Raw genomic sequence first — 71,800 nt, 5'->3', positions numbered from 1 at the left:
AGTCTTTCTATTGGACTTTTTTGGGTCAGTCTTTCTGATTTGATTTGTTTGAGTCAGTCTTTCTATTTGACTTGTTTGAGTCAATCTTTCTATTTAACTTGTTTGACTCAGTCTTCCTGATTTGACATGTTTGAGTCAGTCTTTCTATTTGACTTGTTTGAGTCAGTCTTTCTATTTTACTTGTTTGAGTCAGTCTCTCTATTTGATTTGTTTGAGTCAGTCTTTCTGATTTGATTTGTTTGAGTCAGTCTTTCTATTGGACTTGTTTGAGTCAGTCTTTCTATTTGACCTGTTTGAGTCAGTCTTTCTATTTAACTTGTTTGAGTCAGTCTTCCTGATTTGACTTGTTTGAGTCAGTCTTTCTATTTGATTTGTTTGAGTCAGTCTTTCTATTTGACTTGTTTGAGTCAGTCTTTCTATTGGACTTGTTTGAATCAATCTTTCTATTTGACTTGTTTAAGTCAGTCTTTCTATTTAACTTGTTTGAGTCAGACTTCCTGATTTGACTTGTTTGAGTCAGTCTTTCTATTTGACTTGTTTGAGTCAGTCTTTCTATTGGACTTGTTTGAGTCAGTCTTTCTATTTGACTTGTTTGAGTCAGTCTTTATATTGGACTTGTTTGAGTCAGTCCTTCTATTTCACTTGATTGAGCCAGTCTTTCTATTTAACTTGTTTGAGTCAGTCTTCCTGATTTGACTTGTTTGAGTCAGTCTTTCTATTTGACTTGTTTGAGTCAGTCTTTCTATTTGACTTGTTTGAGTCAGTCTTTCTATTGGACTCGTTTGAATCAATCTTTCTATTTGACTTGTTTGAGTCAGTCTTTCTATTGGACTTGTTTGAGTCAGTCTTTCTATTTAACATGTTTGAGTCAGTCTTCCTGATTTGACTAGTTGGAGTCAGTCTTTCTATTTGACTTGTTTGAGTCAGTCTTTCTATTGGACTTTTTTGGGTCAGTCTTTCTGATTTGATTTGTTTGAGTCAGTCTTTCTATTTGACTTGTTTGAGTCAATCTTTCTATTTAACTTGTTTGACTCAGTCTTCCTGATTTGACATGTTTGAGTCAGTCTTTCTATTTGACTTGTTTGAGTCAGTCTTTCTATTTTACTTGTTTGAGTCAGTCTCTCTATTTGATTTGTTTGAGTCAGTCTTTCTATTTGACTTGTTTGAGTCAGTCTTTCTTTTTGACTTGTTTGAGTCAGTCTTTCTCTTTGACTTTTTTGAGTCAGTCTTTCTATTTGACTTGTTTGAGTCAGTCTTTCTACTTGATTTGTTTGAGTCGGTCTTTCTGGTTTAACTTGTTTGAGTCAGTCTTCCTGATTTGACTTGTTTGAGTCAGTCTTTCTATTTGATTTGTTTGAGTCAGTCTTTCTGATTTGATTTGTTTGAGTCAGTCTTTCTATTGGACTTGTTTGAGTCAGTCTTTCTGTTTGACTTGTTTGGGTCAGTCTTTCTATTTGACTTGTTTGAGTCAGTCTTTCTATTGGACTTGTTTGAGTCAGTCTTTCTATTTAACTTGTTTGAGTCAGTCTTTCTATTTGACTTGTTTGAGTCAGTCTTTCTATTTGACTTTTTTGAGTCAGTCTTTCTATTTGATTTGTTTGAGTCAGTCCTTCTATTTAACTTGTTTGAGTCAGTCTTCCTGATTTGACTTGTTTGAGTCAGTCTTTCTATTGGACTTGTTTGAGTCAGTCTTTCTATTTGATTTGTTTGAGTCAGTCTTTCTATTGGACTTGTTTGAGTCAGTCTTTGTATTTAACTTGTTTGAGTCAGTCTTCCTGATTTGACTTGTTTGAGTCAGTCTTTCTATTTGACTTGTTTGAGTCAGTCTTTCTATTGGACTTGTTTGAGTCAGTCTTCCTGATTTGACTTGTTTGAGTCAGTCTTTCTATTTGACTTGTTTGAGTCAGTCTTTCTATTTGACTTGTTTGAGTCAGTCTTCCTGAATTGACTTGTTTGAGTCAGTCTTTCTATTTGACTTGTTTGAGTCAGTCTTTCTATTCAACTTGTTTGAGTCAGTCTTTCTATTTGACTTGTTTAAATCAGTCTTTCTATTCAACTTGTTTGAGTCAGTCTTTCTATTTGACTTGTTTAAGTCAGTCTTTCTATTTAACTTGTTTGAGTCAGTCTTCCTGATTTGACTTGTTTGAGTCAGTCTTTCTATTGGACTTGTTTGAGTCAGTCTTTCTATTTGACTTGTTTGACTCAGTCTTTCTATTGGACTTGTTTGAGTCAGTCTTTCTATTTGACTTGTTTGAGTCAGTCTTTCTATTTGACTTGTTTGAGTCAGTCTTTCTATTTGACTTGTTTGAGTCAGTCTTTCTATTGGACTTGTTTGAGTCAGTCTTTCTATTTAACTTGTTTGAGTCAGTCTTCCTGATTTGACTTGTTGGAGTCAGTCTTTCTATTTGACTTGTTTGAGTCAGTCTTTCTATTGGACTTGTTTGAGTCAGTCTTTCTGATTTGATTTGTTTGAGTCAGTCTTTCTATTTGACTTGTTTGAGTCAGTCTTTCTATTTGACTTGTTTGAGTCAGTCTTTCTATGTGACTTGTTTGAGTCAGTCTTTCTATTTGATTTGTTTCAGTCAGTCTTTCTATTTGACTTGTTTGAGTCAGTCTTTCTATTTGACTTGTTTGAGTCAGTCTTTCTATTTAACTTGTTTGAGTCAGTCTTCCTGATTTGACTTGTTTGAGTCAGTCTTTCTATTGGACTTGTTTGAGTCAGTCTTTCTATTTGATTTGTTTGAGTCAGTCTTTCTATTGGACTTGTTTGAGTCAGTCTTTGTATTTAACTTGTTTGAGTCAGTCTTCCTGATTTGACTTGTTTGAGTCAGTCTTTCTATTTAACTTGTTTGAGTCAGTCTTCCTGATTTGACTTGTTTGAGTCAGTCTTTCTATTGGACTTGTTTGAGTCAGTCTTTCTATTTGACTTGTTTGACTCAGTCTTTCTATTGGACTTGTTTGAGTCAGTCTTTCTATTTGACTTGTTTGAGTCAGTCTTTCTATTTGACTTGTTTGAGTCAGTCTTTCTATTTGACTTGTTTGAGTCAGTCTTTCTATTGGACTTGTTTGAGTCAGTCTTTCTATTTAACTTGTTTGAGTCAGTCTTCCTGATTTGACTTGTTGGAGTCAGTCTTTCTATTTGACTTGTTTGAGTCAGTCTTTCTATTGGACTTGTTTGAGTCAGTCTTTCTGATTTGATTTGTTTGAGTCAGTCTTTCTATTTGACTTGTTTGAGTCAGTCTTTCTATTTGACTTGTTTGAGTCAGTCTTTCTATGTGACTTGTTTGAGTCAGTCTTTCTATTTGATTTGTTTCAGTCAGTCTTTCTATTTGACTTGTTTGAGTCAGTCTTTCTATTTGACTTGTTTGAGTCAGTCTTTCTATTTAACTTGTTTGAGTCAGTCTTCCTGATTTGACTTGTTTGAGTCAGTCTTTCTATTGGACTTGTTTGAGTCAGTCTTTCTATTTGATTTGTTTGAGTCAGTCTTTCTATTGGACTTGTTTGAGTCAGTCTTTGTATTTAACTTGTTTGAGTCAGTCTTCCTGATTTGACTTGTTTGAGTCAGTCTTTCTATTTGACTTGTTTGAGTCAGTCTTTCTATTGGACTTGTTTGAGTCAGTCTTCCTGATTTGACTTGTTTGAGTCAGTCTTTCTATTTGACTTGTTTGAGTCAGTCTTTCTATTTGACTTGTTTGAGTCAGTCTTCCTGATTTGACTTGTTTGAGTCAGTCTTTCTATTTGAGTTGTTTGAGTCAGTCTTTCTATTTAACTTGTTTGAGTCAGTCTTTCTATTTGACTTGTTTAAGTCAGTCTTTCTATTTAACTTGTTTGAGTCAGTCTTCCTGATTTGACTTGTTTGAGTCAGTCTTTCTATTTGACTTGTTTGACTCAGTCTTTCTATTGGACTTGTTTGAGTCAGTCTTTCTATTTGACTTGTTTGACTCAGTCTTTCTATTGGACTTGTTTGAGTCAGTCTTTCTATTTGACTTGTTTGAGTCAGTCTTTCTATTTGACTTGTTTGAGTCAGTCTTTCTATTTGACTTGTTTGAGTCAGTCTTTCTATTGGACTTGTTTGAGTCAGTCTTTCTATTTAACTTGTTTGAGTCAGTCTTCCTGATTTGACTTGTTGGAGTCAGTCTTTCTATTTGACTTGTTTGAGTCAGTCTTTCTATTGGACTTGTTTGAGTCAGTCTTTCTGATTTGATTTGTTTGAGTCAGTCTTTCTATTTGACTTGTTTGAGTCAGTCTTTCTATTTGACTTGTTTGAGTCAGTCTTTCTATTTGACTTGTTTCAGTCAGTCTTTCTATTTGATTTGTTTCAGTCAGTCTTTCTATTTGACTTGTTTGAGTCAGTCTTTCTATTTGACTTGTTTGAGTCAGTCTTTCTATTTGACTTGTTTGAGTCAGTCTTTCTATTTGACTTGTTTGAGTCAGTCTTTCTACTTGACTTGTTTGAGTTGGTCTTTCTGGTTTAACTTGTTTGAGTCAGTCTTCCTGATTTGACTTGTTTGAGTCAGTCTTTCTGATTTGATTTGTTTGAGTCAGTCTTTCTATTTGATTTGTTTGAGTCAGTCTTTCTATTTGACTTGTTTGAGTCAGTCTTTCTATTTGACTTGTTTGAGTCAGTCTTTCTATTTGACTTGTTTGAGTCAGTTTTTCTATTGGACTTGTTTGAGTCAGTCTTTCTATTTCACTTGTTTGAGTCAGTCTTTCTATTTCACTTGTTTGAGTAAGTCTTTCTATTTGACTTGTTTGAGTGAGTCTTTCTACTTGACCTGTTTGAGTCAGTCTTTCTATTTGACTTGTATGAGTCAGTCTTCCTGATTTGACTTGTTTGAGTCAGTCTTTCTATTTGACTTGTTTGAGTCAGTCTTTCTATTTGACTTGTTCGAGTCAGTCTTTCTATTTGACTTGTTTAAGTCAGTCTTTCTATTTGACTTGTTCGAGTCAGTCTTCCTGATTTGACTTGTTTGAGTCAGTCTTTCTATTTGATTTGTTTGAGTCAGTCTTTCTGATTTGACTTGTTTGAGTCAGTCTTTCTATTTGACTTGTTTGAGTCAGTCTTTCTATTTGACTTGTTTGAGTCAGTCTTCCTGATTTGACTTGTTTGAGTCAGTCTTTCTATTTGAGTTGTTTGAGTCAGTCTTTCTATTTAACTTGTTTGAGTCAGTCTTTCTATTTGACTTGTTTAAGTCAGTCTTTCTATTTAACTTGTTTGAGTCAGTCTTCCTGATTTGACTTGTTTGAGTCAGTCTTTCTATTTGACTTGTTTGACTCAGTCTTTCTATTGGACTTGTTTGAGTCAGTCTTTCTATTTGACTTGTTTGACTCAGTCTTTCTATTGGACTTGTTTGAGTCAGTCTTTCTATTTGACTTGTTTGAGTCAGTCTTTCTATTTGACTTGTTTGAGTCAGTCTTTCTATTTGACTTGTTTGAGTCAGTCTTTCTATTGGACTTGTTTGAGTCAGTCTTTCTATTTAACTTGTTTGAGTCAGTCTTCCTGATTTGACTTGTTGGAGTCAGTCTTTCTATTTGACTTGTTTGAGTCAGTCTTTCTATTGGACTTGTTTGAGTCAGTCTTTCTGATTTGATTTGTTTGAGTCAGTCTTTCTATTTGACTTGTTTGAGTCAGTCTTTCTATTTGACTTGTTTCAGTCAGTCTTTCTATTTGATTTGTTTCAGTCAGTCTTTCTATTTGACTTGTTTGAGTCAGTCTTTCTATTTGACTTGTTTGAGTCAGTCTTTCTATTTGACTTGTTTGAGTCAGTCTTTCTATTTGACTTGTTTGAGTCAGTCTTTCTACTTGACTTGTTTGAGTTGGTCTTTCTGGTTTAACTTGTTTGAGTCAGTCTTCCTGATTTGACTTGTTTGAGTCAGTCTTTCTGATTTGATTTGTTTGAGTCAGTCTTTCTATTTGATTTGTTTGAGTCAGTCTCTCTATTTGACTTGTTTGAGTCAGTCTTTCTATTTGACTTGTTTGAGTCAGTTTTTCTATTGGACTTGTTTGAGTCAGTCTTTCTATTTCACTTGTTTGAGTCAGTCTTTCTATTTCACTTGTTTGAGTAAGTCTTTCTATTTGACTTGTTTGAGTGAGTCTTTCTACTTGACCTGTTTGAGTCAGTCTTTCTATTTGACTTGTATGAGTCAGTCTTCCTGATTTGACTTGTTTGAGTCAGTCTTTCTATTTGACTTGTTTGAGTCAGTCTTTCTATTTGACTTGTTCGAGTCAGTCTTTCTATTTGACTTGTTTAAGTCAGTCTTTCTATTTGACTTGTTCGAGTCAGTCTTCCTGATTTGACTTGTTTGAGTCAGTCTTTCTATTTGATTTGTTTGAGTCAGTCTTTCTGATTTGACTTGTTTGAGTCAGTCTTTCTGGTTTGACTTTTTAGAGTCAGTCTTCCTCATTTGACTTGTTTGAGTTAGTCTTTCTGGTTTGACTTGTTTGAGTCAGTCTTCCTGATTTGACTTGTTTGAGTCAGTCTTTCTGATTTGATTTGTTTGAGTCAGTCTTTCTATTTGATTTGTTTGAGTCAGTCTTTCTATTTGACTTGTTTGAGTCAGTCTTTCTATTTGACTTGTTTGAGTCAGTCTTTCTATTTGACTTGTTTGAGTCAGTTTTTCTATTGGACTTGTTTGAGTCAGTCTTTCTATTTCACTTGTTTGAGTCAGTCTTTCTATTTCACTTGTTTGAGTAAGTCTTTCTATTTGACTTGTTTGAGTGAGTCTTTCTACTTGACCTGTTTGAGTCAGTCTTTCTATTTGACTTGTATGAGTCAGTCTTCCTGATTTGACTTGTTTGAGTCAGTCTTTCTATTTGACTTGTTTGAGTCAGTCTTTCTATTTGACTTGTTCGAGTCAGTCTTTCTATTTGACTTGTTTAAGTCAGTCTTTCTATTTGACTTGTTCGAGTCAGTCTTCCTGATTTGACTTGTTTGAGTCAGTCTTTCTATTTGATTTGTTTGAGTCAGTCTTTCTGATTTGACTTGTTTGAGTCAGTCTTTCTATTTGACTTGTTTGAGTCAGTCTTTCTATTTGACTTGTTTGAGTCAGTCTTCCTGATTTGACTTGTTTGAGTCAGTCTTTCTATTTGAGTTGTTTGAGTCAGTCTTTCTATTTAACTTGTTTGAGTCAGTCTTTCTATTTGACTTGTTTAAGTCAGTCTTTCTATTTAACTTGTTTGAGTCAGTCTTCCTGATTTGACTTGTTTGAGTCAGTCTTTCTATTTGACTTGTTTGACTCAGTCTTTCTATTGGACTTGTTTGAGTCAGTCTTTCTATTTGACTTGTTTGACTCAGTCTTTCTATTGGACTTGTTTGAGTCAGTCTTTCTATTTGACTTGTTTGAGTCAGTCTTTCTATTTGACTTGTTTGAGTCAGTCTTTCTATTTGACTTGTTTGAGTCAGTCTTTCTATTGGACTTGTTTGAGTCAGTCTTTCTATTTAACTTGTTTGAGTCAGTCTTCCTGATTTGACTTGTTGGAGTCAGTCTTTCTATTTGACTTGTTTGAGTCAGTCTTTCTATTGGACTTGTTTGAGTCAGTCTTTCTGATTTGATTTGTTTGAGTCAGTCTTTCTATTTGACTTGTTTGAGTCAGTCTTTCTATTTGACTTGTTTGAGTCAGTCTTTCTATTTGACTTGTTTCAGTCAGTCTTTCTATTTGATTTGTTTCAGTCAGTCTTTCTATTTGACTTGTTTGAGTCAGTCTTTCTATTTGACTTGTTTGAGTCAGTCTTTCTATTTGACTTGTTTGAGTCAGTCTTTCTATTTGACTTGTTTGAGTCAGTCTTTCTACTTGACTTGTTTGAGTTGGTCTTTCTGGTTTAACTTGTTTGAGTCAGTCTTCCTGATTTGACTTGTTTGAGTCAGTCTTTCTGATTTGATTTGTTTGAGTCAGTCTTTCTATTTGATTTGTTTGAGTCAGTCTCTCTATTTGACTTGTTTGAGTCAGTCTTTCTATTTCACTTGTTTGAGTAAGTCTTTCTATTTGACTTGTTTGAGTGAGTCTTTCTACTTGACCTGTTTGAGTCAGTCTTTCTATTTGACTTGTATGAGTCAGTCTTCCTGATTTGACTTGTTTGAGTCAGTCTTTCTATTTGACTTGTTTGAGTCAGTCTTTCTATTTGACTTGTTCGAGTCAGTCTTTCTATTTGACTTGTTTAAGTCAGTCTTTCTATTTGACTTGTTCGAGTCAGTCTTCCTGATTTGACTTGTTTGAGTCAGTCTTTCTATTTGATTTGTTTGAGTCAGTCTTTCTGATTTGACTTGTTTGAGTCAGTCTTTCTGGTTTGACTTTTTAGAGTCAGTCTTCCTCATTTGACTTGTTTGAGTTAGTCTTTCTGGTTTGACTTGTTTGAGTCAGTCTTCCTGATTTGACTTGTTTGAGTCATTCTTTCTGTTTTTTGAATTGTTTAAGTCAGTCTTTCTGAATTGATTTGTTTAAGTCAGTCTTTCTATTTGACCTGTTGGAGTCAGTCTTTCTATTTGACCTGTTGGAGTCAGTCTTTCTATTCGACCTGTTTGAGTCAGTCTTTCTATTTGACCTGTTTGAGTCAGTCTTTCTATTTGACTTGTTTGAGTCAGTCTTTCTGGTTTGATTTGTTTAAGTCAGTCTTTCTGATTTGACTTGTTTAAGTCAGTCTTTCTATTTGACCTGTTTGAGTCAGTCTTTCTATTTGACTTGTTTGAGTGAGTCTTTCTGATTTTACTTTTTTGAGTGAGTCTTTCTGGTTTGACTTGTTTGAGTCAGTCTTTCTGATTTGACTTGTTTGAGTCAGTCTTTCTGGTTTTACTTGTTTGAGTCAGTCTTTCTATTTGACTTGTTTGAGTCAGTCTTAATGTACACTGACAGCAAGCAATTACACAATGATTTTACATGATTATTTAGATACTCCAATTTATAAAACACAATGTTTGGATCATAACATATTTTCCAGAGCAGTACAAACTGGTTGCTTTGTCACACACACCTGTGCTGTTTTTTTAAAATCAATTGTGTATCAGTGATCACTCAGGACAGCTATTAAAAGCAGAGAGGTGGGCTTTTGTAAAGCACGTTTGCCCGAGCACGAGTCACGAGGTGTGTGTGTGTGTGTGTGTGTGTGTGTGTGTGTGTGTGTGTGTGTGTGTGTGTGTGTGTGTGTGTGTGTGTGTGTGTGTGTGTGTGTGTGTGTGTGTGTATGTGTGTGTGTGTGGGTGTGGATGTTACCTGGGCCAGCAGAGTACGCAGGGCAAGTAATCGACCCTGAGAAGCTGCTTCATGGAGAGGGGAGCGATCTGCCCAGGACCCTGGACAAACACACACACACACACAAACAAACACACACACACACGCACACGCACACGCACACGCACACGCACACACACACACACACACAGACCAAGAAAAGGGAAACCATATTAGGAAAATACCACTACTGATACACAAAGTTATATTTTAAATACTCTTCCTCTATTGTCCCGTAATGACATTTAGGGTCTAATCAGGGTCTACTCACATTATCACTTCATGAAAATTAGCACATACCTAATTAGATTATGCCCCGTTTGCCCATGTTGACAAACAATTTCAAAAAATAAATGTTTTCTTTGTCTTGATTTAAGTCAACTTAGTCAACTTAGTTATTGTCATGGTGAATATCTGAAGGTTCTTTTTTTATTTAAATGCATATTTGGGTATTTTGGGTCTTTTTCAAAACTTTCCCCTTTTGGGATTTTCAGGGCTTTTTTCCCTTACTCAGGACATATTGAGGATACAAAATCGGTTGAGTTTGCTTCTGTTGCAATTTGTTGACCCCTATTTTGTCTTAAAATTACTGTTTTAAAATCTTTTCATCTGACCAATCTGCAGTAAACACTCCTGAGGACTCCCCAAAGCCTAACGTCTAGGAAGATGTTTCACCTCTCACCCAGGAAGCTTCATCAGTTCATGTACTCATCTGACCAGGCTGGGACTGGTGACTCCTGAGGACTATTTATATAGACTGTTCCCCCGGACGGACATTTAAATAGATCCTGCAAAAGGGTTCATGGGTGTCTGATGCTGCCAAAATATTCAAAAACAGTTGGACAAAACAAAAACTCAGAGGGGTGATGACGTAAGCATAAGTAGTCGTGCCATGGCTCAGGTCTTTTGAGGTAATGTAAGAGGTAAGTGTGAGTGCGCCCTTAATTTCAGCTGTGTTATATTCCTTTTTAAAGTACTGTGTGTAAGATTTGAAAAGGTCTGACTTTGGCGACTCCCAGTGGTAGTATCTAAAAAGACACTATAGACAGCAAAGTGTGAAGGGGATACTACCTTGGTGTTAACTGGAACTCTCTCACTTTACTACAAAGGCATGCTGTCAGAATCAGTTAGAAGACAATATAATCAAATAACGGGTCAACAGGGATTTTAAAGATTAAGTTTGGGCATTTGTCATTCTGTGGTGAAGAATGACAGCAAAAAACTGGGGACATTTTTTCTGGGTGCACCCCAGAAATGACCTTTCCCAGCTATTGCATGGGCTTTAAGTATCAGTTATGGGTAGTCAGGAGGATACTGACATGATTTGTACTGACTAAGTCGGAGGCACCAGGATGAACTGGATTGTTCCAAAGAAAGTGAACTGCTAAAGAGCCAGCATACTTTCATCATCAAGTTAGATATAGCTCCAACTTCTCCTTTCTCCTTTCACAAATATATTTTTTATTCCACCATTTTGCTGCATCAAATATTGAGATGGGCAAGTGATTTTCCTTCATATTAGAGGTGAACTACAGAGGCTACCATGGTGGACCAGGACCGACTATCAACCGCAAAGTCCCTGGTTGAGTCTGGCCAGAGACTTCTGTTACCTGTTCCCCATCTTAAACTTAAAGATACAAAACAGGACTATGCTAAAATGACATAAAACTGTACATAGTGAAAACTACTTTACTACTATATATATATATATCCATCTATATATAAATATATAGTAGTAAAGTAGTTTTCCTTTTTTTTTACTGAAAAATGACAATATGCCCACTTATTATCTGCTGAAAAAAGAATCTGTAGCAAGAGTTGAGCATTGCTCCTGGTGGTTAAATTGAGTGCTAAATGTAGTACACAACACATGAACACACAGTCTTCTCTCCAACATACCCATATCTCCGTCTCCCCATGGCCCATCCAGCCACTGGTAGACATAAGACATTTTAAATGAAATGGAAGTGAAAGGACCTCCACACCTTCTGCTTTTCCTTACGTAGAGTCAGACTGGAAGATCAGATCATCTTACAGGCTACACTGAACACTGACAACGCACTGAAAATACTAATAATAACTACCAGCTTACTGGCTAACAGAACAAGTAACTGGATAACTTGCACCACAGGCAGAGCAATCTTATCCGCCTCCTAACTCACCACTGAATCTGCTAAAAGCTACCGAGAGAGTAGACAGAGGCAGTAGCCATATTTAGATGGCACTTTAGCTCATCACTTCCCCATACCTCTCTACATACCACCAGCCATTTTGGAAAGGTCATGAGGAAGCAAGCAACATAGCAATATAGCTGACCTCCAGGGTTTCCCCCAGTTTATGACAGGCCGGCCAGGCCTAACTCCCCACCAGGCTAGAGCATCTGGGAGGTTTTGTAAAAATGTATTCTTTTTTTAAAGATTATTTTTTGCCAGTTTTTCAAGCCTTTTATTAGATAGTACAGACAGGAAATGGGATGAGAGAGAGAGGGGGAGACATGCAGCAAAGGGCCGCAGGTCAGAGTCAAACCTGCGCCCGCTGCCTCATGGACCTTCAGCCTCTTTACATGGGGGGACTGCTTTAAAAAATGAATTCTTAACAGGATTCAGGAATCAATAAAGAGAAGTCTAAGTCTTTTAAATCAAGATGTGTTTAAGATGTGGTTCCTTTAAGGAATATTGTGCGTGTGTGACAGTATGAATTTTGCTGTAAGGTTGTGAATGTAGCTGTCGGTCTACTGTTACTTTGTCGGTGAATAAAAGCCATGTAACCCGATCACTTTGCATGCCATCTGCTGATTGAATTGAGTCCCACTGGACCATCTTTAAAGCTATTCTCATTTTAGTGACAAACTGTTCCTCCAACTGTTGCTCAGCACCACCTCAGTCCACCTTACGGCTCAGTATTGCCTTTTTTTGAAAACATACTTTTATTAGTCCTTCAAGTGGTTAAGTTAACAAGTGGACCAGCCACTGGCATTGTAATCAGTAGCAGTAGTAACATGTCTCAAGCAAATGGGATGGTTTGGTGAAGATGAGGACCTTCTCGGGATGATCACTGGCCTGTGCCAAGTAATTACATGAATATAATATACATACTGTATATAACATGCCTGTACAGTGTCCCCCCGACAGTCGCCACTGGCTTATCTCACAGAACAGATACATTTCCATCTTATTAAATATATTGCTTTCTCCCTCTGTACCTATGTTTGGAAAATCTATTTACATTGACTGATCAGCTCAGTCTGAGTGTCTGTGTCACTGGTTCCCCTCGCTCGCTGCGCTTGGTCGGGAAATAAAGTCAATGAATCTGTTAAACACTGCTGATTTTCCCATGGCCCACATGAAAACTTTTTTGGTTCAGTAAACTTCTGTCAGTCAGCTGGTGAAGACAGGTTATCCAGCAGCTGTCACTCAGGAGCTGAGACAGACGGCAGAGACAGACCTGTTCAACCAACACAGATCATTGCGGAAACGTACATCCATGCCTGCCGGGGTCCGCCGACTCCCTGACGTGAGCCGGGTGCTAGGACCAGTTCATCACTGCTCAAAGCTTTAATTCAATTTGTATTTTACATTTGGCTAATTCCATGTGCAATTAAGCCATGTAATTCAATTCAATATGCAAACTGGCAATTTGAACAGCACTAAGGTTTACTGTGCTATCATGCCTCTATTAGGTCAACAGATATTTGCAGACAGTAAACCTCATGGAAAGACAACAAGACAGTGATATGATGATTAATAGAAGTGCGAAACAGGTATTAACAGTCATCCAGGTTATCTGCTTCTGGTTAGTGACCATCCTGAATAGATAACAAAAATGTTCAAGTTGAAATCCGTAAGATTTCCATCTATTTAATTGTCTTTTAAGTTCTTATCTATCACAGAGTGAGTTAAAACAATGCTGATCATGTGACCCACTAATGAAAGCACGTATTGCCTTTTTCCTGAGTATTCCCATCTGAGTGTCAGGAGTATAATGGGAACGTGTGTGTGTGTGTGTGTGTGTGTGTGTGTGTGTGTGTGTGTGTGTGTGTGTGTGTGTGTGTGTGTGTGTGTGTGTGTGTGTGTGTGTGTGGATTTAAAAGGGTAACATACTGGAAGTAGAGAGGTGAATGTGTTTCAATAAAGTTTACAAAAGAGCAAAAAAAGAAAAGAAAAGTCAATCCACATAAGAATCGTTCCCTATCACAGAAGCAGTGCACTATAGCAGGGCTCTCAAGCTCTGAAGACAGGCAAGAGTGACATTCTCCCCTCGACGGGGGTGGGGATTAGGGGGTGTGTTAAGCTATAGGAAACTCAGATCCTTTTTTGACTATAAAACTAATAATAGATGTATAAGGCGATTAATACAATGATGCACAATTAGTAGAGCAGCTTCTATATTTTTGGGAATAATTGGTGTTTTGATATAGGATGTAAAAAACATGGTTATTACCCAGGATATTTTTTCTCAAATAAGGTGTGAGAGGTGTCTCTGAAATGACTGCACATATATATTACCCTGTTATTCTGTTATTGTAAGATTTATGTTAAATGTTGATCCTCTCTGCTCCTTTTGTCACATCACAGATGAAACAACACTGCATCTTTTTAGGGAACGCTCTTTTAGTCAAACACTGTGGCATGAAATCAACCTCTTTATAAGGTTACTGACTTTTATTTTTTGGGGTATTTTTGAAAATATATTTCCTATCAGAAAGTTGTATGTTATTATTATTAGGTAAATTATATAGACATACCACTAAATTTGCAAAGCAGAAACCTCATTTTATTGCTTTCATTTCTTACTTTAACTCTTCCCTGGACACACTAAAGTACTGCACCAACTGTAAAGCTGTGAAAACCAAAGACATGTGTCATGAATTTGATCTGTAATGATTGATGTACTTCAATGTTTTGTTTAATTTATGATATATGCACTACCTCGAGAGATACTGTTATTGTTACTATTGTTAAATTGTTTGAAGATTGAACGGTAATCAGTGTTGTAAGTCTAATTGTGTGAATAAAAATACTAAAGGAAAAAAAAAAATCACGTGAATAAATCTATGCTTCTTTTTCATTGGTTGTTGGGTTAAATCTTACCCAGACACGATAGTGCTATTTTCTGATTGGCCATTGTGTAGCCCCAGCTTTTGTTTGATTGGCTGGTAAGTGGCAGCTCGACTGAGCTCCAGAGGAGACCATAGACTGTATAAATGAATTATATATTGACATTATACATTATACATATGGAGGAGACGAGCTTGTTTCCTGCCGGTTCCATAGTGAGAGCAGCTTATTATAAAATGTTTTTCTGCGTGAAAAATACAATGTGTGACCGGAGTGCGCAATAAAAGGCCGGAAAGCGTGACACTTGAGAGCCCTAATATACAGTAGTGTGAACGCCATATTGTAGTGGTGTTCAAATTCTCTGTTAGTCCACTATAAAATACCCAAAATGCACAGCTATTTTGAGTGTACATAAGATGTACACTACATTGTACCTCTGTATACCACAATGGAACGGGATCAACATAGAGAGGGTCTACGAGACAAGATTTTTGGGGGTGATTATTGATCACCAGATTAGCTGGAAACCACATATTCAATACAGCAAGAGTAAAATATCTAAAACAATTGGTATACTTTATAAAACTAAACACTTGTTAAATATAAAATATATATTGTATTCCTCGCTTGTGCTCCCATACCTATCTTACTGTTCAGAAATGTGGGGAAATGCATATAAAATGCACATAGATCCAATTATTAAGTTACAAAAAAAGGCAATAAGACCGATCAATAAAGTGGGATACCGTGCCTCTACCAAGGAGCTTTTCATAAAATCTAACATTTTAAAATTTACGGATATAGTCAAGCTAAAAATACTTGAAATCTTATTCAGAGCTGTAAAAAAATCTTCCTACAGGTATTCAATCTTTATTTAAATTAAGAATCAATTGCTATAATTTAAGAGGACTGCTTCGATTTGAAACAAGAAAAGTAAGAACTAACATTAGACAAAGATGCGTGTCCGTGTCCGTTACTGGTGTAAAAATGTGGAATGACCTTAATGATAAACTGAAAGTAATTACAACACGACCAATATTTTAAAAGACCTTGAAATCTGAAATAATTAATGCATATGTATAAATGTTATAATTGGAAAAGAGAAAAATAAATAAATAAACAAAAAAGGGAAATGTTATTCATTCTGATTATTGAATACATGGAAATGAGAAAAAAGTAAACCTTATTTAAGCAAATAAGAATTTTGATTTTTGCTTTGTGAGTATGTGTGTGTATGTTTATATGTATAATATGTTTAAATGTATATAAAGTAAGTAAATGATTTCATTTATTTAGGTATAAGTAAATATACTTTTAATCAAATATATGTTTAATCATAAGTTAACATGTTGTGTTTAAACAGTCAGAACTGTGATGTTAGGGTGGGATAATAAAAGCAAGTTGCTTCAGCCAAATCCTTTTTTTGGTTGAAATTGTCAAAATATTATGTCATTTTATTTAACATCTGATGTATAACCAAAAATAAAATTCATTCATTCATTCAATGCAATGCGGTCGTGTTTTACTGGAGGAGAAGAAGCAGAACCAGAAGAGGTGCTAACCGTTACTCACAAGCTGAAAACTGTTACTCACCCGGGATATAAATGAACTGTGGGCTAATACAGCTCACAATCAGGACACACAGCCAGTGTTAACAAAACCACACTTTAACACCATCGAAATGTCAACTATTTATTTGGGATTTAACATTGAAATTAACATGAACATGCACCTTTTACTGTCCCCCTGAGTGCAGGTTTGCATTATAAACAGACTGTGAAATTGGTTTGTTTACACGATGCTGGACGCACCCGCTTCCGTCACACATATATCCGTCACACGTATATATGGTGCATCTACTGACGCAACCATTTGTCCGAAATCTGGTCTGGTCATTCCTTGTGTAGCGCACTATTTAATAAACACTATATAGGGGATAGTCCATGAATGCATGAGGGAACGATTTCAAACCCAGCTATAGTGACCATGAATGTTAAAGATGGAGGCTACAGACTCACCTGCAGTTTCATCCTACTGCCACAGAGGCCGCTAGAAACAAGGTACCTCAAATCTGATGGATTCCAACTTTAAAGTGTTCAGAAACATTGTTTTGTCTGCAAGCTGAATTTGAGTTGTAGTCCCCAGAGCAATATACCGTATGATTATTTATGTGAGGGCTCACTCATTTAATTCCTGACTCATCCTTCTAACCCCAGTTCAAAGTGTTGACAGTAATTTCTTTGGTTTCAGCTTGGTGTACACCTGAAAGCCAAAGTGAAGAGGTGTAACTATGAGGAGCAGAATGAGTGTGAGGCCTCAGTATCAAATGTCAAACTTCCGCCAACACAGCTACGTGTATATCAACTGTAACATTATGGGTGCTGCTCCTCTCTGCCTCAGTCTTCGCTGATTTGTGTCATTTGACACTGTAGGCTAGTCTCTACCTTTACCCAGCAGCATAAACAACCTGTGCTGTGAACCACAGCGCAGCGGTGTACCGACCTTGACTAGTCAGAATCCCCCAGCAGGCCTTTTTCCTCTCCGGGACGTGCTCGGGTAGCGGGCCGGGCTCAGCGACTCTTTTCCGGGACATCTCTGGAGCTCCACACGGGACCTCTGGCATCTTCGGAAGGGTGGTCCTCACGGGTTTACCGCTCAAACAACACTGAGTGCAGCGGCAGAGCTCTAGCCGGGCTGACAGGGGGCGGGCAGAGCCAGGGGAGAAATCCGATTGGCTCAACGGCTTTGTTTTTATTGTGTTCAACGCACATGACCATCTCACATGCACGCCCACGTGTGGACCGTGGTGTGGACGACACAAACTATTTTTGTCTCTGAAATGGCCGGCCTCCCACAGCCTGCAGCTATGTGTGCGTGTGTGTGTGTGTGTGTGTGTGTGTGTGTGTGTGTGTGCGTGTGTGTGTGTGTGCGTGTGTGTGTGTGTGTGTATCTCTGACAGATAATGTCACTAATCTCTGGATCATCTAATCTCACTTCTGACCAGATTTTAGTTTAGAGCTCCACCACTGACATTACATGTGTTTTAGGCATGGGCGGATTGTGAGACAATGGGCCCCGGTGCACAGACATAAAAGCCCCCCCCCCCCCCCCCCCCCCCTGTTTACATAGGAAGAAGGGAACCAAACCAAACTTGGTATTTATTATAAGTGGTTTTGTATCTTTTTTGTATCTGTTTTATTTTTCTGTGTCGTTGTTTTGTGTCTGTAGCCATTTTGGGTTGTTTTGTAGTTGTTGTGTGTAGGTCTATGTTTTTGTCATTTTGTGTAATTTTGCATTTCTTTGTGGTCTCTGTTAACATTTTATATCTTGTCTTGTAGCCTAATCTTTTTGGGTCATCGGTTATCAATTCAATTCAGTTATATTTTATTTATAGTGCCAAATTCTAATTAAAGTTATCTCATGACACTTACCATGTAGAGTAGGTTTAGACCACACTCTCATCATTTAGCATCTCTTTGTGATTGTTTTGTGAGTCAGGGACCCTGAACATATGGGCACTGAGCCTGTGCCCGGTATGCTCATTCAGCAATTAATCTGAAGCAGTAGTTATTTAAGCATTAACACATGAGAGAGAGTGAGGTTGTACTGAAAATCATCATGGCTGTGATTCAATTGTAGGCACCAGTAGCGACGGTGATGGTGGGATGACTTCTAAATCCAGTCCAATTAGTCCTGGCCGACGATTTATCCAAGGAAAAAAAGCAGCAACTCCAACAACACAACCTGTTATTTTTCTTGTCATCCACAGACAGCTTTGACAACGGTCGTTCTTAAAATGCCTTTCAACACGTTTCCCCTTTTCTGTTCATTCTAATGCTAGAGTCGGTTTTTCTCTTCGAAAGCAGGCCATGAAAAAGTCGATGCTTTCAAGCTAGCCGCAGTGTTGTTGTCTTTCTCCGGTATCAGCTGTACTGATTTACCTTTCGCTCATCCGTCTACATCAATTCAATTCAATTCAATTCAATTTTATTTACAGTGCCAATTCATAACAGAAGTTATCTCAAGACACTTTACATAGAGAGTAGGTCAAGACCACACTCTATGACTTATTTATGGTTTACAGAGAACCAACAATTCTCCCGTGAGCAGCATCAAGTTGAACTATCTTTATTAAAATACTAATAATTATTATAGTTATTATTATAATACTATACAGTATTACTCTAGCAATCTTGTTCACACAGAGGCGATGAAAACCTTCCCTATAACAGACAGGAACGTCAGTCAGACCCAGCTCTATGGAGGACGGACATCTGTCTGCACCTGTTGGGGAGGAAGAAAATGAGAGAGAAAGAGAGAAAAGACAGACAGATGGACAGAGAGAGACAAAGACAGAGAGACAGACAGACAGAGAGACAGTCCCAGAGATGCAAGCAACCACAAAAGCAACAGTAACTATAATAATATCTATAGTAATATGAATATGACTTATATGTTATGACAGTTGATACAGCAGGATAGTAGAAACAAGTGCAGCTAAGGTGATAGAATATGACAATGATAATAATTATGGTGGCAAACATGATCAATGATGAGTAGTGGTAATAACAGCTGTGATACAATGAGATATATTACTGAATGTGTTTTATGGCTACACATTTTATAGTTTATAAGACTACTGACAGTATATATGACTAATAGTGATAATAGCAGCAGGAAGCGTCACACAGGTCCACGGCAGCAGGCACCACCATGATCAGCAGAGACCTGAGAGAAGACAAAACACAAACAACCCCAGGGAAGAAGTTGAATAAGTAACATGCATCGATGAGACATGAATGATACAGACAGAGAGGAGAGAAGCTCAGAGTATCAGCAACAGGATTATCCCCCGGCAGACTAGGCCGATAGCAGCATCATTAAGTAAGCATAAAAATGAACTGTCATACATGTCAGTGGCCTTCTGGAAGGAGTAGAGCATGTTTTTTGTCCCGCCCACTAATAACAATATTTGATTGGCTGATTTACCTGTCATTTACTAAATCAACACACCTCCAGACCTCATGATCCAAGTGAGCAGAGAGTTGGAAGCCTTTTCTGCCTAGAAACAATAATAACTAAATCTGATTGGATTACTCTATTTTCAAGGCTTAAGGACAATTACCCTGTCATTTCTGAAGCAAACTTGAAATTAAATTAAGCTAAAATTAGAATTAAAAGAGATAATTATTATTTATTGAAATTAGTTAAATATGACGTTTAAAATGCTGATGTGTTGGGTCCCTAAGGTTTCCACTCTGGTAGGCACGACACACACACACACACACACACACACCCCAACTGCTCGGGGTGCTGAGCCATTGGCAGTCCCCTCGCTCTGACATCTCTCCATTAATTGCATGTATATAGGTCCTGTTTATGCACGTGTGTGTGTAACCTGTATGATAATAATAACAGAGCGGAAAAAAAAGAATTTCCCTTGCAGGATAAATAAAAGGAATTCTTCTTCTTCTTCTTCTAACAAATGACTGCTGCTCAGTAGAGGAAGTACTGACCCCGATATCCGCTGGCTACACCAGAAAGCCTGAAACATTAGCCGTTGCCCACATAGACTAAACCAATCATTGGTTGATTCATATCTACCTCAAGCCCCTGTAATACACCTCTGGAAGAATGCAGCTTTATGAAAGATCCAAAAATGAGCAATTTTTTTGGCCTCATAACCACGTGACTTTAAATTCTACAGTTTCATCCTGAAAGTCAGTATTTATGCCAGATGTAAAGAGAGACCTTGTTGACCTGATGGAAGCATTTTTCTCCTGAGAAGGCATAGAAACAGACTATTCTCCTTCTGAAGGTTTTACTGAAAGAGGTCAGATAGCATTCCTGCTGAACTACTGTTTGCTCGGTCAAAAGTGAACTATTTCAGGTATATTTGGGAAATGGTCACTGCCACCCACCTCTGAGTTAAGCTTCCTCCTCCAAAAACAAAAGCCAAGATGCACTCGTTCTTGGGCCGGACCAATTATTGCAGTTGTTGGATTCACCGACAATGGACTGCTGGCTACTACTACTCTGGACTGGACTGGTCTATTCTTGGGCTGCCTCCTGTCATTCAGGTGCTGCCAGCAGGCATATGAACTGTTGGAACTGTGACTATTCTATTTAAGAAATCTACCCCCATTGTTTGGGATCCAACTGTGAAGTCTCTACTCTTCATCCTGTAGTGCCCGTTTTGAGTACTGATCCGATTCCCAGTGTCCCATGAATAAGCTGTGTATGCCACGCTGTATAGAAGAGACTGGGAACTGACTGAATTGTTATTATTATAAAACAACAAAGAATAATAAAGAATTGAACAGAATATGTCCCCTAATTTACTATGTCATGTATTTAGTATTTATTTATTATTATTATAGATAAACGACTGGACTTACTTACTTCTTTTGACATTATTATTATGAACTGCATACGTAACTGTATGCAGTCTGGAGTCCATACAGTTCGGAGTGTCCTGAGTGTAGAGTGACTTTTTGTGTGTGGCGTCTTACACTTGTAACAAATCTCTTTGCTTTTAGGCTATATGTGTCTCAATAAAGTTGCTTTAAAAAAAGAGTGTTCTTGAATTTGTTATAAATAAAGTTATGGAAAAGAAACCTGTTCCTCTTCCGCCTACTCATCGTTTGTGTTTGTGAGTCAAGTTAGCTGTTGCGTCCGGTACCCATGAGTCGGAAGTAAGCGGGAGAGTAACACATTTGAAGGACAGCACTTCCACAACAGTGAATAAAATGAATGTGTCTTCACCAGAGACTGTATCGTCTTCGTAGAAAGACAGTCGTCTTTTTTAGCGGCAAAAAAAACCCTCCAACGACCAAGTTACCGGTGAGAGTTGTTTTATTTTGAAAAGCAGGACCGGGAAGAACGTGTTCGTTGTGTGAAAATGGACATTTCCTTTTGTACACAGTAACGCTAGCTAGCAACCGCGCACAGCCTGGGCAACACATCTGAACGAATTACTGTTATTATTGTCGTAGCTGGTGTTTAAAGATGAACACGGTTCTTTCAAGAGCGAACTCTTTGTTCGCCTTCTCCCTGAGCGTCATGGCGGCCTTAACGTTCGGCTGCTTCGTCACGACAGCGTTCAAAGACAGAAGAGTTCCTGTGGACATCCACGTCTCGAGAGTCATGCTGTAAGATTCACCGTCCACCATCATGTGTAACAGCTGTTAGCACCAAGTTATATTCCATGCGTTCCCAGTGTGCCATACTGTAATATAGTATACTGTATATTATCTATGTAACTGTAATATAGCTATGTAGCATGTATTACGGATGCTATAAGAAGTTCAAATCCGTCACTGGTGCTCGGCGCTTCTCGAGGCTTCCTGTGTGTGGTGGTGGTGGTGGTGTTGGTCAAACTCCAGGGTGATATCCACCCTTACTGTGCTCGAAACTCTCTGGTTGTGGGACTTTGAATTGGGTCCGTGAGCACAGTCAGCAGGCTGTAGCAGTCTGAAGCTGAGTTTAGCCTGGAGTCAGACAGGACGGAAGTGTCGGTGGTTTAGTAGTGATGAACTCATGGCACACAGGTGCACATCCAAAATGAGTACTGAGAGTTATCACTGAATGCTTGGTCACATTCTTATTCTTGATCCTGAATCAGATCGCACAATTGTTCATTTAACACAATATTGCAGTTTGTGTGAAGACATTACAGGCGAATACATACTAGAGATGCACCGATCCAATCAGATACCTATACGTGGGCTGAGTGTATCGTCCGATACCTGATACTGATCAGATCCTACTGTTGAATGAATGAAGCTATACCTGTCCATGTGAGTGAAGACATCAGGCTTGACATAAACATTTAGCCTGGTTAAAGAAAGGGAACTAATGAACACAGATATAAATGCACTTCATATTATTTATTAACAAATAACAAAGTGTACATTAGCAGCAAAAATGTATAAATAAAACTTCCATGTAAAGTGCACTGAAAACAGATGTTTTCAAATGTAATATAAAACCCTAACCGCTGTTGCCAATATCGAATGGAAGCGACTAGATCGCTGTAACTGTATGGCTGTCTATTATATTTATAAAAAAGAAATGACTGGATCAGACTGTTGGATCTGATATCTGATCCAGATAATTAGTCGATATCAGAGCTGATATCAGATCCAGATAATTAGTTATTATCAGAGCCGATATCAGATCCAGATAATTAGTTATTATCAGATCCAGATAATTAGTTATTATAGGAGCTGATATCAGATCCAGATAATTAGTTATTATCAGATCCAGATAATTAGTTATTATCAGAGCCGATATCAGATCCAGATAATTAGTTATTATCAGAGCTGATATCAGATCCAGATAATTATTTATTATCAGAGCTGATATCTGATCCAGATAATTAGTTATTATCAGAGCTGATATCAGATCCAGATAATTAGTTATTGTCAGAGCTGATATCAGATCCAGATAATTAGTTATTGTCAGAGCTGATATGGATCGGTGCATCTCTAATACAAACGAAAAGTAAAAAACAGTTTGAACAAAGAGCTTCTTTGATTGATTAATTTGATTAATTGATTGATTAATTGATTAATATGGGCAGGAAAGGTCTGGTATCATGTTGGCACTTGTATCAAACATTTGCCAACAACAAACCGTTCCAAACTACTGAACTCCAGGGTAGAATTTGCAGCAAATACAAGTAACAGTAACAATACAATTAGTAGTTTGTGATGAATGACAATATGAAAGAAAGGTAAATCAGTACCCTGGGGATGTAGCTGTTGAAATACCAGAAATGCAATTCATGATAACCGAAGAAGTGCATGTATAAAAAATAAGTATGTTGAAATGAATTTAACGCAAACAACTTAATCACTTCCTTACAACGTGCCTCTGAAGCCCTCGTGGATGTTTAATATTGAACTCAACTGTTATGGTGATCTATAAATCAAAGCTGCTGTGTAGAACAACAGCAGTTGGAACTAATGTCATAATCACTAAACAGTTTGCTTTATTCTTGCCCATCTCAAATCCTCTTAGTCACAATATCATGGTGCTGTAAAGGAAGCCTCTTTGAATGCATTCACCAATAGCTCTGTACCCTAATTCTTCTTCTGTTTTCACTTTCAAATCTCTCACTCTTCCTGTTCCCTCCATCATTTCTCTTCCTTCGTCTCCTTTCTCTCTCTCTGTTTAACAGGAAGAACGTTGATGACTTCACAGGACCCAGAGAGCGCAGTGATCTTGGTTTTATCACCTTTGACCTCTCAGCTGATATCCTTTAATGCTGCTATTCGTGTGTGTGTGTGTGTGTGTGTGTGTGTGTGTGTGTGTGTGTGTGTGTGTGTGTGTGTGTGTGTGTGTGTGTGTGTGTGTGTGTGTGTGTGTGTGTGTGTGTGTGTGTGTGTGTGTGTGTGTGTGTGTGTGTGTGTGTGTGTGTGTGTGTGTGTGTGTGTGTGTGTGTGTGTGTGTGTGTGTGTGTGTGTGTGTGTGTGTGTGTGTGTGTGTGTGTGTGTGTGTGTGTGTGTGTGTGTGTGTGTGTGTGTGTGTGTGTGTGTGTGTGTGTGTGTGTGCGTGCGTGCGTGCGTGCGTGCGTGCGTGCGTGTTCTTGTTCCTTAACTTTTACTACATTTGCAGCCTATTTTTGACTGGAACGTTAAGCAGCTGTTTCTCTATCTATCTGCTGAATACACCACCAAGAGCAATGTAAGGCAAAAAATAGACAAGTCATGTACAGGAACGTTTCATCAGGGTCAATTCCCAACTTTGTATGTATGTGTGTGTGTGTGTGTGTATCACAGTCTTTGAACCAGGTGGTGCTGTGGGATAAGATTGTCCTTCGAGGGGAAAACACCAAACTGAACCTCAGAGACATGAAGTCCAAATACTTCTTCTTCGATGATGGGAACGGACTCAGGTTAGACACACACACACACACACACACTTCATGGCGATCTGCCCATAAGGTTTTGATATTTGGCATGTACAGGTAGAAATTTGACCTGACAGGTGCTAGACAACATGTGTATTCCAAAATCCCTTTGTCTTAATCCTTTCGCACCATGAATAAAAAGCACAAATTTTAGGTACTGAAGTATTTTCACCTTCTACTATTTATAAACTTGTACTTCACTACATTTTAGAGAGAAATATTGTACTATTTACTTAACCGCATTTATTACAGTTTCTATTTACCTTCTGGATCGAGATTGAAATCAAATTTGACATTAAACTACACAACATTATATAAAAAAGTACCAATTAGCACCACCTCGACCAGCTACAAAATGAAAATAGCACCATTGTCCGTTGATGTACACATGTGGGATCACCTGCCTGATGGGAGATCAGGATCAGTGTTCTGGCTCTCAGTATGAGTTTCACCCTGAACCCTGAGAGTATCTCAACGTAACGAGTCCATATATAAAGGTAAGGTTCAAGATCAAGTGTGTCATTTAATGATCCATCTCTACTGTTCCTGTCTGTAGAGTTACAGGTTCACTTATTCATTTAATGATCCATCTCTACTGTTCCTGTCTGTAGAGTTACAGGTTCACACTTATTCATTTAATGATCCATCTCTACTGTTCCTGTCTGTAGAGTTACAGGTTCACACTTATTCATTTAATGATCCATCTCTACTGTTCCTGTCTGTAGAGTTACAGGTTCACTTATTCATTTAATGATCCATCTCTACTGTTCCTGTCTGTAGAGTTACAGGTTCACACTTATTCATTTAATGATCCATCTCTACTGTTCCTGTCTGTAGAGTTACAGGTTCACACTTATTCATTTAATGATCCATCTCTACTGTTCCTGTCTGTAGAGTTACAGGTTCACTTATTCATTTAATGATCCATCTCTACTGTTCCTGTCTGTAGAGTTACAGGTTCACTTATTCATTTAATGATCCATCTCTGCTGTTCCCATCTGTAGAGTTACAGGTTCACTTATTCATTTAATGATCCATCTCTACTGTTCCTGTCTGTAGAGTTACAGGTTCACTTATTCATTTAATGATCCATCTCTACTGTTCCTGTCTGTAGAGTTACAGGTTCACTTATTCATTTAATGATCCATCTCTACTGTTCCTGTCTGTAGAGTTACAGGTTCACACTTATTCATTTAATGATCCATCTCTACTGTTCCTGTCTGTAGAGTTACAGGTTCACTTATTCATTTAATGATCCATCTCTACTGTTCCTGTCTGTAGAGTTACAGGTTCACTTATTCATTTAATGATCCATCTCTACTGTTCCTGTCTGTAGAGTGACAGGTTCACTTATTAATTTAATGATCCATCTCTACTGTTCCTGTCTGTAGAGTTACAGGTTCACTTATTCATTTAATGATCCATCTCTACTGTTCCTGTCTGTAGAGTTACAGGTTCACTTATTCATTTAATGATCCATCTCTACTGTTCCTGTCTGTAGAGTTACAGGTTCACTTATTCATTTAATTATCCATCTCTACTGTTCCTGTCTGTAGAGTTACAGGTTCACAGTTATTCATTTAATGATCCATCTCTACTGTTCCTGTCTGTAGAGTTACAGGTTCACAGTTATTCATTTAATGATCCAGCTCTACTGTTCCTGTCTGTAGAGTTACAGGTTCACAGTTTTTAATTTCACTCTTTTAACATTTAGCTTGAATAAAATGCTGTGCATTGAACATGTCTGGGTTTGGAGTTCATTCACTGATATGAACTCCAACACTTATGTAAAAATGTCTTTTAATTACTTGGCAAAATAATGGCAGAGATAGTCAGAATTTAACATAAGTGTTAAACGTTGGATTTTCAATTATTTATTGACATAATAAGCATCTTAAAATTGGTGTTCAAATGTTAAATATTGAGTGAAAAATCCTCTGAGAAGTCTGGACAAGTCTGGAAGTTTGAAGTGGAAAATGTGTAGGAAGCTTGATTATGACATCACAGATATGTTTTCAGACAACAAGCTTGTCCTGGGACACAGAAGACATCACAGCACTGTTTACACAGACTTTAAGGCTTAGGAATAAGCATTCTGAAATGTGAGCTTTACGTTTGTACATGTGTGATTGACTGACTGTCCTGTCATCTCGTCTCCAGGGCCAATAAGAACATCACTCTGACACTCTCATGGAACGTTGTTCCCAACGCCGGGATCCTGCCTCTTGTGGCTGGAAGTGGACAAGTCAGCCTCCCTTTCCCGGAAGCATACGAGACCACCAAGAGCTACTAGACACACACACACACACACACACACACACACACACACACACACACACACACACACACACACACACACACACACACACACACACACACACACACACACACACACACACACACACACACACACACACAAACACATACACAGAGTACGCTGGTGTTTCTTCATAGATGTACATTAATTTGTGGTTTGTAATAAAAGTTAAGATGGGAACGTCTGTCTTTGTTAGAATTTGAATTATCAATATCATAAACATGTATAATAATAACTTTATAATGTTATTATACGGAGCTACGGTGACGTCACTCATAGAAACCTACACGGAGGCTGCCATCTTCTTTTTTCTGTGTCCACAGGGCGCTGCAATCTTTTTTTTTTCTGTGTCCACGGGGCGCTGCAATCTTCTTTTTTCTGTGTCCACAGGGCGCTGCAATCTTCTTTTTTCTGTGTCCACAGGGCGCTGCAATCTTTTTTTTTTCTGTGTCCACGGGGCGCTGCAATCTTCTTCTTTCTGTGTCCACAGGGCGCTGCAATCTTCTTTTTTCTGTGTCCACAGGGCGCTGCAATCTTCTTTTTTCTATGTCCACGGGATGCTGCCATCTTCTTTTTTCTGTGTCCACAGGGCGCTGCAATCTTCTTTTTTCTGTGTCCACAGGGCGCTGCAATCTTCTTTTTTCTATGTCCACGGGGCGCTGCAATCTTCTTTTTTCTGTGTCCACAGGGCGCTGCAATCTTCTTTTTTCTGTGTCCACAGGGCGCTGCAATCTTTTTTTTTTCTGTGTCCACGGGGCGCTGCAATCTTCTTCTTTCTGTGTCCACAGGGCGCTGCAATCTTCTTTTTTCTGTGTCCACAGGGCGCTGCAATCTTCTTTTTTCTATGTCCACCGGATGCTGCCATCTTCTTTTTTCTATGTCCACGGGACGCTGCCATCTTCGACAGGAAGCTTGGGGGGACGAGGGTGCATCTAATATAACTCATTTACACCACAGAATAGTTTTATACGATTTTTTTTCAACTGCATTATCATTATCGTTAATGGCATTAAAAATATTTAACTAAGAAGCCATTGATATTATATAGAGTCACCATGGCATGTAAACCCGCTCTATGTGAATAATAAGTAACTTTTCTATTGCTATTTAATGTAAAACAGTACAGCAGACATTTTATTTTTTATAACTAAGGCTTTTCCTCTATAGTCTACAGCAGGGGTGCTCAATACGTCGATCGCGATCTACCGGTCGATTGCAAAGGTAGTATTGGTAGATTGCGTGACATTAAAAAAATTGACGTCAGCCTATCATCCATCCTGTCTTTTGATTGATATACAGGGCAGCCACTCAGATGACATCTGAATTTTGTCATCTGACACTTAGGTCACTGCGCATGAGCAAACAACTGCGCTAGGTACTAACTAACTAGCAAGCTTGTCAGCGAGTCACCGCCAGTTTTCAGCCTTCGGGTTTTTTTCTTAAACCTAAGAAAGGGTATAAAAATGAGTGGGGAAGCTGGACCAAGTAAGAAGAAAAAAACGTATCACTTTCATACGGAATGGGAGGAGGACTTTTTTTTCACGATGACATTTTCCAAGTGCGTTTGCCTCGTCTGCCAATCTACCATCGCAATACCAAAGAAGGGGAATGTGGAGCGACACCGACTTCCCGCCGAAAAGTGAAGGAACTGAAATCCCAGTTGTCCGGACAGCAGTCATTTTTTCGCATGCATTAGCATGCACAGCATCTACATTAGAGCACTTGCCTGCACCGCCATTTTCTGCTCTTAAGTCAAACTGCTGTCGCCTAACTTCTTCAGACTGCCTCGTTTTTGTTATAGCAGTTTCAAGGGTTAGGTTTCTGTCTAGCTGTAGCTTTTCTGACAATGAGACGATTCTCAGCCCGACCACCAACCTGTTGCGGATCAGCTTGTTCTGTAACTGTCCATAGTTGCAGTGTTCAGCTAATCCGTAGAGAGCAGTAATGAAGGAATCCACCGTTTCTCCTGGCAGTTGTACATGCTGATTGAACTTGGCTCTTTTGTAGATTACATTCCTTTTAGGCACAAAAAATGCATCAAAGCCTGCCTTGACATTCGTGTACAGCTTCCTCTCATCTGCAGTTAGCGTTAGCCCCTTTAGCACATCTTCGGCTTTGTCACCCATGCAATACACTAACGTGTTCACCTGGTTTTCTTCCGACATCGTGTTTAATTTGCTTGCAAGGCGAAAGCGGTCGAATCTCCTGATCCAATGCGCCCATTCTTGAGGCTTGGTAAAATCGAATGCCTCTGGAGGTTGTATTGTGAACGTAGCAGTTGGTGTAGGTTTGCGCCATATCTGCAGGCTCATCTCCCATTCTTCGGCCCAAACGATACACTCCCTCGTTTTATTATGTCCTTTCGCTCAGTCGCCCTCTTCTGACATCATGTCGAGTTATTCTTATAATGAGGCTCAAACAACGATGTAGTCCGAGTCTGTCTTTATTTATTAACCTTGCACAGCTGCCGTGCGCTAGTGTGTATTTTTCCCGGGCCTGTTTTACCCGCTACAAAATAAATGCATTCCTTACACTATTATTCCATAATACCACAATTTCTACAGTCTATGGTGTGAGCATGCTTCGAAAAGAAAGTGGTGTGTCGGCTTTCTGGTGAAGCAGCGCCCTCTGCTGTCCATGAACTGAAGTGAACTACAATAAGCGTCTAGGTGCCATACCAGGTTACAGTTTCCATCTGAACTGTCCAGACTTACAGGATATACACTACTGTGCAAAAGGCAGGTGTGGAAAAATGCTGTAAACTAAGAATGCTTTCAAAATGGAAGTGTTAATGTGGGGGCGTTCGTGCGCAGTAATGGAGTAGATGTGTTTTGTTGGAGCCCCGTGTTGCTACCTCCTTTTTCATAAACTACTGTACACCTGTATGTTTTTTTTTTTGCTGCCCTGTCACAGTCTCTCATCATAATCCGCTGTACTTTGTTTTTACGCTAAGTTATGCCTAATACTAAGAAAGTCGAACCCAAAAAGCCAGCGTCACCTCAGGCGAGCCCAGCTACTGCTTACTCTGGGGCAGGTCCCATGTTAGCCAGCCATTGCTAGCCATGAAGTCGAGCTTGCACACTTGTGGATGACATGAAGAAGTCGATGGAGGGGCGCTTTGACTCCATTGAAGCATGCCACCCTCCAAAAAGAGCACCGCGAAGCCCAGCACCGTCTGGACAACGTGGATGAGGCACTCTCGGCCGCCGATCGCTGCATTAAAGCCGCATCACAGATCACTTATCGTTAAATCTAAAATTTGGAGGTGCACACGGTGCTGTTAGAATAGGCCAGTCTATTGCTGTACAGGTTAGCTGTCTCTGTTACCCAGCAGCCTCCACAATGGATAGAGCATTTTGCCGCTTAGTTCTTGTTGCGGCTTTTGTTCATGTTTTTTTTTGGGGGGGGAGGTGTAGAGGTCTTGGCAAGGCACTTAAGAGGGGGAAAGTACTCCCGCATTTAAAATCCTTGTCATCTGATATCAATTTTTTGCAGGAGACCCACATTCAACCTACTGAGCAGAGACGTTTGAGATCGCTATGGGTGTCACAAGTGCACCAATCCACTTTCTCATCTAAGGCGAGAGGGGTTGCCATCCTTATCTGCAAAACTATTCCGTTTGTATTTAACTCTTTTGCGACAGACCCAGGTGGGAGATATGTTCTTGTCACTGGTGCAATCAATTCGTTCCTGTTAGCTCTTTTAAATATCTATGCCCCCAATTTTGACTGCCCCGACTTTTTCTTTAATCTTGTTGCAGAATATAATACTCATAATATAATCATTGTCATCATTATCATCATAATCACTATTTCGACCCTCAGCTGGACAGGTCTTCCAATAAAGCTGCCCCATCGCTGAAATCCGTACCAGTTCTCAATAATTTGGTGAAATCCTTTGATTTAGTTGATATTTGGAGGCTTCAGCACCCCCTGGAGAGGCAATATTCTTTCTTCTCTCCTGTACATGGTAGCTTCACCAGAATTGACCATTTCTTAGTAGACTAAACTAATCGCGCACACGCTCAGTTCAGCATATCATAGTATTTTAGTGTCTGATCATGCGCCCCTCTCAATCCAAATGAATTTCAACCTCCATACACCTTCATATGCTTGGAAATTTAATCCATCTCTAAACTTGGATAAAACATTCAATGACTATATCTCGGCTAAGATTTCAGATTTTTTGCTTGATAATGATAACGGGGCAGTCTGACTCAGTTTTATGGGAGTCAGTCAAGGCAGTGCAACAGGGTCATATCATCTCATATCATTCGTCAGTAAAAGGTCCAGGCTGAGGAGTCTTGCAGTTATTGAGGATTGCAATACAAACGATGATGATACTCTTAGCGCCATCCTGAAGATAAAGTATGAGTTCAATCAGATGCTGGGTGAACAGGTTGGAAATTATATCCGCAAACTTAAGCAGGAGTATTTTGAGCTAGGTGATAAGCCTGAAGAATTACTTGCTAGGCAGCTAAAAGGCATACAGGCTGACAGGGCAATACACAAAGTTTCCTCTGCCACTGGACAATACATAACTGATCCTAACCTGATTGACGACAGATTCCTAGATTTTTTCAGTCAGTTGTATACCTCCAAAGCTAAGCCGAGTGACTCCAGAGAATTGAAAAAAATCATCCAGGTCGAAAATTCCAACTCTTAATGAAGCTGCTAAGATAGAATTGGATTCTGACCTCACACTGGCAGTTTGTTTTGTTCTGTTTTTGTCCTTTTCCTTTTGTTTTATTGTATAATGTCGGTTGTTCTTAATGTGGCTTAAACTTAAAAACTTTATAAAGTTAATAGTTTATTTTCATCAATTATCAACATGCAGCGACTGAACAGAAGAGAAACCTAAATCAAATCAATATTTGGTGTGACCACACTCTGCCTTCAGAACAGCATCAGTTCTTCTAGGTTCACTCACACAGTTTTTGAAGGAACTTGGCTCGTAGTTTCGGAGAACTAACCCCAGATCTTCTGTGGATGTAGGCTTCCTCAAATCCTTCTGTCTCTTCATGGAATCCCAGACAGACTGGATGATGTTGAGATCAGGGCTCTGTGGGGCCACACCATCACTTCATCAGGACTTCTTCTTTATGCTGAAGATAGTTCTTAATGACAGTGGCTGTGTGTTTGGCCTCGTTGTCCTGCTGCAGAATACATTTGGGGCCAATCACACGCCTCCCTGATGGTGGTGCATGATGGATAAGTATCTGCCTGTATTTCTCAGCATTGAGGACACCATTAATCCTGACCAAATCTCCAACTCCATTTGCAGAAATACAGCCCCAAACTTTCATGAACCCGCACCATGCTTCACTGTTGACTACAGTAACTCATTATTGTATCACTCTCCAGTCCTTCAGTGAACAAACTGCCTTCTGCTACAGCCAGATATTTCACATTTGGACTCATCAGTCTAGAGACCCCTGCTTTTTTTTTTTACATTTTCATTCAATAAATGTTCAAATAATGTGATGCGCAAATGCAGCTCACCAACATCGTGGCAAGGTGGCCTGGTTCAACACATGACTCTTTCATTCTTACCAATAGCATGGTTGGTAACAGGTTGGAGGCTGGCACGGTGCGCGATGGGTGGCTTCTCGGTGAGTAAATACTTTATCCGTTTAATGCGCCCCGAATTTAAACCAGCACAATGCCCGTTTGGGCACGTGCATTCAAATATGTTTTTTTTTCCCCTGGTGAAAATAGAGTGGCAGAGCTATCTAGTAAGCCTTTTTTGTCTCCTTGTGTTCAATATTCGTCTCAATAAACGCGTGCGTAAAGTTGGAAATGTCACACTGCAGTAGCCACGGCGCACCTCTGCAGTCATTAATATAAGTGTGATCAGTCTTGTCAATCCTTGTAATTAAGTTGTTTTGTCCTGTTTCCTTCCGAACAATATATATATCTAAATAAATAATTGAAGGGGCGCTGGCGCTCTCGGGCGCGGTGCTGCTGTACACACCTGAGAAGGTGTCGCCTTCATGGGCCCCCACAACTCCGCTTAGAGCTGTTCCCTCCACAATAGCCGCCACTCTCTAAACAAAGAGGGTCAGTTCCTCCCCTCATGTCACCCTGCCCGTTGCGGTGATACTTCGGCGGTGGGCCGAAATCCTCCGCTTCACCTCCACCTTCACGTCGGACCATTTTTTTTTATTTCAGTGGGAGTGCGCTGCTCCGACCCCACAGCGTTCACTGCCTCACACACACACACTCACTCAAATGTCTTTTTCTTTGTGTTTATCCCTGAAAAGAGGCTACCAAATAACACAGCTCTTCGGTCTCCACTTCATTTAATAATATTTCGAGCTTAGACTCGTTGAAGTTGTGCTTCTTACCTTTACTCATCGTTTAAATCTGATAGTGCAGAGAGGGAATCCCCGGTGCAGGCACTATTTAAATATACTTGCATATTTAAATGGGGACGTGGACAGGGAGGAGTTTAGCACTTCTACATGTGCGCTCAATTCCACGTTGATTGGGATGTACAAAGGAAAAGTGCTTGGATCCATGCGTACGCTCACTTTGATACATCTGATTTTATTGATTTGTACGACAGTTTGTGGATTCTAGCGTACGCCATGTTTTAGTAAGAAAGCCACGCAAGTCTTAGTACATGAGGCCCCAGGCCTGACGGCTTAGCTTCCATGACTATACATATATTTTTCAATCTTTTATTCAAATTCAAGGTGGTATGGATGTAAGCTACTGATTCTGTCACACACTCGATAGGACGGCTGCTCCTCAGTGATTAAGAGATCTACTGTAAGTGCTGATACATGAGGACTCAGCCACAGCAGTCCACATCGATTGTCATATTGCAGTCTAGAATACTTGTCTGTATGTGGGAAACGTTGTGCTTTAGCTCCTTAACAAATACTATGGATAGAAAGATCAACCATTGATATTTTATTACATTTTCACAGGTAGAAAAAAAAATACAATGACGATTGAGTCAGTCTTAATGTGGCTGACACATACAAAAATAAACATATATACACACATGGAATTCACTGTACACACAAAGTTCAGAGGACAAATATGTTAATTTTTTCCATTGCCCTTAGTTTTTCCCCCCGCAAACTAATGAGACTTCTTAGAAGCAGAGCGCCATCCTGCGTCAGTCTATACACAGTAAAGGTAGTTTCATATTCGGCCACGTCTGGAAGATAAAGTGAACCTTGGAGAACTCACAAAAATCTAGTCCGGATATTTTGGGAAGATCTTTGTAGTCTTGCCAGATGAGCAGACGGAGCTCAAATTCAAGTTGAGTATTTAGCCGAGGTTAGCACAAAGACCAGAGGCAAGGAGAAACTGCTCGCCATATTCCATCAACCATAAAGAACATACAACCTCCAGAGGTCTTTATTTATATGTTGTGTCAGAAGACATTGTGATTTTAGGAGCCGCAAATGCCACTTCACTCAGGTTCTGACAGCCTCATGTTGAAGAACAACCTGCACAGAAGGTTGAGCATATACATTGGTTTTTAGGCGATCCTCTCTTGCAGCTGAGCCTGTAACAGTGTGTTAGTGATAATCCAGACGCTGGATGAGCTTCTCCTCCATCATACAGTAGAGGGCAACATGGGACAGGTCAGAGATGAAGACGTCACAGGCTCGTCTGCTGATGCCCTTACAGCCTCTGAGGTCCAGCAGTGTCAGAGAGGACAAGCGCTTCAGGTAGGGCAGACAGCCGTCTGTCAGCTCATTACAACCTGGACACAGAACAGACAGGAGTCAGGAACTGCTCTACTCCAAAACAGTCCATTGGCTAAAGTGCTGTCAGCAGATGTGTAAAAGCAGCTGCACTCTCAAAAAACACCGTACGACTGGAGTGCACTGATGTGATAGTTCCAACAAATAAACGAGTGAATTCTCTGAAGCCTCTGCACATCTTTCATTTATGTTCTTTCATCAAAGTTGATCGTGTTGAACCAGGACGTTCAGTGAAACCTGAGAATAAAGTTGCTTAAATAACAAACAGTAAGAAAACTTATTTGTGAATATTTAGTGCAGGAATTAAAACTAAAATATAGCAGCTGAACCTGATGAAGTAACTTAAACAATAATGTGCAGTCCTGAAGGAGCATTGCTGTTTGTCCTCTCAGACTTGCCATAGTTGTTGTGCTGTTAAGCCAAAGCTGTGGTTTTTCTTTTTGCTCTTATTTTTCTCAGCTGTCCCTTAAGGAGCGTATGTCTATAACTAACCAGCTATATTTGATTTGAATATGTAAGATTTCCACTGGTTAAACTTTGTTTAAACTATTGTTGGTTCATGTGGGAAAATGTTTAATATTATGATGCTAATTGCACTAGCCCGTCTACATCATTTTCAGTGTTATGTTAGCATTCATGATTGTGGTGCTGATGGATAATTGTTATTTTTCCAAACTATTAATTAGAGAAAATCGTAGCACAGACTGTTGTTACTATTGTGAACACATTATAATTTGAATATTTGTATCTTTATTTCTGTTTCATAAAAAAAAAAAAAATTACTACCGATAAACATCCTATTCAGTGTTTTCCACTCAGTGGGCGTCACCATGACACTTACAGGCTGTATGAAAGTATGAGCAGGTCTCAAATACACTTAAACCAGCTCAATTGTTATTGAATTCACTGTTGGTATGTCGCGAAGTACGAAGATGACTAAGGGCGTACTCACACTGTCGTGGCCTGGGCCAAAACCGGTTTTTCAGCTAAAGCCTAGTACCTTTAAGCAGTGTGAGTGCACCCGTTCCGCGCATAACTTTGAGGTGGGCGGAGCGGAGCCGTTTGCACATGTACGAGCACGAGCGTGCGCACGTGTACGAGCACGAGCGTGCGGAAGGACAGTGTGAGTACGCTCTTACACCCGGGCATTAGGGTACTTGTCCCCCCTCCCTCTCCCCCCGTGCCCCAGCCCCGTTTGTACTCACACTGCCTGGGCCTCGGCCAATGCTTCTTGCTGTCCATACGCCATCACGCCGTAACACGTCACACGCATTGATCGCGTGTGTGTGGCTTTGTTTACAAATCTTTCCACAGACCTCGGAGTTTTTGTGCGTCTTGTCGACTGTTTTTGAATATTTTCATCGACCAAATCTGCAGTAAACACTCCACCTCCGCATCACATCAACGTGAACCTTTCACCGCCATTGTTGTTGTTGTTAAATGTCCGCGCATGGTCCGTCCTTCTATTTACATGTCCGAACAGGCGGACATAACGCTACTGCCGTAGGGCTCTCAACTCAACTTAAAGGTACTAGGCTTTAGCTGAAAAAACGGTTTTGGCCCCCGCCAGAAGGACAGTGTGAGTACGCCCTAAGTAGGTGGTCGTGTCGATGCCTGTTCACAATACTGTAAACATCAGTGAAGTCGTTTGTAAAATGTTCCAATCAGTTTTATATTTCTATTATTTACTGTTAAATAGTTTACTGTTGTCATCTAAGAACTGTTGATGCTTTCATACAGCGTAAAAGTGACACATTCAGTCAAGGTTGTTTGGACGTACTGTGGCTGCTACAGGCTAGCCTAAACAGGAAGTTTGATATAGTATAGTCTTATGTTGCCGCTATGACTCATGGGAAAAGTCAACATTCGATAAAGTTGTGGATATGAACCAGCTCCTGGATGTCTGCTCCTAGCATGTTGCGATACCCGAACCAGCTAATTTGTCAATAACATCCCTAGTTATCAACATTGGTACATCCCTAGTTATCATTATAAACCTAAATCTTTCTTTCTGACAGTTAGTCAGAGTGAAAAAGCTGCATAAAAAACATTTAATATTCAATATGACATGCACTTGTTGTTTAGTGTAACCAAACACCCACCTGCCAGTGTGAGTTCAGTGAGAGTGTTGCGGCTGTGAGTCCCGGCTGCTGCCAGCAGAGCGATGGACGAGTCTGTTATGTCCTTGCAGTGAGCTAGGTCCAGTCTCTCCAGCTGGGGCATGTGGCGCTGAAGCAGCCTCAGAGTGGACTCACTGATGTCCAGACCGGACAGACGCAGCGTCACCATGTTCCTCAATCTGCTGCGAGACGACTCAGAACCTACAGGAGCAGACAGAGATGGAAGAAATGGTCACTTGAGCCAGATAGAGATTACAGGCTTTATTTTAAGGCAGAGAAGATCAAGTCCAATTCAAAGAACTAGCGCAGACGAAGGTCGACTGCTGCGTCGCCTCACATCACTGGCTGTGGTGGGCTCCATCGAAAAATTCGACATAATTGGTTGAAAATAGCTGACGAAGGCCAACTAGTCCCTCAAAAAGGCCGGTCGTTCACGTAAAACAAGTGCACCAGAGGACAGGATTAAGAGAAGACTCTCAATGGGGAATCAGTTCAACACTGCAGCTGGAGTTGGTCTCCAGTTCAGTGCTGAACAGGGCAAGGATCTGTCTCTGCACACAGTGTCTCACCGTTGAAGACTTTTTGGAGTGAAAGCCCACTCTGCAGTGACCAAACCTCTCATCAGCAGAAAGAATCAAAAGGCTAGACTTGCCTTTGCTGAGGAACATGTTGTGTGGACAAAGGAGAACTGGTCCAGAGTGACTTCAGTGATGAGAGCATGTTCAGTTTATTTGGGTCTGATGGAAACACTATGTTGGGCGTAGGACCGGGGAAAGACTGAACCCAAAGTGTGTAAAGAAGTCAGTTCCATTTGGAGGAGGAAGTGTTATGGTTTGGGGATGTTTTCTGCAGCAGGAGTTGGGCCTCTTCTACAGCTACATGGCAGGTGAATGCAAATGTTTATTTGAACCTCCTTCAGCAACATACAACACCTTCACTGCAACTGACTCCAAATCAGCTGCAATTTGACCAGTGAAATGGCCGGCCCAGAGTCCACATCTAAACCCCATCTCTGGAAAATCCTGAGCGACAAAGTAATGTCTATGAAACCCACTACAGTGTGAGAAACCAGTGAGAGCTGCAGATAAATAAGGAGTGTCCAACAATGAGGTCACCTGTCACCAGGTGCCAGATTAACACCAATAACTGGGAGGATCTGAAAGGGTTCTCTAACTACAGCTACATTAAATAAAGGTTCATGTTGAAGTGCCTTATTTAAAAAAAACATGCCAGTACAGCAGTGGGATAGACACAGAGGATATTCTGTGCAGATTATGGTCAATAAAAATAACAGTATTTCAGAATAAATCAAGTATTTATACTTTGTTCTCTAATTTGGATCTCCACTCTATATTCTCAAAATCTCAAATTGCACCTTCATGAATGTGGCACAAACATAACGCAATACTTTGCAGGCTCACTTTTTCCTCACATGCACGCTTCACCTCCACTGCTACAACTCCATCCAGGGGGAAACACTGCAACTGGTGCACGTTAAGACACTGTGAGATCTGAAAGATTACATGTCATGCTGGCATGGGAGAGGCATGGGCATGGGAAGTAAGGCTACTGAGGCTCCTAAAACCATAATGAAGAGCGAGAGGGAGACCTCGTTTGTGATATCATGTTACTGTGCAATTCTCTGGCTCACCCGTGACATGTGTGAGTCTCTAATAACAGAGTGACAGTTGACTTATATCAACAGGTCCCATACGGGTTGAATGCTCATTGGCAGGTCTGTGTTAGATATGTCTCCAGTATGAAAAGTGCATCTAGGCACCGCCTCACTGTGTAGTTGCCTCGACATATAGTCCTGTTCCAATGTAAAAAGTTATACAATTAGTTTAAAATCTTGTTAACCATTAAAGTGAAATCATCCTGGCCATTCAAATCAATGCCGTAACCATTATTGTCACACAGCATTTAGTATGACGTCAATTCAATTGTATTTTCAGTGCCAATTCATAACAAAAGGACACTTTACATATGGAGTAGGTAAAGACCACACTCTACGTCATTATATAAAGTGACTATCTCAGCACACCCAGCCCCAAGAGGCTGTCCAATCATGTTCAGCTTTCACCACTTTTATAACATGTTCAAGACATTCAGAGCCTAGGCAAAGACGCACAGAACCCTGTCTACTTCAGTGGAACTGAGGGAGAGCAGGTAGACAGCTTTAGTTTTCCAGCAGACTACTTCTTTCCTCAGGTTGTAGGGCTCCTCAATCATCTCCTGTACGCTAACAGATTTATTCTTTTGTTTGTTTGCCTGCTTAAGTTACAACTGCAACTTGCATTTTGTTGTGCAACCCTGCTGTGCATTGGAAGGATAATAAAGGGATCTTGAACTGGGACACATTTGATGTGCACATAAAAATGGAGGTTTCTGTGGTTATTTTACAACAGTCTGGAGCTGCTTTAACCAATGGATCTGCTGTGTATAATGATGGTTTGACAGTGACATCATCACTCCAGTTTAGAGACTGCAGATGGAACAGATACCCATTGGCTTCAGATGGCTGTAAGAGGTACCAGAGTAAATGAAAGGCCTGCAGTATAGACTGTTGTGGATTAAAGAGCTGGAAACAATCGCCCATGAATCTTAATTTGGCTTTAGAATAAAAAAAAAAATTCTGTGTGATCACATGTCAGCTGGTGAAGAAGAAAATGGACAAACGTGAAAAAGAGGGTTTGTGTTTGTGTCAGAGAGGTTTATACGGGTGTGACACAACACAGGTGAGCTGAGCTGCCGAGAACGTTAGTGTGGAGTGGCTGCAGCACAACCTCTGCCATGCCTCTTCTCCCACAGACAGTCACCAAGAGAAAGATTAAACCAACGCAGGTTAGGAAAGGACACTCCAGGAAAAAACCCAACTGTCAGTGTGCAGTGAAGCTGCGTTCTGCACCAAAAGCCCCGAGTGTACAGTACTTTGATACCGCTCAATCTTGCTAATACTGACCAGGCGGGATGATTATCTCTTTAATCTGGGCATCATTGATGCCTTCACACCAGCGCAGGTCCAGCAACCGCAGATAAGGCAGAGTCGGAGAGACCAACGCTGACAGACAGGACCAAGACAGACCAGTCACCCTCAACTCCCTCAGACCTAAGGACACAAAAAAAGACAAAGAGAGGGGGGGGGGGGGGTCATCCAGGGTCAGAGGGATCTCTGTATGTGGAGTGAGTGAGTGTGTGTGTGTGTGTACCTGGGAGCCTGGTGAGGAGACAGTTGAGCTGCCTCTTGGCCAGGGGGGTCCAGGACAGGTCTAGAGAGGTGGGCTGGCGTTTAATGATGCCTGCCAAAGCCTGGTTACTGAGCGGGCTGCATCGACTCACATCCACGTGGCTCCACAGACGCTTGTCACAGCTCCTGCACAGTACAGTGAGACACAATTGGTTTATTCACAAGACAAGACTCGAAGGCTTAAACAAACACAACAACAAAACAAAAAACAGTATTTTGATGAGTGTTTTGTTTGTATAATAAAAGAGTGTGTCGTACCACTTGTACCAGGCCTTACAGACGGTCATGCAGGCCAGCAGCTCGGCTCTGTTCAAGTACCTGAACACAGACACCCACACCTCCTTCTCCCCTCCTCTCTCGTTGCCCACGTCCTTAAAGGACGGCAGAGAGAGCAGGGATGGAGGAGACAGGGAAGAGGGCGCAGAAGGAGCAGCAGCTTCCTCTTCCTCAGAAGAAGTGGCAGAGTGACCACGGTTGCCATGGTTACCCCGCAGGCGTGGCCTAAAAGATCAAAAACATTGCATGGAGTTTGGGTTAATGATGTCACCTGCATGAAACAAATAACTACAGGTCACATACAGCCTACAGAGCGTGAACGTAAGGAGTCATTTTGCCACTGTATCCGTGTCATGTATCTCTCATGCATTCACTGTCAACCCTCTGCTTTCTTGGTACTGCTGCCATGTCTAGTGGGAGTCAAATGAGCAACCTACACATATGGTGATGGGGACACCTTGCCTTCACAGTAGGAATTGCATTTGATAAGCAGCGGGCTACTTCTCATTTACATTTTTAACATAACTTACAGGTCATATAAATATAAATATGTACTGAGCAGACAGTCAAAAACGGTGGATAAAGTAATGTACAGAGCCAAGAATAAGAGTGAATCCTTGGGAACGACCTACATGTATGCATAATTCATCCATAATATGTGGTCTAATCTTCATCAGCAAGTCACTAGAATAGACAAATACACTGTGTAAAGGCTCAAATAATTATTTTCTGAAATGGTAAAGCTATTGAATAATCTCAATAATAAGAATCTAAATAGGGAAAAGTATGTGACCAAAGGACCTTTAAAAAGCTAATTTCCATCAACAAGTTGAAATTGTAGTTCTGCCTTGTTCTGTTCTTGAGACATGAAAAATGTAAGTCCCTAAGGCCACAATTTATGTCTCAGCAACAAGACAAACAGAGACAAGGGTCCCATGGAGGAAAGCACCTCAACATTACACCTTAAACTGGCATCGTGGATGTTCTAATATGTTACTTGGACAATGTGAAAACTTGAAACACCTGTTTTGAGTAATAAAGCAAACTAACAGCCTACCACAGCATCCTCCTTAAAGGGAAGCACAGATCAGGGATCACCATGATGCCCCAGAGCCTGAACAACCATTACTCACACACATAAAATCATTTTTACAAGTTACAAGTTTTAGGGTAGCAGCCATTCATCTCTTGCTAAATAAAAGTTAGGAGACATAAAAACAAAAATGCCCCTAAATACTACAATACTAATATAAAATAATACAATACTTTGTCCCAGACATAAGAAAAATAATGTTTCAGAAAGGTCAAAGTAAATTCTGGCCTTCTTTGACATGAACCGAAAAGAGACATTCATGAAAGACATGCATGAAATATCAATAGAATTAAAGAGGTTTATACAAGAAATGGGTCTAAAATTCTTCCAGACCAATATGGAGATGTGTTAAATACATGACTTATTTCTTCTATGTAATGAAAACATCCCGAACTTTGACAACATTGTACTCTACATTGATATAGACGGATTAATTGGGCCATTTTGAGATCAGCAGCATCGGCCGACGCCTCTTCCTGTGTTGAGCTTTACCTGCCAGGACCTCTTGTGGTTACGCCGTCAGCTGTGGTGTCAGCGCTCTTGAGTCGTGAAGGTTTGGACAGAGCCGTCTTTCTCTGGATGAAGCCCTGCTGACCAGCAGCACCGCCTGCAGCTGTCCTCAGACCCATGGCTGCTTCTAGCTTTGGAACTATGGAACCTGAGCAGTGACGACAACAACTCATTCAGTTTACGGTTCAGTTACAGAAAGTGAACACATACTGTCGGCCTGTTTAACATATTTCTAAGTGATGACACTGAAGCTGCAGGACTTACGAGTCTTACCAGAGTGTCTCTTGGCCTTGTGGGGGCGCTGTAGAGTGACAGTCAGGTAAGAGCCACTCAGCAGGTCGTCATTCAGATCAGACACCAGGAGGACTGGAGGTTCTGGGTCTGAATCCCAGCGCCCTTCCTCCTCCACCTCCTCCTCCTCCTCCTCCTCTTCCTCATCATCTTCCAGAGTGTCCATCTCCTCCTCTTCCGGGTCAAACTCCTGTCCCTCACTATCCTCATCCTCATCTTCATCATCGTCAGTCCTGCGCCTCCTCCTACGTCGCCGATGCAGTCGCTCTTTGTTTCCGTCTTCACTTTCCTCCTCTTCCTCCTCTTCTTCATCATCATCGTCGTCGTCGTCCTCGTCATCGTCCGACTCCTCGGACTCGTCTCCTCTCCGCTGCATCCTGGAGCCTCCCCTCAGCCTCACCCCTCGTCCCCTCCGTCCACCCTCTCTCATGCCTATCCCTCGCTTTAGCTTGTGGATAGAGGAGGAGCCAGGAGTCATGAGCCCTCCTCTGCTCCCTCTGTGTGCCGAGCCTCCTCTCAGCAGGCTTCTCCTGTTGGCACTAAACCCCCTCCTGGAGGAGTGGCTCCCTCCTCGTGCATGGAGTGCCATCTTTCTTCTCTGAGAGGCTGTGGAGATGGACAGAAGGATGAGACAGGCCAGAACAAAGTGATCACAATCTCAACAAAAGATATGTGGACGATGAAGTTCAAGTACTTTGTTTTTGTGATTAAACTGTAACACAATAACTGGCAGGCAGGAGGCAGTGAAAACGTGCTAACACAGACAAACCTTCATCATCGTCATCACTGGCAGAGTCATCTCCATCACGGCTATGTCTGTGTCGCCGGTAAATCTTAGCCATACGAGCATCCAGCAGGGACGAAGATTTCCGCTTCTGGACGTGCAGGAAAAGAAGGGTGGGAAAAAGAAAATAAAGAGACAGAATGACAAAGAAAATGAGGACAGTATGGAGAAGGGAGGTATGGAGTAAAACAGAAAAAAAACGGAAATTGTTAAATAACTTGAATTAAGAGTATTTAGAAATAAACCCATTAAAGAGACCTCCAATGAACACTCACCGCTGGAAGGCATTCACCTTTGTCTCCTTTAGACTGCTGGAGGAAAAGGACAACATGTCAACATCAGAAGGGACAGAAGAATGTTAAAGAGCTGACCCAGGCTTTTTGACAGTTAGCAGACAGTTTGGGCTTCATTTTAACAAAGGTTTTTGAAGGATGTAATCTTTTTGGACAGAAGCTGCCATTATGTTCAATAACCAAACCTGCAATCTATCTGTAATCACAAGGGAAAAGAAGTGTGCTTTGCAAATACTGTCACTGCTGTCAGAGTTGAAAAGCCTCTGAAGGCATATCATGAAACATTGTCCAAGCCTCCACTGAAAGCCAAAAGGAAAATACTGTGTGACTCATTAAAAGTTGATCCAGAACTGAGGCTCTTGCTATCTTCTATTATCTCTCAATTCCTCTTAAATTACATAACTTTGACCAATGACTAGAATATTATTTATATATTATTCAAGTGTTCTGAATATTATATAGTTCAAAGTTCAATATTGACATGCTTACCATCAGAATTCAGCATTTTTTACTTTAAAATAACAGCATGGAACCTGAAAAAAGTTTTCCAAGTGTGCATTTCAGAAATGTGTTACAGCTTGAACACATAACAGAGCTACAATGCCACAATGCATTTCTGTTATTGATTTTGTGTGTGTTGCATTACTGACAACAAGGCTGTAGTCAGAAAATTTCACAACACTCTCTCCCTGTTAAGAACTGACTAAAAGCCTTCAGACAGTCAGTTACTGCAGCAATGGGAAAAAACTGAACACAAGGGACAAGCAGTTCACTGCCAACATTTGCAATCTGAAGAGTAAAGTTAACACATTTAGAAAAGGTGTGTGCTGAAGGTAATACTCTCGCAATTTACCATGAATAAGTTTACTAAATAAAGTTTATTCATGTAAAGTTTATTTAAACAATTCAAAGTGGTGCATAAAATTCTATGTGACACACGTGTGTTTACTCAAACAGATTTAAAGACAAAATTGATTTATTTATAGAATGAATTAGAGAGAGATATTATCATGAAGAGTAACTCGCTCTCTTCCTGTTTACTGTAACAACGAACAAAACTCCACTGACACATTTACTCAAACCAAACTCTAAAGACTGATCAGGGTGGTGACTTTCTGTTTAACATTCATGAAAAACTAAACAAAGAGACATTCATCATGACAGCTAACGTTACGCATTCTCTTCCTGTTTTTAACACCTGAATTCACTACGGAAACCGCCCTCCTTAAAGTGGAACAGCGGCGCTCAGAGTGGCGTTAATAACGGGCTGTTTTGGGCTCAGACGCTGAATCATCGATGTTGTGCTGTTGTGGTAGAACAGTTCTTTTTTGCAGTGGACACTTTGTACCTTTTTGGCTTCTTTTTAACTGTGAAATGATCCCAAACTTATTCTCTGCCTGTTCCTGATGTAGTGGTGTGCATCCGTAAAAACGGTCCGTGTGGAACAATGATCCCTTTGCTGAACAGGCCTCATAACACACAAGATAGGATCTTTTTTTAATTGAGTATTTTTTTCAGCCCCAGGCTAAACCATTATTGTCTTAACTTGAGAAAACCCGGCTACATATTGTCCACTATGATGAGCCATGATAAAAATAATTTCAAAAAAATATGGAGAAGTAAAAAACAGCACAGAAACCAATCTGAGCAGAAGGAAGCTCCAAAATGAAAACAGCTAACAGTCTGAGAGAAGAGGCACTACTCTTGGATAAAGTATGAATCGTCCGTCTCTAACACCATCATTTGAATATGGACATTTACACCAAGAGTTGTGGCTGTTCTCGAGAAAAGGTGGAATGGAAAGAAGGGGTGGGGTGCACTTGACAGACGGGGTGGATGTACTCGACAAGAGTAGGCGGCACCTCTCACCAGTCTCGAGCTGATTGGCTGAGAAGGCAGAGGGGCCGCCACCAATAGAAGTGAGGCTGAGGAGGAGGAAGAGCAGGAAGGAAGAGGAGGAGGAGGGAAGAAACCGCAGCGGACCACCTCCCCATCCTGCTGGGTGCCCACAGGACCCCCTATGGTAGCAGAGGGCCCAGGGCCCAGTCTGAGGACCAGGGGGCCACGGGGACGGATGTGCTGGTGGTGGCCGGCAGCCAACGATTCATCGCTGCCTGATGACTGACGGAGTTAATTTAAATGAAAAGAAAACATAAAATAAAGCAACCAAAAAACAAAATAAATAAATAATGAAAAACAAACACACAGGAGACACACAATACCCATTAGCTTTGACACATGGCAACCAAGTGTGTGTTAACGGTGGGATAATAGACAGTATGCAGTGAGAGTGCATCAGAGAGCTGCAGCTGTTTGAAAAGAGACTCAGAAGTCTGTGTACAGCAGAGTACTCAATACATGTACACACAAGAAGTAGACAACCCTGAGGTGTAGGGGTGTGTGTGTGTGTGTGTGTGTGTGTGTGTGTGTGTGTGTGTGTGTGTGTGTGTGTGTGTGTGTGTGTGTGTGTGTGTGTGTGATAAGACATTGTGTACCTCTGGGTCAGTGATCCCTTGGACACACTTTGGACACTCCCAGCAACTGGGCAGGTCTTTATTCACCACTCCTTCACCTTGAATCTGTAAAGGCAGATGCAGACATTATCAGTTAAAAGGAGTCAAATCAGCTTGAATCCTACATTTCCCATAATGCAACCCAATAGTGTCTTAAGATGATGAAAGTTATTTTTCAAAATTTAGAAAACCTCATTTACCCACTGACACAAAAGCACGAAAGAGTGTCTGTGGTGGGTTCACATGTCTGTAATAACAGTAGGACAGTCCAGTGTCTGTGATTAGTTCACTGTCTGTAATAACAGTTGGACAGTCCAGTGTATGTGGTTAGTTCACTGTCTGTAATACCAAGACAGTCCAGTGTCTGTGGTTAGTTCACATGTCCGTAATAACAGTAGGACAGTCCAGTCTCTGTGATGAGTTCACTGTCTGTAATAACAGTCGGACAGTGCAGTGTCTGTGGTTAGTTCACTAACTGTAATAACAGTAGGACAGGCCAGTGTCTGTGGTTAGTTCACTAACTGTAATAACAGTAGGACAGTCCAGTGTCTGTGATTAGTTCACCGTCTGTAATAACAACAAGACAGTCCAGTGTCTGTGGTTACTTCACTGTCTGTAATAACAGTAGGACAGTCCAGTGTCTGTGGTTAGTTCACTGTCTGTAATAACAGTAGGACAGTCCAGTGTCTGTGGTGGGTTCACATGTCTGTAATAACAGTAGGACAGTCCAGTGTCTGTGGTTAGTTCACATGTCTGTAATAACAGTAGGACAGTCCAGTGTCTGTGGTTAGTTCACATGTCTGTAATAACAGTAAGACAGTCCAGTCTCTGTGATTAGTTCACTGTCTGTAATAACAGTCGGACAGTCCAGTGTCTGTGGTTAGTTCACTAACAGTAATAACAGTAGGACAGTCCAGTGTCTGTGATTAGTTCACTGTCTGTAATAACAGCGGGACAATCCAGTCTCTGTGATTAGTTCACTGTCTGTAATAACAGCAAGACAGTCCAGTGTCTGTGGTTAGTTCACTAACTGTAATAACAGTAGGACAGTCCAGTGTCTGTGATTAATTCACTGTCTGTTATAACAGCGGGACAATCCAGTCTCTGTGATTAGTTCACTGTCTGTAATAACAACAAGACAGTCCAGTGTCTGTGGTTAGTTCACTGACTGTAATAACAGTAGGACGGCCCAGTGTCTGTGGTTAGTCGACATGTCTGTAAGAACAGTAGGACAGTCCAGTGTCTGTGGTTAGTTGACATGTCTGTAAGAACAGTAGGACAGTCCAGTGTCTGTGGATAGTTGACATGACTAATAACAGTAGGACAGTCCAGTGTCTGTGGTGGGTTCACATGTCTGTAATAACAGTAGGACAGTCAAGTGTCTGTGGTTGGTTCACATGTATGTAATAACAGTAGGACACTCCAGTATCTGTGGTGGGTTCACATGTCTGTAATAACAGCAAGACAGTCCAGTGTCTGTGGTGGGTTCACATGTCTGTAATAACAGTAGGACAGCCCGGTGTCTGTGGTGGGTTCACATGTCTGTAATAACAGTAGGACAGTCCAGTATCTGCGGTGGGTTCACATGTCTGTAATAACAGTAGGACAGCCCAGTGTCTGTGGTGGGTTCACATGTCTGTAATAACAGTAGGACAGTCCAGTATCTGTGGTGGGTTCACATGTCTGTAATAACAGTAGGACAGGCCAGTGTCTGTGGTGGGTTCACATGTCTGTAATAACAGTGGGACAGTCCAGTGTCTGTGGTTAGTTGACATGACTGTAATAACAGTAGGACAGTCCAGTGTCTGGTTGGTTCACATGTCTGTAATAACAGTAGGACAGTCCAGTGTCTGTGGTTAGTTCACATGTCTGTAATAACAGTAGGACAGTCCAGTGTCTGTGGTTAGTTCACATGTCTGTAATAACAGTAGGACAGTCCAGTGTCTGTGGTTGGTTCACATGACTGTAATAACAGTAGGACAGGCCAGTGTCTGTGGTGGGTTCACATGACTGTAATAACAGTAGGACAGTCCAGTGTCTGTGGTGGGTTCACATGACTGTAATAACAGTAGGACAGTCCAGTGTCTGTGGTTGTTTCACATGACTGTAATAACAGTAGGACAGTCCAGTGTCTGTGGTGGGTTCACATGTCTGTAATAACAGTAGGACAGTCCAGTGTCTGTGGTTAGTTGACATGACTGTAATAACAGTAGGACAGGCCAGTGTCTGTGGTGGGTTCACATGACTGTAATAACAGTAGGACAGTCCAGTGTCTGTGGTTGCTTCACATGACTGTAATAACAGTAGGACAGTCCAGTGTCTGTGGTGGGTTCACATGTCTGTAATAACAGTAGGACAGTCCAGTGTCTGTGGTTAGTTCACCGTCTGTAATAACAGTAGGACAGTCCAGTGTCTGTGGTTAGTTCACATGACTGTAATAACAGTAGTAAATAGAGACTAATTTCAGACACGACCCAAGTGAGTGTAAGCATTGTACCGTGAGACAGGCAGGATGGACTATCTGTGCACAGTTGGAACATTCCATCAGAGTAAGGGAGGGGTCTCCAGTTTCCTCTTGATTGGGCTCCTTACAGATCTCACATACTGCAGACAGAGGAAGGCCCGGCTGGAGGGGACGGAGGGGAAGTTACAAAACAGCCATATCCAACATATCACATATACATATATATATATATACATATATATATATATATACATATATATATACATAAACATATATATATATATACATATATATATATATATATATACATATATATATATATATATATACATATATATATATATATATACATATATATATATATATATATACATATATATATATATATATACATATATATATATATACATATACATATATATATATATATATACATATATATATATATATATACATATATATATATATATATATACATATATATATATACATATATATATATATATACATATATATATATATATATACATATATATACATATATATATATATATATATATACATATATATATATATATACATATATATATATATATACATATATATATATATATATATACATATATATATATACATATATATATATATATACATATATATATATACATATATATATATATATATATATATATATACACACACACACACACACACACACATATATACACATATGTATATATATATATATACATATATATATACACACATACATATACAGTATATATATATATATACACACACATATATATATACATATATACAGTATATACATGCATACATACACATAGATTTATCTATATATACATACATTTATATATATACATATATATACACACACACACACATATATATATAAATAAATAAATATATATAAATATATATATATAAAAATAAAAATAGTTACTTACCGAGAGACATTGTCGTAGCACACAGGTCTGCTTTAGTTTCCCTGGTCCTCCAAACTTCTTCATGTCTCTGCAGAAGTTACAGTCTCCACACTCTGGTCTCATACAGGCTTCACAGCGTTTACACCTGAAGTGAAGCAAAACATAAGAGCAAATGATGATGGTCACTAAAGACAGTTAAATCAAACATTTGCACAATTACATTGATTATAAAAGGTTTAAAATAATAGAAAATTGGTGGTGGCTTCAAACAACTGGTATTTTCTAGCCTGGCATCGCCAAACTAATTCGCAAATGCGTATTAGTCTGGAACCTCTATGTTTATTATAGATTTCCAGTGGGCGTTATCAACAGTGCAGACCAAAATACCTCTCTGGGTAATTGGATAGATCTACAACCAATCCGAGCAATGCAACATGATCTACAATTATAATGTTCTTAATATTATTATCATTATTATTGTTCAGCACAACACCCGCTGGATTCTTTTGTCAGCAAACAGAGGAACGTCTGTACTTCTCCAATTGTAAACCGTAGTGCAGGGCATAGTTTTGCAGGCTGCAAATTGTTTTATTTTGTTTTTTAATTGCAGATGGTATTCACAGTAGCTTAGCCATTCAAAGTCGCAGGCTTGTGCAGGATGTCCCATGTGGCACTAGTGACGGTTCTCTCTGTCCAATCAGTGGTTGTGTCAAAATAGTGACTCAAGATCTGAAAATCCTGCAAAATGGTTATGGTTAGGAATTGATCCAAGAGTTTTTGTGAGTTTTGGTAAATCAAGAATTATTTTCTAGACACAACCATAATCAATGGTCTGCAGTATTTTAAGTACCAGGTACTACCACACCTCTTGCTAATGGAAATGCGGAAATAACCATTCTAATGTGTGACAAACTAAACGTATTCTAGGGCGACTAAAATAACATTCAAGGCTATCTTTATATATGACAACATGTGTTTCTTACACACACACACTTTGTTACCTGACCCTACGCCGTCTCAGCACAGACATGGAAGAAGCCGGTTTCTGTGGTCTTGGGGTGATGGGAGTGGAGCTCAATTTAGGACGAGGAGGAGGTGGTGGAGGAGGAGGAGGCTGGTACCATGAGGGCTGGTAGAGAAGAGTAGAATAGTAAAGCGGGAACAATGGATCAGGTAATAAGAGAAAAAAATAAAATAAAGTACAAGCGCCAACACTGGGTTCAAATATGTAGAATATGGTGACGCAAACAGAAAAAAATGCATCATTATATCAATTATTATTATGTATTATATCAATATTGTGAAATATATATTTTTATATGATACTTGCTGGTTTATACCCGAGGAACGGTTGTTTAGACTGTTACAGTACATAAGAAATGATAGTACACTTATAGGGATACAAAAATCTCATTTTTATTACTGTTATTTTTCTGCTGTTAAACAAAAATATTGGACAAAATATGCTTTGAAATGAGAACCGGTGACTCCAATGGCAGAAGGATGAAACGAGAGAAACAGATTGAAACTGAGACCATTGTGTCTCTTCAATCATATGAAGAATACACAAAAGCCATTCTTACAATTAATACACAAGCAGCTGTTCGATGGATTCTTTGCAGTGCAAAAACAATAAGATGAAGGATCAGAAATTCCAATGAAGATATCTTTGAAAACAACCCTCACAACTCAAATATGTTCTGTAATTATTAAATAATACATTCATGTTATGGAGTTTATTCTCACACATCTTTTTCACCAGGAGCACTGTAGCCCCAACTGAAATCTAAAAGCGCGCCTGACAACATACGGCACTGCTCTACAGAGTGAGATAAGAAGCGGTGTGACGACCATCACTACACTGATCAGATCAGTCTGTGTGTCACCTGCTGCCTCACTCGCTGCGCTGGGCGGAGAAACAAAGTCAATGAATCAGTTAAACACTGTTGATTTCTTCCCAAAGAGGCGGCATGAAAACTATTTTGGTTTGGTCATTTTTTTGCTGTCACTCGGCTCGGGCGCTCGTCACATATGGAGGCTTCAGGTCTGTCAGATCCCGACACTGTGAACAGCTGCGGGGCTCACGGGTTTGTGTTACTGTGCTGAAGGCACTATCTTTTTACACTGCTTACATATTGTTCCTGTCTTATCTGTCACTCTGTTGCTGTTTAGCCTCTAACAGATTGATATGTTGAGACATCTGGTTACACATGCGCGACGAGACATAAAATTTGTCGCACACTCTCAAAGTTTGGTCGCAAAATGCGACCTGCCTTATTAATGATTTTGGGTTGGATTTATACAGCGTCTTTCTCAGTACTCAAGGTGCTTCACAGAGTCCAGGTTCCATTCATTCACACAGACATACATGGTGGTGGTAAACTATGATAGTAGTCACAGCTGCCCTGGGGCAGACTGGCGGGAGTGTAGCTACTGATCAGCGCCTACGGCCCCTCAGACCACCTCCTCAAACATACAGCAGGTACACACATTCACGTGACGCAAGGTGGGTGAAGTGCCTTGCCCAAGTAGGGCATGGCGGGGATCGAACCGCCGACCCAGAACAAATAATGTAAACATACTGTAATCGATGCCTTCGTCTGGCAGATAGGATCAAAGTTTTAATATGGTTATCATACGTATATCACAGTGTTTAATACAGTCTTTATTTTTGTGGATTTAGTTTGTTTTATTTTTGGTTCCAATGTGTTTGTTTTTAAAGTTAGATTAATCCCACACTTGTAGCTTCTTGAATCCAATCAAATGGATAGATATAAAAAGTCATGACATCACAATGTGGAATGACACACGACTGCTGTGTACTGTTCTCGTGGTTCATGTGGATCTCTGGAAAAAGGGAAATAAAAAAGAGAGTTGCAGCAATGTCCTGTTTCTCAAATGTAATCAGTGCTGTTGACTAATGACTGCACTCAAGTTGTTATAAGAGTGAGAATGAAAATGCTTCACGGTCGGTCCGACCTTCTGATGCTGCATTAACTGTGTTTGCATGTCTCCACTTTACAGTCGTTTTGTCATTAGTAATGTCCACACTTTACTCTCCAAACAACATTTTTCCCCTTTAATCCATATCTCCAACTAGAACCTCAACTTCACAATCATTATGTTTTTTTTTGTTTACCTCTGTCGTGATGTCAGTATGAATGAATATTAATTTGGGGTGTTTCAATGACTATTTATAGGTGTCTATGGGTGTAACAGGAAGCTGCAAAAGCTGCGCCACATTTAGAGGTGATCCTAATTTATAAAGGGAAACAGGCGTGAATATCGGAATATTTTTGTGTGCACACTCTTCCTGTGTTTCATCCGTACGCCTACGCACAGTTTTATAAATGAGGCCCCGGGTCATAGATTTCTTTAGATAGAGAGAAATCCGTCCCCGTGCTGTGTGTTTAAAAAGTGAAGACTGCTTACCCTCTTTGGCCACTTGACAATGGGTTTTCCTGTGTAGGACAGTTTGGGATTGTCATTGGCATGTTCCTTCAGAAGAGCCTGCAGGACAGCAGAGATGAGGGTGGTGGGAGAAAAAGTCAAGGAAAGGACAAACATCTGTCATCAGTTCAGCATTAAATATCAAAATATGGGTTTTATTACCCCACCAGCACAATGACTGACTGACACACACACCACAACAGAACACAACATACCTTAATGTGTGTAATGAGTGCCGGGGCATTGTGTATGCCTGCTGGGACACACTTCTTGTTGGAGGGCAGAGACTCCAGTTTACCCAGCAGGTTCCACATTCCCTCCAGCTCAAGGGTGGTCATATGGACTTTAACTGAAGGTTTGTCAGACTGTTGCTCTGAAGCATCTTCATCACTGCCACCCTCCTCCTCCTCCTCCTCTTCTTCATCCTTCACCTGCTCACAGGTGGGATCCGAGCCAGGTGGCTTCTTCAGACCTGACAGAAGAAGTGAATTACATATTCTATATATATACAACAAATGTACACCAATACTCCATCATCAAAAGGTTATCTTCCTTATTGATCTATCCTCTGTTTGCCTGTGATCTTACCAATGCCCAGCGTGTGTTTCTGAAACTCGGGTGTGAGGTAGGAGGTCTTTGTCAAGCTGAAGACGTAGCGCTCCAATACGTACCAGCACATCTCATAGTAGAAGGGGTAACGGAACTTCAATGGAACCTGCAGTGGAGGTGAGAGCACCACTTCACCATTACACAATCCATCACTTCCTGTCATTTGCACCTTACAGAAATGAGTGTTCTCCCCTACCCGTGTTCTGTCTTCTATGTTACAGATGTTAAGTTGCATAGGGATGTTGAAGCTGTGTAGGAAGTTTCCTCCAAACACCATAGAGTCTACAGGGGTGTAGACGGCATGAATCCAACCTGAGGACAACACACGTTAATATTCCATTTCTGTCACATCCTTGAGTGGGTGAGTGATTCATTTTAAAACAGGGTTCCTACACCTTTTCATTCAAAAATTCCAGACTTTTCCAGACTTCTCTGAGGATTTCTTGGTCAATATTTAACATCTGAACACCAATTTTAAGATGCTTATGTCAATAAATGGTTTGAAAATCCAACTTTTAACACGTATGTTAATTCTGACCTATGCCATTGTTTTGCCAAGTAATTAAAAGACATTTTTACATAAGTGTTGGAGTTCATATCAGTGAATGAACTCCAAACCCAGACATGTTTAATGCACAGCATTTTATTCAAGCTAAATGTTAAAAGAGTGCAATTAAAAACTGTGAACCTGTAACTCTACAGACAGGAACAGTAGAGATGGATCATTAAATGAATAACAGTGAACCTGTAACTCTACAGACAGGAACAGTAGAGATGGATCATTAAATGAATAACTGTGAACCTGTAACTCTACAGACAGGAACAGTAGAGCTGGATAATTAAATGAATAACTGTGAACCTGTAACTCTACATACAGGAACAGTAGAGATGGATAATTAAATTAATAACTGTGAACCTGTAACTCAGATAGATAGATAGATAGATTTAACTTCTGCCTGTAGGTTGGTATAAGATGGACCATGCACAGGTCAGAGAGCGATGGAGTTACAAAAGTCTGAGTTTTTGGAGATTAGGAGCAGCAGTTTGTCCATTGTGTTTGCCAGGGAGCGAGCATTTGTCAGATGAAGAGACGGGAGAGCCGTACGTAATCCCCACTGTCTCAGCCTGACGAGCGCTCCTGCACGCTTCCCCCGACGGCGTCTCTGTCTCCGCGTAATCCCATAGAGAGCCGCTGTGCCTCAGACCAAAAACTCCGGAAAACTTCCAGGGTTATGGAACAATGGTGGAAATTTAAGAACAGATGTGTCTGTTATGCATAAGAGTTCATCTATGGTGTACTGGTATGCGAAAATTACTGTGAAAATATCAAAAAGTGCAAAAAAAATAAAAATTCCCATAGCGTAGTCAGTAACGCCTTTCCAGATGGTTCTGCCTTTGCTGTTCTCATACTACATTTTCTTCTCTTCCCTCTCCATGGCAACCCAGCTAGAGGTGCATACTGGTGTATGCGCCATAAACTAAGTGTGGTACAAAAGGAGCATGAACAGTGGGTGCCCTTGCTATGTGTACAGTCAGCATAGTCACTTTTTTGAATTTCCCCGTTGCGGGACTAATAAAGGAATTCTTCTTCTTCTTCTTTTTTGAGCTTGATGGGGTGGTCAGCCTGGACCCTCGTGGGCATGCATGGATGAACACAGTTACATCACATGGACCATCGCAGACACATGGACACTGAAGGTATAAATTAAGCCTGAGTAAGTGAATGAGTTAAAAGTGTACCTGAGGGTATGATGAAGGTGCATCCCTGCTTCAGTTCGATCCTCTGGCAGTCAGCTGCTCGGTCTCCCAGGAAAATGTCTCCCTGTTTCCCTGACAGCACCCAGTTCTCATACAGCTCCAAGCTCTGGGGGGTTGGAGGGATCAGCCAGAACACCTGAAAACACACAACTGAAATTCAAACCATACTCCTCTCACTGCACTCAACAACATGAGGTCACTTTCTAGTTGTTGACCAAGTAAAACAGAAATCATTTAAGATGCACCCTCTGATTCTGAACTTTGCATTTTAAAATAAATGATAGAAAATAATGTGTTCTACAACACAGAAGAAGAGTATTCTTGTCTTTAGTTAACAATCGTGAAAGGGTGAGGCTGTGAGAGGAGACAGTGTTTCCCCCTCTGGGCCCACCTTGCTCCCTCTCAGTATGTGGTACCACACGGAGGTCCCTCCAAAGTCGATGTGAAAGTCTGTGTAGCAGCCCTCGACACTCATCAGACAGTATCTGCAGACACATGCAAACATCATCAAATTTTAGATTCAAATGTGAATAACTCATTCCATCTAACTTATTTCATCTTAGAAAAGAAAGAAATGCATTTCTATCATCGAATAAAGTCATTTTTCCAGTCACAAGATTTGACTCCAGAGAAAAGTGAACGTGTGGGTCTTACTTCTGTACTTTGGGGTATTGCATGTCGTTGATAGAGTTGGTCGAGTCTCTCTGTCTCTCTTTCAGGTGACGAGGCCACATGTTGTCCACCCAGTCTATTAGATCTACCTACGCAAACACACACAAAGTCACTGTAGGTGATAAAAATGCTTTGGTTTGCATTGGGGAATATATATAATACACAAAAACATGATCCAGTTTCACAAAATGTGTGCACGTACTGTGGCAGGTCTCCTGACCAGGTTCTCCAGCTTGGTGTGGCTGAACTCCAGACTGATGACATTATAAAGCTTCTCTCTCTGAGGCGGAGGGGTCTCGTAGTAACGTGTCCACTGGGCCATGGACATCTCTGTCCCCTTCTGAGTGCTCACGTCCATCACATCTATCATACGTCTGCTACCTGAAACCGCAACATACAACTTTGATGAAAGACCGATTTAATATCCAAGAAACACAAATTTTTTTTGTACAATAGAAAGGGAACCATATCAACCAATAACCAAGTCAGGGTTTGAACACTCTACTATATTAAAAGGTGGTCATGGGTCAGTTTCCACTGGATTACAGGTCATCAGGTCCCATGAGTACTTTTTTCCCCTTTTAAATAAACCAATTGTGTGGCACTGTTTTTGCCTTACTTTTATGTTGAACAAATTTGGTAATTAATAAATAAAAAATAATAAAGGGATTTGTTGACTGATCTAAAGTCTGACTAGATGTTAGATCTAAGCCAAAGTCAAAGTCTATCTATGTGGAACCGGCCTCAGATTCTTGCATGTGTTGAAATTTGCATGTCGTAAATTAAACATTTCATAGTTTTGGATTTATTAATTGTTTTTCAATATGTCAGACTAAATTATTCATCAGGAAATTATTCTGTACATTAATTGAAATTTGAATTATCAGTATTTTCAATCTTTATGCTCACAGGGATGTTATTATTGTGTTTTATCAGGATGCACAGCTGGAGCCAGGACAAAACCTGAGACTTGTAGCATCTTATTTACTCATTTAAGTCTGCAGTCTTACCAACGAACATCTTGACGTCATTGACACTGAAGTCAGGATCAGGCATCCTACAGAACAACAAGAGGTTACTCATCAAGTCCTATGTTGGGTGGTTTATTGATCAAATCATGTTTTTTACCAACAGAGAAGAGCAAAAAAGCAAGTTAACAGAAGCTTTGATCAAATAGAATGAAGTAGTGAGGTAGATGTAAAGGATGCCTACTTGATTCCCAGTCCATCAGGCTTCTCAAAGAGGATTGGGTCCCTCAAGCCGCTTTTCTGGATGAACTCAACTGTCAAGTCTAAGAAATACAAAAAGCACAAAGAACAACGTGTCACACAAAGTCTTTTCATTTATTTTCATTTTTTTATCATTTACAGGCATTTACAGTGACAGGCAGTGCCACTGGTGACTACAGCTGCTTCAGAACGCTGCTGCTCAGACTAAGACCAAGAAAGTGGATCACATCACTCCAGTTTTGAAGTTTTTACACTGGTGTCCCATCTTTCAAAAAAAATTATTTCAAAATACTACTGCTGGTTTATAAAGCACTGAATGGTTTAGGGCCAAAGTACATTTCTGATGTTCTTCTACACTGAGGGGCATGAAGACTAGTGATCGACCGATATGTTTTTTAAGGTTGAGGCCGATAGCGATTTTTGGAGCCGATACTAGTTTTGCTCCCTCAATTTACATCAGAAAAATTACAAAATGATAATAAATGTTACGAATCTCAAGTTTTAAAAAAAGGAACATTTATTGACCTTAAAAAAGGCGTCTCCAGCAACAAGGCGCTGCCTGTGGATGCCTGTCTGTAAATAATGCCATGAAAAAACTATCAGCAAGCGCAGCAGCCCGCATCGGCCGATACCGGCGCTATGCTTATGACTAAATATTGAGATGCAGATGTGTTCAGGCCTGAACTGTAATGAATCATGAGAACTTTGGGGCATATTGGACAATGTATGTTGAAGTTACAACCACTTCCTGTTTCACGGCGAAGGATGGTCGCAACGAAAACAGAATTTGATAAAAAGCCAAAAAGCCGGTGAGTGTATATCTAACCTTCCTCTTCTCTCTAAGATCCTCGAGAAATTAGTCGCCTATCAGCTATGTGACTTTTTACATAATAATGAGTTTTTTGAGGACTTCCAGTCAGGATTTAGAATGAATCATAGCACTGAGACAGCACTGGTAAAAAATTACTAACAAAGTTCTAATCGCTTCAGACAAAGGACTTGTCTCTGTACTTGTTTTACTGGAGTCCAACAGGGTTCTGTCCTTGGACCGATTCTATTCACCTTATGCTTCCCTAGGGAAGTACTCCATAAATTTTCATTGTTATGCTGATGATACACATCTATATTTGTTGATCAAACCAGAAGAAACTGATCATTAAGCTAAACTTCAAATGTGCATTAAGGAAATAAAAAGCTGGATGACCTGCAATTTTCTGATGTTAAACTCAGATAAAAATGAAGTCATTGTACTTGGCCCAAAGGCCTCCGAAACTCAATATCTAAAGATATTGTTACTCTGGATGATGTATTGTCCTCCAGCACCACAGTAAGGAATCTGGGTGTTATTTTTGATCAGGATATGTCCTTCGATTTCCACATAAAACTAACGACAAGGACTGCATATTTTCACCTGCGTAATATTGGGAAAATTAGGAACAATGTGTCTCAGAAAGATGCAGAAAACTGGTAAGGCCAGGCCTCCTTTGCCCTTTGGGAGCTGCAGGGTTTTGTATCTGATCCTGGGTTTCTTTCCTCCCCATATAAATCTCAATATCCACCCATCCCATTCAATAAACTGTTTTTGTGGGATCATCACTGGCAGTGACTGAAACAGATATAGAAGCCTTGGTAGGATATTCATCTTAACTATCTCTATCCTTGAGCTGAAATCAAAGTTGGTCATTGACCATCTCTCCAAGTCCCTCCTAATTTCTTGACTTATTTTTGTGTAGTTCGCATCATACAGTTTGTCCAGTCCTTTTGTGATATTTACCCCTAGGTCCACTTGAGCTTATATGTGTCCTTTAACTCTTGAGATGGAGAATAGTTTATTGACAGAATCTGTGTTTTTGTGACATTCATTTTGTATCCTGCGTAGATTTCATAGTTCTTTAATAGTTCCATAGTTTTAGGGAAGCTTTCATTAGGTTGTTTTAGGAAAATTAATATATCATCCGCAAAAGGCCCTATCTTGTGCTCTTCCTGTCCTATTGTCACCCCTTTAATTTCTCCCTCCTGCCTAATCATCTGAGCTAATGGTTCGACAAACAGCGCAAAGAGACTTGGTGAGAGGCAACAGCCCTGCCTCGTTCCCCTTTCCAGTATGAATCGCTTCGTCAAACTACCATTTATTATGATCCTTGCCATTGGTTCCTGATATATTGACTAAGGGCGTGATCACACTGTCCTCCCGGACCACGACCCGGACTTTAGGGTACTTGTCCCCCCTCCCCCCCGCGCCCCAGCCCCGTTTGTACTCACACTACCTGGGCCTCGGCCAATGCTTCTTGCTGTCCATACGCCCTCAAGCCTTAACACGTCACACGCATTGATCGCGTGTGTGTGGCTTTGTTTACAAATCTTTCCGTAGACCTCTGAGTTTTTGTGCGTCTTGTCGTCTGTTTTTGAATATTTTCATCCGACCAAATCTGCAGTAAACACAACGTGAACCTTTCACCACCTGAAAAAAAAAATCTGTCTCCCATCGATTTGTATTTTCTCCTTCCAGGCTCTGGACAGGATATTTTCTTTGGTCTCGTATTTCAAGAAGTTGACCACTATGGACCTCGGGGTTGCTCCCGGTGGTGGTTTCTTCCCCAGGCTTCTGTTTGCCCGCTGTATGTGTAGTTCAGTTCCCTCCGGTATCCCGAGCTCCCGGCGGAGGAGCCCGTCCACTAGCTCTGGCACTGATTCATTATCCTGTTCGGCTACATTATAAATTCTCAGGTTGCATCGTCTTCCGTGTCCTTCAACCTCGGTCAACTTTTCTTGTAGTTTTGTTTGTTGTTTTAATAGCGTAATTATGGCCTCTTTAGCGTCCGTGTTCCACTCTTCCAGCTCTGAAATCCGCTCCTGTGTCTCAGTGATATCTTTTCGCTGCTGTTGTATTTCCGCAATGTTTTTTGCCATCTTGCGGTTCGTTTCCTCTGTGAAGCCAGCGAACTCTCTCCTCATCTCCTCTTTAAATTCTTCTTTGAATTTTGAGAGGTCCTCTTTCATTTCCCTCCTGAGGTCTCGTATTTCCTTCGTTAAACTCGCAAGGCCGTCTAGCACCGAGCCGAGTTGTTGTTTAGGGTCGCTGTTTCCGTCGTCGGCTAACTCGTCTTCAAAATCGTCTTCTTGGTCTTTAGATGTCATTTTTTTCCGTATGCTTCTCTGTTTTCGTCCCCCACTCATTGCGTGTTAGTGTTAAAATTGAATTCTCTGTTCTTTCATAGTTTAGGGGGTAGTTTTTCTTTAATCGACTCAGGAGCTCTACTCTACTCTGCCATCTCGCTCCGTGACCCCGGAAGTCGCAATGTTGTTATTTTTAAACTGATTAATGATGCTGCTATAGGCCTAGTCTGCCGGGGGATAATCCTGTTCCTGATACTCTGAGCTTTTATCCTGTCTGACTGTATCATTCATGTCTCATCAATGCATGTAACTAATTCAAGTCCTTGTTTGCCACCATAATTATTATTGTCATGCTCTGTCACTCTAGCTGTGCCTGTTTCTTGCTGTTCTGCTGTAATAACTGCCATAACTTGTAAGTCATATTCACATTGCTTTAGCTATCACTATAGTCACTGTTACTCTTCGGTTGCTTGCATCTCTGGAAGTGTGTCTGTCTTTGGGCTCACACTGTCCAGCCGTACCGTGCCCAAGCACGTTTCACGGGTAAAGCCTAGTTCGTTTGACCAGTGGGAGTGCAACTGTACCGCGTCTAGGAGGTAGAAGGACGGACCATGAGCGGAAATTTAAAACAATGGCGGCGAAAGGTTCACGTTGGTGTCATGCGATGGAAAGATTTGTAACCAAAGCGACGCATCGCGATGACATCAATCAGTGCGTGTGACGGGTTACGGCGTGATGACGTATAGGCAGCAAGAAGCATTCCGCCGAGGCCCAGGTAGGCGGTGGGGGGGGAGACAAGTACCCTAAAAGCAAGGGGCACAGTACGGGATTGACAGTGTGAGGGCGCCCTTTGTCTCTCTCTGCCGGTCGGTTCGTCTTTTCTCTCTTCCTCTCTCCTTTTCTTCCTCCCAACAGATGTCAGTCCTCTATAGAGCTAGATCTGTCCGACGTTCCTGCCTGTTAAAGGGAAGGTTTTTGTTGCCACCGTACTCTACAGGGGAATTGTTTGGTCTATGTAAATCATAAATAAGTCATAGAGTGTGGTCTATACCTACTCTGTAAAGTGTCCAGTGTCCTGAGATAACTTTTGTTATGATTTGGCACTATAAATAAAATTTAATTGAATTTAAGGATCACTTTTTTATAGAACAGCTCTATACTTTGTCCTTTTAGTAAACAAACTAAACAGCCTTATGTTATTTATCTTATTTACACAACAGCAAGTAAATTATGTCTCTACATGGTCGCGTGTTTACAATTCTCAGAAAACTCCGACAGCGTTGGAGATTCACTTGTTAAATTGTTTAGGAAGACGCTCCACTCCTAACGGTAAAAACGAAACTGAAACTTATCAGAGATCCTTTATTTTTTAGTTTGAGAAGATGATTCTCTCCTACAAAAAAAAACTACTAAAACAGAATCAAAAAAACTGAAATTATTTCTTTATTTTGTTGTGCATGAAACTGAAAAGTGATTTTTGATTTGACTTTGGACCGTTTCTGTTGGTGACCTTTTGGACATCATTAAAAAGCCATTGTCTGATGCAGAGTGTAGCCCATTGTGCAATACACTGTTTTGTCTGGTGATTTTTACTGTTGATGTTGTCAGGCAACTGTTTGTGTTAAGCTCTTGAGTTAAACTTGTTTCCAATGTCAAAATGTGTCTTTTCCACTCCAAACTTTGAGAAAAACTTGTTTCCCATGTTAAAATGTGCCTTTTCCACTCCCATTTTTACAATCAGAGAAGCAGCTTTCCACATATACACCTCACCGACTGTGCTCGCCTACCTTTTCCCTCCATACGCAGGACCCGGTCAGAGCTGAACCTCTGACTGTGCACTTTCTCCTCCAAGTCAAACATCCTCCTTCCATCAATCTCCTCATCTGAGATGCCGTCGTCATGGTAACGCCGCCGGGTACCGGTCCGCTAGGAAGATGAAAGAAAAGGTGGATTGGTGAAAATATAAAAAGAGGCATAGGTGAATGAGGGTGTTTTCACACTTGGTCCCTTTCAGCCCTTTCAACTATCTCAGATCGATGAATCAGCATTTTTTGTGCATATGTGAACACTCCAAAAGAACTCAGACCTCCTCCTGAGTATGGTTCGCTTCAACTCCACAATGCGTTTGGCTTCACTCGTGCATTGTGAACACAAAGCGCTCCGGGTTCACTTCGCCCTTTGCTGTTGTATTTCAGCCCTCTAAGCTTGCCCTAGTCGAGCGCTTCGGAAAAAATTAAGTTCTATTTATTTTTTTCGAAGCGCTGCTTTTAGCACCAGCAAGACTAGTGGATGAGGAGTAGTTTGGTCTGAGGATGAAACTATACACTCAGGGTTTTACAATGTTCATGTCCTGTAGAAGCAGAACATAATATCACAGATATCCATCACATTAGATATTGATTGATATTCATCACATTAGAGTGTCAAATAGCTACATTGTTAAAATAAAAGTCCACAAAGACTGTCACCGGTGTTATAAATGTTGATTTTCTGTACACTGTGAATCCATAACATGAGTGTTGTCATGGCAGCTCATCTAGTCTACTGTAGCACAGATGTCACCATCATCAGTTAATTGGCACACAGCAGTGGAGAATAAGTCAATAACAACAGTAACCAGTGGTTGAAGAAGCAGGCTACTCAGATCTTTTACTTCAGTAAAAGTAGCAATACCACAGTGTTAAAAAACTGTTACAGTTAAAAGACAAAAGTACAAAGGTATTAGTATAAACATATACTTACCCAAAATAAATGTATTAATTATGCAGACTGACCCATTTCAGATTAGTATTGGATTATAATAAATGCTGCATGAATGGGTTCAACACTTAAATGATGCAGCTGGAACAAACTCATCTGTCATATAGAAGTATATATATATCAAGTTAATTACATACCAGTGTTTCCCCTACCATTATATTAGGGGGGCGCTGAGTATTTTCTCTTCATGCTAATTTATACTTCGACTCCACTACAGTTCAGTGGAACATATTCTACTTTTCACTCCACTACATTTATCTGATAACTTACCAATTTAGATTTTTGCCTTACACAGATATACATTTGTTGCAGGGTAAGCACATAGGCTTCTACTTAGAGGGCCAGTACATATTCACTTGCGGGAATCTGCACGCATTGTGTGGTTTCAACTGAGCTGCTCTGCCAGTTACACGGTAGAGTCAAAAGCCAATTGTATTGAATATATATTTACAGGGGCAATCATTGCCAGAATTATTAAAGGTTCAGAAGATGGCTGTGATATGTGTAAATAAATAATTATGCCCTCAAACAACTTTTGTCTTTAAGCTTTAATAACAGGCTATGGGTAAGTCCACACCATCGAAAACAACCTTGTTTTTTTCTCCATCATTATTGAAAAGTTTTCTGTCCACATGGCCTCGGCTCAAGAAATCTCTGCGTCAACACAAAACCAGTGAAACCGGCTATAAATGCTGTAGTACACATGCCAGGCCTGGGTGTGGAGCTGTAACTGCCACAGAAATACACCAACAATGGAGAAGAAGAGACGGGGAGACGCTGTGGAGAATCATAATACAAACACCGGAGAGTATTGTCCTCCTCCATCCTAGAGAGTAATCCACTGTTTCTGGTGTTATTGGAGACTTGGAGACTTTTCGCCAAAGAAATTCCAGTCAAAAGCAGCTGGACTTGGTTATTTGTCTTGGAAGACGTTTAAACGCTCATCCAAGAGGCTTCATCAGTTCATTTACGTATCTGACCAGGCTGGGACTGGTCCAAATGTTTAGTGTGGAGATCCAGGTATTTAACCTCTAGTAGGGGCGTTCACAAGGCCGATGATCATCATCAAATACAAAGAGTAGTGACTTCTTTTACATTATAAAATTTGCTTCCCTTCAAAAAGAGGAACAAAATATCTTAACATTGCTTTCAGACATTGGCTTTAACTTAACAGGTGACACAGGGATAATCCAGGCTGAGCCTCCAACCCCCCTGGCCTCCATAATCTGTCCCACCTCTTCACTGGTGTCTGCCTTCAACCATACAATCAGTGTGTTTCCATGCACATCAGTAACCTGAAAATGGTCTGATTGTTAAAGGAATAATCACATTATTGAAGTTCCCCTCTTATACATGAGAGGGGGTTGAATGGGAAAATGAGGGAGTAACTCTTCCTCAGGTACAGAAGGTGGAGCCCCACCAACATACAGCTGGTTCAAATACAGCTTTATTTTCACTTTCACCTTTGATAAAAATCACAAGCGTGGGGAAAATGGCCGACTTTCTCAATTGGATGGTGAAACGTACCGTTCGTAAACATGTGCCTTGTCCTTCTGTTCTAAGTTTGGTGAGGATGGAGCGGATATACAAATGGATACAATCCAACTGGTACCCCCTGGCTAAAATGCTAGTGTATGGAAATATTGTATGCAAGTTGTGTATAACTGAACTAGGGATCGACCTATATGGATTTTTTAGGGCCGATGTCAATAACGATTTTTTTTCTCACCAGGCTTAGAGACAGATATAGACTGCCGATTTTCTTGAACCGATATTTGGAGGCGATACTACATTTGCGCCCTCAATTTACATCTTAAAAATTACACAATGGTGATAACAAATGTTACGAATCTCATTTTTTTTTTTAAAAAAAAAAGGAACATTTATTGAACTTAAAAAGGCGTCTCCAGCAACACGAAGCCTGTGGACGCCTGTTTCTAAATAATGCCGGGGGAAAAATATCGGCAAACGCAGCAGCGATGCATCTGCCGATACTGATACACCTAAAAAACGCAAATATCGGCCAGCCGATGTATCGGTCTATCACTTAATTGAACTAATACATTTTACATGACAGCACATTTCAGGTTTCTTGTATTGATAAAAGATGATGGAAGTGCATCAATCTGTTTGTGACAGTATTCATTTTTATCTACTCAGCACATAAATAAACATTTTGATAAGGTTCAATTAAGTTGCAGTAGGTAAAGAGCGTGGTCGATTTCAATCAGAGTGAGACCTCTTCTAGATTCCAAAGCCTGAAAACAGAGCCGAAAGAAAATGCAGAAGTTTTATCTCACAACACTTTAATTACAATTTGATGAAAGTTTAATATGGATATTTTGCCAAACATTGCCAAAAATGAACTGCCTACCCCAGGTTTAAATTAGAGTTTGTTTTTGATGGATATTTTTGATCAAGAAATGTAGATTTCCAGGTGGATTTAGAAAGGGAAGATTGGTTGGTTTTCTAAATCACATTTTTTTCACGTGTTATTTTGAGCTGTTGTTGTGCATGTACACTGGATCCTGTGTACCGTTTTATGAATGTGCCGCAGGGCAATTGAAGAATAAACTTATTACCCTCTGGCGGACAGCCTACAGAATGGTGACCCTGCATCAAATCATATCTTTAGCATTTCTGTACTTCAATTTCTTGTCATTTATCAGCCAACATACATGACATAAATAATGAGCCAATATCGGCCTGGTTGGACTAATACATTACACTTACCTTCCCATCCCTTTCACGAGGTTCATCACGTTTCACACTCACATTACAACTCCAACTGAACACCACTAATCATACTGTACATTGTCTTTTTTCACAAACATGAAAGGTTGTCAAAAGCATTGATACTTTTCAATACTATACAATATCAGCATTGATAGTATTGAAAGCACTAAAACTATTTAAAAAAATCTGATCTACAATCAGATTTTCATCCCAACTCAGCACAGGTTAAACAGCATTTTCTGTTCAACAAATTCTGGTATTATCACAATCTTACAAACACATGACAGCCATATACACACACACTGGGAGCTATATTTTAAGCTATGCCCTAATTTGTGTATTCATAGAACAATATCTCTAACTTTAAAGCAAGGAACTCTGTCTGTGTGTGTGTGTGTGTGTGTCTGTAATTCACACATCTCAAGAACCGTCCATCTGATCTACTTCAAACTTGGCTTGTGTATTGCTTGCATTTTGAATTTCAAAATATTATGACACAGATTTACTTCCATACTGCGTCATCTAACTATAGGAAAGAATCTATGTAGGCTTTGCACATAGGACTGTCCGTCACATAGCTCCAGAACCGTTCAGCTAATTGACTTCACACAGGTTGCCGAGGACCCAGGGGAGTGATGTGTGGATTGGATGAGCAGTTCTCGAGAACAGGGGCTATACTGGCTGCTCCAAATGGGCACTGCACTTGTGTAAATAAGATTTCATCTTCAAAAATTGCACTATATCACTGGTTCTCAAACTGTGGTCCTTGCACCACTGGTGGTACTCAAGCTCTCTCTGGTGGTACTTGAAGGAATCTCCAAAATAAAAAAGGAAACATCGTATTGCTAAAATAATATAATACTATGAAACTACTTCTGTGGAAATGTGAAATGTAACTTAAAACAAGTTAAGCATTTCCTGTCATATTCTTGTTTCAATATCAGCCTGCTACGCAGTCACGTTCATGACTTAGGAGCGAAACTGTGATGGTAAGAGAGTCAGCAGAGGTAAAAGCATTGGTTTGAAAATTCTGACATGTCAGTTCCGATGCTTCTCTTTCAGAGAGCGTGGCTGTGGCTGACGACAGTCAACAATAAATGATCTGATTAGGAATAAACCTTCCTGTCCGTAGCTGAATAGTGTACACTACTGCAGTTTAACATTTTCTGAAGTGGTACTCATGTACAAAGTTTGAGAACCACTGCACTATATGGTTATAAACTTTGTGGGATGTGTTTTTTGAAACCAGTTAACACTTGTCATTGTTTAACTAGCAAATCTATAGAAAACGTGTAGCCTGGCGTCTAAGCATATACACACAGCACCCATTTCTTGTAGCCTACATTGCATTAATGTGGCTGGTGAATTAACCAATGGAATAAGAAAATAAAGACCAAAGTGGCCAAATGCACTTCAGACTTACCAGCCTTTTGCTGTACCTCGGTTTGGAATCATCCATTATCACTGGAAAACCGAGCTCTCTCCAACCAAATGCACGTGTTTAACGAGGCAGAATATTAAGGAAAACCCAGCAGAAAACTACCTTAAACTGCACCGCCACTTGGCTCCATTGGAAAGTAAACAAGCAACTGGAAGGCGTGCGTTCACATAGGTAGTTTTACTTGTTACACCAAAAAAAGTGATTCACTTATGAGTCTCCCGACCAGGTCATTGTGATAAGCAATGTGTCGCCTCTGAAGAGCTCTAAAACTCGTCCAGCGCTAACGTGAGTCGCTCCATGTCTGCTTAGACTGTACACAGGTTCGGTGGAACTCGGCTGGATATGGGGAGCTTACTGTGGGAGCCCCGCTCATTCAAGTATTACTGTACTGCACAAATGAGGTAATATACAATTATCATTGTCGTTAATTCAAGACTGTCTGAATACTCGAGCTTTGTTCCTTGCCTTCATCATTCCAAGTCGTGTCCAGCTAATGTTAGCTTTTGAGAAGGCGTCCTGTTCGTATCGATAGAAAACTCAACGTGACCTGGGGTCGTATTAAAGAAGCAACATCCACATAGTTCTAATGCTCTGCGAGAAAAATGCGTACATGCTTGCTGTTATTACTAGCATAGTATAAAGTTAATGCGGGTTCCGAACAGCCGCCATTTTCCATCCCATCACAAAACATCACATGTCCCGCCCACAACAGTACATTTAACCAATCAGGGATATCCCAGCGCGGCATTCATTGGACCACAGCGTCAAATATTTGTGAGCTGTGATTGGACAGGTATAGCCAATAGACATGGGAAGGGGGTGGTAAACCACCAATAACAGCACAATTCCAAAGCAACCTTAGATTGAATTGGTTAATATATCCCAATAACGGTTGTTATTGGACGAAACCCCCATCAGTCAAGACAAGAAGCCAATCAAGCGACGATAAAACGCACTGACCACCGCCCCATTAACGATATAACTAGTCATCGCTCTTAAACAACCAGAAATACCAAAACAAAAGAATGCGTTTTATAATGCTTACCCCCATATCCACGCACTTCCGCCCACCTACAAACGTCGTCAGTAATCCGAGATGTGTGACGTCTTGTGTGTCCCGTATTTTAACTCCCAGAGGCTGGCATCCAAGGGACACGTTGTGTAGCCTTCCCCTCAACGAGGAAGTGCGTGTCGCTCCATACATGGAAGTGCACTTCAGACGAGCCGTTGTTGATTGGCTGGGAAATGTTGCATAGCTCTTGTGATTGGCGGCGGTGAGGTGTCTTTCAAACACGTACAGCGTGAGTACGGCGAGAGAGAGGAGATCTTGCCAAACTGTGATGCGCAGTACGAATGACGCCAAACGCAAATAACCACTTGAATGCGAAATGAATACAGTTGGATTTAATTCTCGTCAACAGGAGACTAAACTACAAAAGAAAAAAAAAACAATATAATAACTTCCCTTAAAAAATGCTGTAAATGAAAGGACTTAAATAATACAAGCAGCAAAGGAAGGACACACAATCACACTACATGTTATCATCACACAAGCTAATAATAATAACAATAATAATAATAATAATAATAATAAAGGTGAACAGAATGGCCAATGTGCTGACTGAACCATGGTTGACCATTAGTCCACCTGTACCATTGGATCCGTATATATAGTTGTTTTCTGTCCATTTTGCTGCTGCAACACTGTCAATTTCAGACTTGTGGGACTATAAAGCACTATCGTATCCTATCTTAATCTACATTTGAGACCTGATGATATTGTTTTTTTTTTTAATATTACAAGATTTAACTATCAAGGCTACTACGATTTTTGTAAGGTTTACATTTAGCTTTCTGGAAACCTGGCTAAGAAGAAAAAACCCAGGTTATAAGTGGAAAGTCCAGGATACTGCCAAAAACTGGCAGGTGCCCCAGCTGTAGCTTGACACACTACAATACAATACAATAGTACACCAGTGCTTGTATTGCTTCCAAAAATGTTCTACACAATATTTCAATATCCAGCATTTAATGTGATTTTTTTTTTACTGATTTATATATGAGCCTGTGACCAAATCTAGTCTCAAATTGTAAAAGATAAAATCCAAGTATGGTTTAAGAGTAGGCTGATATTACAAGAGTGGGCTGCAGTGCAGTGTCAATGCCAGGCCACAGTGGGAATGTCTAAGACCAACCTGAGTCAAACCATGGCATGAAACAAGAACCTCTTTGGAAATAAAGTCATAGTTGTCAAAAAAAGAAGGAGGGAAACACACATACACATTCAAAATGAAAGCATTCTTTGTAATAAATACACAAACAGCACATATCTGAAGCAGTAAAACACCCCAAGGCAGTGTCAGTGTTATAAAATAAAGCAGGGCTGTGTTTATGTCTAATATAACAGCTTCAGGATTTACTATTTTAAAATCACACAGCGTCTACTATCAATCATCTTTGACTCAGTTCAACATCAAAACTCCAATATGTGAATTCTTAAAGGAAAGTGACTGTCCTCCTTCATTCAGTTGAAACATGATTTGAATAAAGGCCCTCTATGGAGTCATACTGTAGCAGGTGCAGGGATCATTAGATGCAGTCAATAGCTGAAGTACTGGCACAGTAGTATGGTTTACACGTCAAAACACAAATAACAGAGAAATGTAAAAAAGAATCAGAACAGCTGTCTCAATACTTGGGATACTGACTTCATAGATGTGTACCATGATGACGGGTGGTGTGGTAGTCATGCGGTCCTACTACGGGGATATCTGTGCATCATAAATTTATAAATCATTTTCAGTTGTTTCTTGGATATGACAACATTTCTATCTTGTTCATTTTTCACTGTTTCGGTGTAAAAGTATTCAGTGTCTTTTAAGTATTTGAATCATCTGAGAAAGTAGGGACAATGGGACAATAAAACCATCTTGAAGCTCACACAATTACACAGTTCTTTCAGGTTTGACAGCTTTGTGAGGAATCTTTCCCTCACTGCCAAATGGAGACTGAGGTATTCAGGGTCTTTTTTCATGGGTAACACGTGGACAGAGATGTTAATAAAAGCAAACAGATACTTGGCTAGGGTAGGCTAGCAGACAGAACCATAAATATTTTGGTGACCCCCTCATCCTTCCACCAAGTTATCTTTTCTACTTTTCCATTCTGCAGATTTAGCTGATCTAAACTCAACAGAAAAGCCCTACACCTATACACCACCATTTACTGACAAATTCTGCACACAATACCATACAACTTCATGTGAATACTGCACCAGTAAGAGGAAAGACATCCAATTTTTTCCAGGACAATTTAGACGATTGATGCTCATTGTGAATGGAACATTTTCTTTCTATAGTTTGAAAGGGAGAAGGGCTGATTTACACTTCATTAGCTCTACAGTACAGCTCACATAGATCAAGACTATAATGGGGGGCCGGGTTATTAGATTGACTGGTGTCTCTAATATTTTGTTGAAGTTATGCTTTGTTTAACCCCAACATCATATGTACTGTAGCTGAGCATAAAGGCTGATCTAAATCTGTATGAGGCAGATACATTCAATCCAAATGCCATTGGATTGTCATTGTAAGAGTTCCATCTGGATATGACATTAAAGGCTGAAGATGTAGAATCTTTTTTTAAAGCTATATTTAAAAAAATTTAAAAAAATGATAATACAGGGCCTTTTGAGGGGTACAGAATGAAAGTATCGCTTTTCCATAAAAAATATATTTCGTCTGAATTACTTTCTGTCACGTTCTGTTTAAATTGTACCAGCTAATAGCAGTGGGCATTGCTGGTTGCAGGGTTGTCTGTTGTTGCTACAGAAACAAGAATCATGTTGAGTTGAGAGCTAGCTAATGGATTCCACAGCACTCAAAGAAAGACTTCCAGCTGAAGACTGGCTAACGTTAAATACTGTTGTCAAATTCATTGATTAGTCCAAATGAGTCATTACCCTGAATGATTCATCACTAACATGGAGCAGGCTGATCACCGACACACTTGACAATGAACCTGGCAACTGCTGGAAGTATTTATGTTGTTGAGACTACGATCTTGAAACACTAGATGGCGCTGTTCTGCTCATTCTCCATATTCAACCTTTAATTATCCAGAAACTGCAGTGAAACTGGATTTAAATGTGGGATGTCCTGAGAAGGTTAAAAAGTTGTCATAACATGTTCAGAAATAACGGAAAACAAATGCAAATATTTACAGGCTCTACTTCTATTTAGAGTTATTGAAATGAAATGTAAACTGATGCAAGGCTCTATTTGATGACCATCTAAGAGCAGTTCTGCTCTGCCTCATCCTGGACTGTGTGGACTCAGTCAGGTTTTCTATTTGAAGAAGCTGTAGACAAATGAACCGAGTATCAAGGCCAAAATCATCAAGCAGCAGAAGATCATCATTTGTTTCTGGAGAGAAGGATGGAAAAGGAAGATGGTGTTACATTACTCTCCTCTACAATGCAGGACTTAAAATCACTTAAGACAAAAACAAAACTGAGCACAATCAAATTTGAGTCAAGACCAAGACTAGGAGGGGGGTCAAGAAGCCAGATGGTTCAGGACCAGTTTGCAACAGCCCAATCATTATTCTCTATTCTGAAGGTTGGGTCTGTTCTGAAGGGGAAGGCAGTGAATTGAAATAGTAATGTGGCTCTACAAATCAGAGGATATTTCGCCCTTTCTCTCCGAAATACACAAACTGAGGGAATGCAACTCATGGGGGCTGTTGCACAAAACCTAGATAAGAGATTAAGCGGGGATAATCCCGGTATGCTGACTTACTTTAGCCATGACTTGGTTGCACAAAAGCAGAAGAAATATATATATATATATACATGTATATATATATATATATATATTATATTATTATATTTATTATTATAATTATTTATTTATATATATACAGGTAGATTTACAATGTATATATACACTGGAATATATATATATATATACTGTATATATAAAGACAGAGAGAGAGACGCTCTTGTGCATACATTGTGGTTAAGTGCAGTTGGCAAATTTCCAACTGTCTCCAATATTTGCCCGTCATCCCTTTTCTCGTTGTTTAATAATAGTGGCGGAATTTCCTTTTTTTTACATGCTTCACCTCCTCATAAGCTTCCATTAGTTCTTGCTGTTCGAAGGCAAAGAATAACGTTGCACGTTTCTGCATCAGTAAATCTGAGGTTGACCTCACGGCCTCCCTTTGAAATCTGTGTGAACGTGCACTCATG

General features: G+C 40.2%; 4 protein-coding genes across 8 annotated transcripts in view; 1 reads left to right on the top strand and 3 right to left on the bottom strand.

Annotated features, from left to right (window-relative positions):
* asb5b (ankyrin repeat and SOCS box containing 5b) overlaps positions 1 to 16,930 on the bottom strand; it is a 62,856-nt gene extending 45,926 nt beyond the window's left edge. Inside the window, exons 1-2 of the mRNA XM_083934510.1 lie at positions 16,783 to 16,930; positions 9,206 to 9,285 (exon numbers count right to left, since the gene is read on the bottom strand). Coding sequence (XP_083790636.1) covers positions 9,206 to 9,285; positions 16,783 to 16,903 — 201 coding nt within the window. The 5' untranslated portion in view covers positions 16,904 to 16,930. The remainder of the gene's footprint in view (positions 1 to 9,205; positions 9,286 to 16,782) is intronic.
* A 4,275-nt stretch (positions 16,931 to 21,205) lies between these two features.
* spcs3 (signal peptidase complex subunit 3) lies at positions 21,206 to 26,605 on the top strand. Its single transcript, XM_083930408.1, has 5 exons — positions 21,206 to 21,431; positions 23,465 to 23,546; positions 23,902 to 23,970; positions 24,066 to 24,181; positions 26,357 to 26,605. Exons 1-5 carry the CDS (start codon positions 21,289 to 21,291, stop codon positions 26,487 to 26,489), a joined length of 543 nt encoding a protein of 180 aa, XP_083786534.1. The 5' UTR covers positions 21,206 to 21,288; the 3' UTR covers positions 26,490 to 26,605.
* A 6,840-nt stretch (positions 26,606 to 33,445) lies between these two features.
* Positions 33,446 to 67,716, bottom strand: kdm2aa (lysine (K)-specific demethylase 2Aa). Of its 5 annotated transcripts, none has more exons than XM_083928863.1 (25): positions 67,595 to 67,716; positions 61,400 to 61,538; positions 56,479 to 56,557; positions 56,277 to 56,323; positions 55,469 to 55,647; positions 55,249 to 55,355; positions 54,986 to 55,079; positions 54,577 to 54,730; positions 53,033 to 53,148; positions 52,816 to 52,942; positions 52,443 to 52,699; positions 52,210 to 52,287; positions 49,779 to 49,906; positions 48,799 to 48,922; positions 47,864 to 47,992; positions 45,349 to 45,432; positions 42,836 to 42,871; positions 42,546 to 42,651; positions 41,750 to 42,382; positions 41,468 to 41,633; positions 39,865 to 40,107; positions 39,569 to 39,732; positions 39,322 to 39,468; positions 36,342 to 36,560; positions 33,446 to 34,238 (listed from the first exon to the last, which is right to left on the bottom strand). In XM_083928863.1, the coding sequence occupies exons 1-25, from the start codon at positions 67,598 to 67,600 to the stop codon at positions 34,051 to 34,053; spliced, it is 3,750 nt and encodes a 1,249-aa protein (XP_083784989.1). In that variant the 5' UTR covers positions 67,601 to 67,716; the 3' UTR covers positions 33,446 to 34,050. The 5 variants fall into 5 exon arrangements, with proteins under 5 accessions (XP_083784989.1, XP_083784986.1, XP_083784988.1 ...); XM_083928860.1 differs by lacking the exon at positions 67,595 to 67,716 and adding an exon at positions 66,532 to 66,918; XM_083928862.1 differs by lacking the exon at positions 67,595 to 67,716 and adding an exon at positions 66,532 to 66,918 and having other exon boundaries at positions 41,759 to 42,382.
* A 3,179-nt stretch (positions 67,717 to 70,895) lies between these two features.
* stx3a (syntaxin 3a) overlaps positions 70,896 to 71,800 on the bottom strand; it is a gene marked incomplete at both ends in the record, with an annotated part of 12,439 nt that continues 11,534 nt past the window's right edge. The window contains one exon of the mRNA XM_083928916.1: positions 70,896 to 70,973. Coding sequence (XP_083785042.1) covers positions 70,896 to 70,973 — 78 coding nt within the window. The remainder of the gene's footprint in view (positions 70,974 to 71,800) is intronic.

Source organism: Echiichthys vipera (assembly GCF_963691815.1).
Source record: "Echiichthys vipera genome assembly, chromosome: 2".
NCBI lineage: Eukaryota > Metazoa > Chordata > Actinopteri > Perciformes > Trachinidae > Echiichthys > Echiichthys vipera.
The sequence above is the reverse complement of the archived record's forward strand: the minus strand, read 5'-3'. Positions and strand labels throughout refer to the sequence as shown.

Coding starts and splice junctions, on each gene's coding strand:
- spcs3 (XM_083930408.1), top strand. CDS start 21,289: ATGAACACGGTTCTTTCAAGAGCGAACTCTTTGTTCGCCTTCTCCCTG. Junction 21,432..23,464: donor CACGTCTCGAGAGTCATGCT/GTAAGATTCACC, acceptor TCTGTTTAACAG/GAAGAACGTTGATGACTTCA. Junction 24,182..26,356: donor GATGATGGGAACGGACTCAG/GTTAGACACACA, acceptor TCTCGTCTCCAG/GGCCAATAAGAACATCACTC.
- kdm2aa (XM_083928860.1), bottom strand. CDS start 66,567: ATGGATGATTCCAAACCGAGGTACAGCAAAAGGCTG. Junction 56,558..61,399: donor CCTGCGTATGGAGGGAAAAG/GTAGGCGAGCAC, acceptor TGTATTTCTTAG/ACTTGACAGTTGAGTTCATC. Junction 52,943..53,032: donor ACATAGAAGACAGAACACGG/GTAGGGGAGAAC, acceptor CCTCCACTGCAG/GTTCCATTGAAGTTCCGTTA.